We start from the raw sequence: 72,089 nt of genomic DNA on the forward strand, positions 1-72,089 counted from the left end.
ACAGTAGAGACATACAGTAGAGACACACAGTAGGGACATAAAGTAGAGACACACAGTAGAGACATACAGAGAGACATACAGTAGAGACATACAGTGAGACATACAGTAGAGACACACAGTAGAGACATACAGTAGAGAGACATACAGTAGAGACACACAGTAGAGAGACATACAGTAGAGAGACATACAGTAGAGACACACAGTAGAGACATACAGTAGAGAGACATACAGTAGAGACATACAGTAGAGACATACAGTAGAGGAGACATAAAGTAGAGACATACAGTGACACACAGTAGAGACATACAGTAGAGAGACATACAGTAGAGACATACAGTAGAGACATACAGTAGAGAGACACAGTACATACAGTAGAGACATACAGTAGAGACATACAGTAGAGACATACAGTAGAGACACACAGTAGAGACATACAGTGGAGACATACAGTAGAGACACACAGTAGAGACATACAGTAGAGAGACATACAGTAGAGACATACAGTGAGAGACATACAGTAGAGACACACAGTAGAGACATAAATGTACAGTAGAGACATACAGTAGAGACATACAGTAGAGAGACATACAGTGGAGACATACAGTAGAGACATACAGTAGAGACACACAGAGACATACAGTAGAGACATACAGTAGAGACATACAGTGAGAGACATACAGTAGAGACACACAGTAGAGACATACAGTAGAGACACACAGTAGAGAGACATACAGTAGAGACATACAGTAGAGACATACAGTAGAGACATACATACAGTAGTAGAGACACACAGTGAGACATACAGTAGAGACACACAGACATACAGTAGAGACATAAAGTAGAGACATAAAGTAGAGACATACACACAGTAGAGAGACACAGTAGAGAGACATACAGTGAGACACACAGAGACATACAGTAGAGAGACATACAGTAGAGACACACAGTGGAGACATACAGTGAGAGACACACAGTAGAGACATACAGTAGAGACACACAGTAGAGACATACAGTAGAGACATACAGTAGACATACAGTAGAGACATACAGTAGAGACATACAGTAGAGACATAAGTGACATACAGTGTAAATGTACAGTGAGACATACAGTGGAGACACACAGTGAGAGGACATACAGTGAGGGACATAAAGTGGAGACATACAGTAGAGGACATACAGTGGGAGACACACAGTAGGGACATACAGTGAGACACACAGTAGAGACATACAGTAGAGACATAAAGTAGAGACACACATACAGTAGAGACATACAGTAGAGACACACAGTGAGAGTCATAAAGTGGAGACACACAGTGACATACAGTAGGACATACAGTAGGAGACATAAAGTGAGACACACAGTGGAGAGACATACAAGTAGAGACACACAGTAGAGAGACATACAGTAGAGACATACAGTGAGAGACATACAGTAGAGACACACAGTAGAGACATACAGTAGAGACACACAGTGAGACACACAGTAGAGAGAGACATACAGTAGAGACATACAGTAGAGACATACAGTAGACATACAGTAGAGACATACAGTAGACACACAGACATACAGTGAGACATACAGTAGAGACATACAGTAGAGACATAAAGACACATACAGTGAGACATAAAGTAGAGACATACAGTAGAGACATAAAGTAGAGACATACAGTGAGACATACATTAGAGACACACAGTAGAGAGACATAAAGTGAGACATACAGTAGAGAGACATACAGTAGAGACACACAGAGAGACATACAGTAGAGACATACAGTAGAGACATACAGTGAGACACACAGTAGAGACATACAGTAGAGACATACAGTGAGACATGACATACAGTAGAGACACACAGTGGAGACATACAGTAGAGAGACACACAGTGGAGACATACAGTAGAGACATACAGTGGAGGACATACAGTGACACACAGAGAGACATAGTAGAGACACACAGTGAGAGACATACAGTAGAGACATACAGTAGGAGACATACAGTAGAGACACACAGTAGAGGACATACAGTAGAGACATACAGTAGAGACACACAGTAGACATAAAGTAGAGAGACATAAGTAGAGACACACAGTGAGACATAAAGTAGAGACATACAGTAGAGACATACAGTAGAGACACACAGTAGAGAGACATAAAGTAGAGACATACAGTAGAGACATAAAGTAGAGACATACAGTAGAGACACACAGTAGAGACACACAGTAGAGACATACCAGTAGAGACACACAGTAGAGACATAAAGTAAACATATCAGTAGACATACAGTAGACATAAAGTAGACACACAGTAGAGAGACATACAGTAGAGACATACAGTAGAGACATACAGTAGAGAGACATACAGTAGAGACACACAGTAGAGACATACAGTAGAGACACAGTACATACAGTAGAGACATAAAGTAGAGACATACAGTAGAGACACACAGTAGAGACATACAGTAGAGACATACAGTAGAGACACACAGTAGAGACATACAGTAGAGACATAAAGTAGAGACATACAGTAGAGACATACAGTAGAGACATACAGTAGAGAGACACACAGTAGAGACACACAGTAGAGAGACATACAGTAGAGACACACAGTAGAGACATACAGTAGAGACATACAGTAGACACACAGTAGAGACATACAGTAGAGACATACAGTAGAGAGACACAGTAGAGACACACAGTAGAGACATACAGTAGAGACATACAGTAGAGAGACATACAGTAGAGACATACAGTAGAGAGACATACAGTAGAGACATACAGTAGAGACATACAGTAGACATACAGTAGAGACATACAGTAGAGAGACATACAGTAGAGACATACAGTAGAGAGACATACAGTAGAGACATACAGTGAGACATACAGTAGAGAGACATACAGTGAGAGACATACAGTAGAGACATACAGTAGAGACATACAGTGAGAGACATACAGTAGAGACACACAGTAGAGACATACATAAAGTAGAGAGACATACAGTGAGAGAGACATACAGTAGAGACACACAGTGGAGACATACAGAGACATACAGTAGAGAGACATACAGTAGAGACATACAGTAGAGACATACAGTAGAGACATACAGTAGAGACATACAGTAGAGACATACAGTGAGACACACAGTAGACACACAGTAGAGAGACATACAGTAGAGACATACAGTAGAGACACACAGACACACAGTAGAGAGACATACAGTAGAGACACACAGTAGAGAGACATACAGTAGAGACATACAGTAGAGACACACAGTAGAGACATACAGTAGAGACATACAGTAGAGACATACAGTAGAGACATACAGTAGAGACACACAGTGAGAGACATACAGTAGAGACACACAGACATACAGTGGAGACATACAGTAGAGACATAAAGTAGAGACACACAGTGAGAGACATACAGTAGAGACATACAGTAGAGACATACAGTAGAGACATACAGTAGAGACATACAGTGACATACAGTAACATAATGTACAGTAGAGACATACAGTAGAGACATACAGTAGAGACATACAGTAGAGACATAAAGTAGAGACATACAGTAGAGACATACAGTAGAGACACACAGTAGAGACATACAGTAGAGACACACAGTAGAGACACACAGTAGAGAGACATACAGTGAGAGACACACAGTAGAGACATACAGTAGAGACACAGTAACATAAAGTAGAGACAGTACAGTAGAGAGACATACAGTGAGAGACAGTACAACAGTAGAGACACACAGTGAGAGACATACAGTAGAGACACACAGTAGAGACATACAGTAGAGACATACAGTAGAGACATACAGTAGAGACACACAGTAGAGACACACAGATACAGTAGAGACACACAGTAGAGACATACAGTAGAGACACACAGTAGACATACAGTAGAGACACACAGTAGAGACACACAGTAGAGAGACATACAGTAGAGACACACAGTAGAGAGACATACAGTAGAGACACACAGTAGAGACATACAGTAGAGAGACATACAGTAGAGACATACAGTAGAGACATACAGTAGAGAGACACAGTAGAGACATACAGTAGAGAGACATACAGTAGAGACATACAGTAGAGAGACATACAGTAGAGACATACAGTAGAGACATACAGTAGAGACATACAGTAGAGACACACAGTAGAGAGACATACAGTAGAGACATACAGTAGAGAGACATACAGTAGAGACATACAGTAGAGAGACATACAGTAGAGACATACAGTAGAGAGACATACAGTAGAGACACACAGTAGAGAGACATACAGTAGAGACATACAGTAGAGAGACATACAGTAGAGAGACATACAGTAGAGACACACAGTAGAGACATACAGTAGAGACATACAGTAGAGACATACAGTAGAGAGACATACAGTAGAGACACAGTGAGACATAAAGTAGAGACATACAGTAGAGACATACAGTAGAGACATACAGTAGAGAGACATACAGTAGAGACATAAAGTAGAGACATACAGTAGAGAGACATACAGTAGAGAGACATACAGTAGAGAGACATACAGTAGAGACACAGTAGAGACATACAGTAGACATACAGTAGAGACATACAGTAGAGACATACAGTAGACATAGTAGAGACATACAGTAGAGACATACAGTACACAGTACATACAGTAGAGACATACAGTAGAGACATACAGTAGACACACAGACATACAGTAGAGACACACAGTAGAGACACACAGTGAGACATACAGTGAGAGACATACAGTAGAGACATACAGTAGAGACATACAGTAGAGAGACATACAGTAGAGACACACAGTAGAGACATACAGTAGAGACACACAGTAGAGAGACATACAGTAGAGACATACAGTAGAGACATACAGTAGAGACACACAGTAGAGAGACATACAGTAGAGACATACAGTAGAGACACACAGTAGAGAGACATACAGTAGAGACATACAGTAGAGACATACAGTAGAGACATACAGTAGAGAGACATACAGTAGAGACATACAGTAGAGACATACAGTAGAGACATACAGTAGAGAGACATACAGTAGAGACATACAGTAGAGAGACATACAGTAGAGAGACATACAGTAGAGACATACAGTAGAGAGACATACAGTAGAGAGACACAGTAGAGAGACATACAGTAGAGAGACATACAGTAGAGAGACATACAGTAGAGAGACACAGTAGAGACATACAGTAGAGAGACATACAGTAGAGACACACAGTAGAGAGACACAGTAGAGACATACAGTAGAGACATACAGTAGAGACATACACAGTAGAGACATACAGTAGAGAGACATACAGTAGAGAGACACAGTAGAGACACACAGTAGAGAGACATACAGTAGAGACATACAGTAGAGACACAGTAGAGAGACATACAGTAGAGACATACAGTAGAGACACATACAGTAGAGACACACAGTAGAGACACACAGTAGAGACATACAGTAGAGACATACATACATACAGTAGAGACACACAGTAGAGAGACATAAAGTAGAGAGACATACAGTAGAGAGACATACATTAGAGACATACAGTAGAGACACACAGTAGAGAGACATAAAGTAGAGACACACAGTAGAGACATACAGTAGAGACATACAGTAGAGACACACAGTAGAGAGACATACAGTAGAGAGACATAAAGTAGAGACATACAGTAGAGAGACATAAAGTAGAGACATACAGTAGAGACACACAGTAGAGAGACATACAGTAGAGAGACATACATTAGAGACACACAGTAGAGAGACATACAGTAGAGACATACAGTAGAGACATACAGTAGAGACATACAGTAGAGACATACAGTAGAGACACACAGTAGAGACATACAGTAGAGAGACATACAGTAGAGACACAGAGAGACAGTAGAGACACACAGAGACATACAGTAGAGACATACAGTAGAGACATAAAGAGAGACACAGTAGAGACATACAGTAGAGACACACAGTAGAGACAGTAGAGACACACAGTAGAGAGACATACAGTAGAGACATACAGTAGAGACATACAGTAGAGACACACAGTAGAGACATACAGTAGAGACATACAGTAGAGAGACACACAGTAGAGACATACAGTGGAGAGACATACAGTAGAGACATACAGTAGAGACATACAGTAGAGACATACAGTAGAGACATACAGTAGAGACATACAGTAGAGACATACAGTAGAGACATACAGTAGAGACATACAGTAGAGACACACAGTAGAGAGTCATACAGTAGAGACATACAGTAGAGACATACAGTAGAGACATACAGTAGAGAGACATAAAGTAGAGACATACAGTAGAGACACACAGTAGAACACACAGTAGAGAGACATAAATAGAGACACACAGTAGAGACATACAGTAGAGACATACAGTAGAGAGACATAAAGTAGAGACACACAGTAGAGAGACATACAGTAGAGACACACAGTAGAGACATACAGTAGAGAGACATACAGTAGAGAGACATAAAGTAGAGACATACAGTAGAGACATACAGTAGAGACATACAGTAGAGAGACATACAGTAGAGAGACAGAGACATACAGTAAGACATACAGTAGAGAGACATACAGTAGAGACATACAGTAGAGACATACAGTAGAGAGACATACAGTAGAGAGAGACATACAGTAGAGAGACATAAAGTAGAGACATACAGTAGAGACATACAGTAGAGACACACAGTAGAGAGACATACAGTAGAGACATACAGTAGAGAGACATACAGTAGAGAGACACAGTAGAGACATACAGTAGAGAGACATACAGTAGAGACACACAGTAGAGACATACAGTAGAGAGACATACAGTAGAGACATACAGTAGAGACATACAGTAGAGACATACAGTAGAGACACACAGTAGAGAGACATACAGTAGAGACACACAGTAGAGAGACATACAGTAGAGACACACAGTAGAGACATACAGTAGAGACATACAGTAGAGACACACAGTAGAGAGACATACAGTAGAGACACACAGTAGAGACATACAGTAGAGACACACAGTAGAGAGACATACAGTAGAGACACACAGTAGAGAGTCATAAAGTAGAGACACACAGTAGAGAGACATACAGTAGAGAGACATACAGTATAGACATACAGTAGAGACATACAGTAGAGAGACATACAGTAGAGACATACAGTAGAGACACACAGTAGAGAGACATAAAGTAGAGACATACAGTAGAGAGACATAAAGTAGAGACATACAGTAGAGACACACAGTAGAGACACACAGTAGAGAGACATACATTAGAGACACACAGTAGAGAGACATAAAGTAGAGAGACATACAGTAGAGACACACAGTAGAGAGACATACAGTAGAGACATACAGTAGAGAGACATACAGTAGAGACACACAGTAGAGAGACATAAAGTAGAGACACACAGTAGAGACATACAGTAGAGAGACATACAGTAGAGAGACACAGTAGAGACATACAGTAGAGAGACACAGTAGAGACATACAGTAGAGACATACAGTAGAGACATACAGTAGAGAGACATACAGTAGAGAGACACAGTAGAGACATACAGTAGAGAGACACAGTAGAGACATACAGTAGAGGGACATACAGTAGAGACATACAGTAGAGAGACATACAGTAGAGAGACATACAGTAGAGACATACAGTAGAGAGACATACATTAGAGACATACAGTAGAGTAGAGAGTCATAAAGTAGAGACACACAGTAGAGAGACATACAGTAGAGACATACAGTAGAGAGACATACAGTAGAGACACACAGTAGAGAGACATACATTAGAGACACACAGTAGAGAGACATACAGTAGAGAGACATAAAGTAGAGAGACATAAAGTAGAGACACACAGTAGAGACATACAGTAGAGACACACAGTAGAGAGTCATAAAGTAGAGACACACAGTAGAGAGACATACAGTAGAGAGACATACAGTATAGACATACAGTAGAGACATACAGTAGAGAGACATACAGTAGAGACATACAGTAGAGACACACAGTAGAGAGACATAAAGTAGAGACATACAGTAGAGAGACATAAAGTAGAGACATACAGTAGAGACACACAGTAGAGACACACAGTAGAGAGACATACATTAGAGACACACAGTAGAGACATACAGTAGAGACATACAGTAGAGACACACAGTAGAGAGACATACAGTAGAGACATACAGTAGAGAGACATACAGTAGAGACATACAGTAGAGAGACATAAAGTAGAGACATACAGTAGAGAGACATACAGTAGAGACACACAGTGGAGACATACAGTAGAGACACACAGTAGAGAGACATACAGTAAAGACATACAGTAGAGAGACATAAAGTAGAGACATACAGTAGAGACATACAGTAGAGACACACAGTAGAGAGACATACAGTAGAGACAAATGACTTAAATGTAAATGTACAGTAGAGAGACATACAGTAGAGACACACAGTAGAGCGACATACAGTAGAGAGACATAAAGTAGAGACATACAGTAGAGAGACATACAGTAGAGACATACAGTAGAGACATACAGTAGAGAGACATACAGTAGAGAGACATACAGTAGAGAGACATAAAGTAGAGACACACAGTAGAGACATACAGTAGAGACACACAGTAGAGAGTCATAAAGTAGAGACACACAGTAGAGAGACATACAGTAGAGACATACAGTAGGGAGACATAAAGTAGAGACACACAGTAGAGAGACATACATTAGAGACACACAGTAGAGAGACATACAGTAGAGACACACAGTAGAGAGACATACAGTAGAGAGACATAAAGTAGAGACACACAGTAGAGAGACATAAAGTAGAGACACACAGTAGAGACATACAGTAGAGACACACAGTAGAGAGACATACAGTAGAGACATACAGTAGAGACATACAGTAGAGACATACAGTAGAGACACACAGTAGAGAGACATAAAGTAGAGACATACAGTAGAGACATACAGTAGAGACATACAGTAGAGAGACACAGTAAGACATACAGTAGAGAGACATACAGTAGAGACACACAGTAGAGACATACAGTAGAGACATACACACAGTAGAGAGAGACATACAGTAGAGACACACAGTAGAGAGACATACATAGAGAGACAGTAGAGACATACAGTAGAGACATACAGTAGAGAGACATAGTAGAGACATACAGTAGAGAGACACAGTAGAGACATACAGTAGAGACATACAGTAGAGACATACAGTAGAGACATACAGTAGAGACATACAGTAGAGAGACATACAGTAGAGACATACAGTAGAGAGACATACAGTAGAGACATACAGTAGAGACACACAGTAGAGAGACATACAGTAGAGAGACATACAGTAGAGACATACAGTAGAGACATACAGTAGAGAGACACACAGTAGAGACATACAGTAGAGAGACATACAGTAGAGACATACAGTAGAGAGACATACAGTAGAGACACACAGTAGAGAGACATACAGTAGAGACATACAGTAGAGACATACAGTAGAGACATACAGTAGAGAGACATACAGTAGAGACATACAGTAGAGAGACATACAGTAGAGACATACAGTAGAGAGACATACAGTAGAGACACACAGTAGAGACATACAGTAGAGAGACATACAGTAGAGACACACAGTAGAGACATACAGTAGAGACATACAGTAGAGACATACAGTAGAGACATACAGTAGAGACACACAGTAGAGACATACAGTAGAGAGACATACAGTAGAGAGACATACAGTAGAGACATACAGTAGAGAGACATACAGTAGAGAGACATACAGTAGAGACATACAGTAGAGAGACATACAGTAGAGACACACAGTAGAGAGACATACAGTAGAGACACACAGTAGAGAGACATACAGTAGAGACATACAGTAGAGAGACATACAGTAGAGACACACAGTAGAGACATACAGTAGAGACACACAGTAGAGAGACATACAGTAGAGACATACAGTAGAGAGACATACAGTAGAGACATACAGTAGAGACATACAGTAGAGACACACAGTAGAGAGACATACAGTAGAGAGACATACAGTAGAGAGACATACAGTAGAGAGACATACAGTAGAGACATACAGTAGAGAGACATACAGTAGAGACATACAGTAGAGACACACAGTAGAGACATACAGTAGAGACACACAGTAGAGAGACATACAGTAGAGACATACAGTAGAGACATACAGTAGAGACATACAGTAGAGACATACAGTAGAGACATACAGTAGAGACACACAGTAGAGAGACATACAGTAGAGACATACAGTAGAGACACACAGACATACAGTAGAGAGACACACAGTAGAGAGACATACAGTAGAGACACACAGTAGAGACATACAGTAGAGAGAGAGACACATACAGTAGAGACATACAGTAGAGAGACATACAGTAGAGACACACAGTAGAGAGACATACAGTAGAGACACACAGTAGAGACACAGTAGAGACACACAGTAGAGACATACAGTAGAGACATACAGTAGAGAGACATACAGTAGAGACATACAGACACATACAGTAGAGACATACAGTAGAGACATACAGTAGAGACATACAGTACAGTAGAGACAGTAGACACAGTAGAGAGACATACAGTAGAGACATAGAGACACACACAGTAGAGACATACAGTAGAGACATACAGTAGAGACACACAGTAGAGAGACATACAGTAGAGACATACAGTAGAGACACACAGTAGAGACATACAGTAGAGACACACAGTAGAGACATACAGTAGAGACACACAGTAGAGACATACAGTAGAGACATACAGTAGAGACATACAGTAGAGACATACAGTAGAGACATACAGTAGAGACATACAGTAGAGACACACAGTAGAGACATACAGTAGAGACACATACAGTAGAGACATACAGTAGAGACATACAGTAGAGACATATAGTAGACAGACATACAGTAGAGACATACAGTAGAGAGACATACAGTAGAGACATACAGTAGAGACACACAGTAGAGAGACATACAGTAGAGACATACAGTAGAGACATACAGTAGAGACATACAGTAGAGACATACAGTAGAGACATACAGTAGAGACATACAGTAGAGAGACATACAGTAGAGACACACAGTAGAGACATACAGTAGAGACACACAGTAGAGAGACATACAGTAGAGAGACATACAGTAGAGACATACAGTAGAGACATACAGTGAGACACATACAGTAGAGACATACAGTAGAGACATACAGTAGAGACATACAGTAGAGACACACAGTAGAGAGACATACACATACAGTAGAGACATACAGTAGAGACATACAGTAGAGAGACATACAGTAGAGACATACAGTAGAGACATACAGTAGAGAGACACAGTAGAGACATACAGTAGAGAGACATACAGTAGAGACATACAGTAGAGAGACATAAAGTAGAGACATACAGTAGAGAGACATACAGTAGAGACACACAGTGGAGACATACAGTAGAGAGACATACAGTAGAGAGACATACAGTAAAGACATACAGTAGAGAGACATAAAGTAGAGACATACAGTAGAGACATACAGTAGAGAGACATACAGTAGAGACATACAGTAGAGACACACAGTAGAGAGACATACAGTAGAGAGACATACAGTAGAGACAAATGACTTAAATGTAAATGTACAGTAGAGAGACATACAGTAGAGACACACAGTAGAGAGACATACAGTAGAGACATACAGTAGAGAGACATAAAGTAGAGACATACAGTAGAGAGACATACAGTAGAGACACACAGTAGAGAGACATACATTAGAGACATACAGTAGAGACACACAGTAGAGAGACATACAGTAGAGAGACATAAAGTAGAGACATAAAGTAGAGACACACAGTAGAGACATACAGTAGAGACACACAGTAGAGAGTCATAAAGTAGAGACACACAGTAGAGAGACATACAGTAGAGAGACATACAGTAGAGACATACAGTAGAGAGACATACAGTAGAGACATACAGTAGAGACACACAGTAGAGAGACATAAAGTAGAGACATACAGTAGAGAGACATAAAGTAGAGACATACAGTAGAGACATACAGTAGAGACACACAGTAGAGAGACATACATTAGAGACACACAGTAGAGAGACATAAAGTAGAGAGACATACAGTAGAGACACACAGTAGAGAGACATACAGTAGAGACACACAGTAGAGAGACATAAAGTAGAGAGACATAAAGTAGAGACACACAGTAGAGACATACAGTAGAGAGACATACAGTAGAGAGACACAGTAGAGACATACAGTAGAGACATACAGTAGAGAGACACAGTAGAGACATACAGTAGAGGGACATACAGTAGAGACATACAGTAGAGAGACATACAGTAGAGAGACATACAGTAGAGAGACATACAGTAGAGACATACAGTAGAGACATACAGTAGAGAGACATACAGTAGAGACACACAGTAGAGACATACACAGTAGAGACATACAGTAGAGAGACATACAGTAGAGAGACATACAGTAGAGACACACAGTAGAGACATACAGTAGAGACATACAGTAGAGAGACATACAGTAGAGAGACATACAGTAGAGACACACAGTAGAGACACACAGTAGAGAGACATAAAGTAGAGAGACATACAGTAGAGACACACAGTAGAGACATACAGTAGAGACACACAGTAGAGAGACATAAAGTAGAGAGACATACATTAGAGACACACAGTAGAGAGACATAAAGTAGAGAGACATACAGTAGAGACACACAGTAGAGACATACAGTAGAGACATACAGTAGAGACACACAGTAGAGACACACAGTAGAGAGACATAAAGTAGAGACACACAGTAGAGACATACAGTAGAGAGACATACAGTAGAGAGACACAGTAGAGACATACAGTAGAGACATACAGTAGAGAGACACAGTAGAGACATACAGTAGAGACATACAGTAGAGGGACATACAGTAGAGACATACAGTAGAGAGACATACAGTAGAGAGACATACAGTAGAGAGACATACAGTAGAGACATACAGTAGAGAGACATACAGTAGAGAGACATACAGTAGAGAGACACACAGTAGAGACACACAGTAGAGAGACATACAGTAGAGAGACATACAGTAGAGACATACAGTAGAGACATACAGTAGAGAGACATACAGTAGAGAGACACACAGTAGAGACACACAGTAGAGAGACATACAGTAGAGACATACAGTAGAGAGACATACAGTAGAGACACACAGTAGAGAGACATACAGTAGAGACATACAGTAGAGACACACAGTAGAGACATACAGTAGAGAGACATACAGTAGAGACACACAGTAGAGAGACATACAGTAGAGACACACAGTAGAGACATACAGTAGAGACACACAGTAGAGAGACATACAGTAGAGACACACAGTAGAGAGACATACAGTAGAGACACACAGTAGAGACACACAGTAGAGAGACATACAGTAGAGAGACATACAGTAGAGACATACAGTAGAGAGACATACAGTAGAGAGACATACAGTAGAGAGACACACAGTAGAGACACACACAGTAGAGAGACATACAGTAGAGAGACATACAGTAGAGAGACATACAGTAGAGACACACAGTAGAGAGACATACCGTAGAGACATACAGTAGAGACACACAGTAGAGACATACAGTAGAGAGACATACAGTAGAGACACACAGTAGAGAGACATACAGTAGAGACATACAGAAGAGACACACAGTAGAGAGACATACAGTAGAGAGACATACAGTAGAGACACACAGTAGAGAGACATACCGTAGAGACATACAGTAGAGACACACAGTAGAGACATACAGTAGAGAGACATACAGTAGAGACACACAGTAGAGAGACATACAGTAGAGACACACAGTAGAGACATACAGTAGAGAGACATACAGTAGAGACACACAGTAGAGAGACATACAGTAGAGAGACATACAGTAGAGACACACAGTAGAGACACACAGTAGAGAGACATACAGTAGAGACACACAGTAGAGAGACATACAGTAGAGACACACAGTAGAGACATACAGTAGAGACATACAGTAGAGAGACATACAGTAGAGAGACATACAGTAGAGACATACAGTAGAGACATACAGTAGAGACATACAGTAGAGAGACATAAAGTAGAGACATACAGTAGAGAGACATACAGTAGAGACACACAGTGGAGAGACATACAGTAGAGACACACAGTAGAGAGACATACAGTAGAGAGACATAAAGTAGAGACATACAGTAGAGACATACAGTAGAGACATACAGTAGAGACACACAGTAGAGAGACATACAGTAGAGAGACATACAGTAGAGACAAATGACTTAAATGTAAATGTACAGTAGAGAGACATACAGTAGAGACACACAGTAGAGAGACATACAGTAGAGACATACAGTAGAGAGACATAAAGTAGAGACATACAGTAGAGAGACATACAGTAGAGACACACAGTAGAGAGACATACAGTAGAGACATACAGTAGAGAGACATACAGTAGAGACACACAGTAGAGACATACAGTAGAGACATACAGTAGAGAGACATACAGTAGAGACACACAGTAGAGAGACATACAGTAGAGACATACAGTAGAGAGACATAAAGTAGAGACATACAGTAGAGACATACAGTAGAGAGACATACAGTAGAGACATACAGTAGAGAGACATAAAGTAGAGACATACAGTAGAGAGACATACAGTAGAGACACACAGTAGAGAGACATACAGTAGAGAGACATACAGTAGAGACACACAGTAGAGAGACATACAGTAGAGACACACAGTAGAGACACACAGTAGAGACATACAGTAGAGACATACAGTAGAGAGACATACAGTAGAGACACACAGTAGAGAGACATACAGTAGAGAGACATACAGTAGAGAGACATACAGTAGAGACATACAGTAGAGACATACAGTAGAGAGACATACAGTAGAGACACACAGTAGAGAGACATAAAGTAGAGAGACATAAAGTAGAGACACACAGTAGAGACATACAGTAGAGAGACACAGTAGAGACATACAGTAGAGACATACAGTAGAGGGACATACAGTAGAGAGACATACAGTAGAGACATACAGTAGGGAGACATACAGTAGAGAGACATACAGTAGAGACACACAGTAGAGAGACATACAGTAGAGAGACATACAGTAGAGACATACAGTAGAGAGACATACAGTAGAGAGACATACAGTAGAGACATACAGTAGAGAGACATACAGTAGAGATACATACAGTAGAGACATACAGTAGAGACACACAGTAGAGAGACATACAGTAGAGACATACAGTAGAGAGTCACACAGTAGAGACATACAGTAGAGAGACATACAGTAGAGACATACAGTAGAGAGACATACAGTAGAGAGACACACAGTAGAGAGACATACAGTAGAGAGACATACAGTAGAGACATACAGTAGAGAGACATACAGTAGAGAGACATACAGTAGAGACATACAGTAGAGAGACATACAGTAGAGAGACACACAGTAGAGACACACAGTAGAGAGACATACAGTAGAGAGACATACAGTAGAGACACACAGTAGAGAGACATACAGTAGAGACACACAGTAGAGACATACAGTAGAGACATACAGTAGAGAGACACAGTAGAGACATACAGTAGAGACATACAGTAGAGGGACATACAGTAGAGACATACAGTAGAGAGACATACAGTAGAGATATACAGTAGGGAGACATACAGTAGAGAGACATACAGTAGAGAGACATACAGTAGAGACACACAGTAGAGAGACATACAGTAGAGACATACAGTAGAGAGACATACAGTAGAGAGACATACAGTAGAGAGACATACAGTAGAGACATACAGTAGAGACATACAGTAGAGAGACATACAGTAGAGACATACAGTAGAGAGACACACAGTAGAGACATACAGTAGAGAGACATACAGTAGAGAGACATACAGTAGAGAGACATACAGTAGAGACACACAGTAGAGAGACATACAGTAGAGACATACAGTAGAGACATACAGTAGAGACATACAGTAGAGAGACATACAGTAGAGACATACAGTAGAGAGACATACAGTAGAGAGACACACAGTAGAGACACACAGTAGAGAGACATACAGTAGAGACACACAGTAGAGACATACAGTAGAGACACACAGTAGAGAGACATACAGTAGAGACACACAGTAGAGACATACAGTAGAGACATACAGTAGAGAGACATACAGTAGAGAGACATACAGTAGAGAGACATACAGTAGAGACACACAGTAGAGACATACAGTAGAGACATACAGTAGAGACACACAGTAGAGAGACATACAGTAGAGACATACAGTAGAGAGACACAGTAGAGAGACATACAGTAGAGACACACAGTAGAGAGACATACAGTAGAGACACACAGTAGAGACACACAGTAGAGAGACATACAGTAGAGACACACAGTAGAGAGACATACAGTAGAGACACACAGTAGAGACATACAGTAGAGACATACAGCAGAGAGACATACAGTAGAGAGACATACAGTAGAGACATACAGTAGAGACATACAGTAGAGAGACATACAGTAGAGAGACATACAGTAGAGACATACAGTAGAGAGACATACAGTAGAGACATACAGTAGAGACATACAGTAGAGAGACATACAGTAGAGAGACACAGTAGAGACATACAGTAGAGACATACAGTAGAGAGACATACAGTAGAGAGACACACAGTAGAGACATACAGCAGAGAGACACACAGTAGAGACATACAGTAGAGACATACAGTAGAGAGACATACAGTAGAGACACACAGTAGAGAGACATACAGTAGAGACATACAGTAGAGAGACATACAGTAGAGAGACATACAGTAGAGACATACAGTAGAGAGACATACAGTAGAGAGACATACAGTAGAGAGACACACAGTAGAGAGACACACAGTAGAGGGACATACAGTAGAGAGACATACAGTAGAGACATACAGTAGAGAGACATACAGTAGAGACATACAGTAGAGAGACATACAGTAGAGACACACAGTAGAGACACACAGTAGAGACACACAGTAGAGAGACATACAGTAGAGACACACAGTAGAGACATACAGTAGAGACATACAGTAGAGAGACATACAGTAGAGAGACATACAGTAGAGAGACACAGTAGAGAGACATACAGTAGAGACACACAGTAGAGACATACAGTAGAGACATACAGTAGAGACACACAGTAGAGAGACATACAGTAGAGACATACAGTAGAGACACACAGTAGAGAGACACAGTAGAGAGACATACAGTAGAGACACACAGTAGAGAGACATACAGTAGAGACACACAGTAGAGAGACATACAGTAGAGACATACAGTAGAGACACACAGTAGAGAGACATACAGTAGAGACACACAGTAGAGACATACAGTAGAGACATACAGCAGAGAGACATACAGTAGAGAGACATACAGTAGAGACATACAGTAGAGACATACAGTAGAGACACACAGTAGAGACATACAGTAGAGACATACAGTAGAGAGACATACAGTAGAGACACACAGTGGAGACATACAGTAGAGACATACAGTAGAGACATACAGTAGAGACAGTAGAGACATACAGTAGAGACATACAGTAGAGACACACAGTAGAGACATACAATAGAGAGACACACAGTAGAGACATACAGTAGAGAGACATACAGTAGAGACACACAGTAGAGAGACATACAGTAGAGACATACAGTAGAGAGACATACAGTAGAGAGACATACAGTAGAGACATACAGTAGAGAGACATACAGTAGAGAGACATACAGTAGAGAGACATACAGTAGAGACACACAGTAGAGAGACACACAGTAGAGAGACACACAGTAGAGGGACATACAGTAGAGAGACATACAGTAGAGACATACAGTAGAGAGACATACAGTAGAGACATACAGTAGAGATACATACAGTAGAGACACACAGTAGAGAGACACACAGTAGAGAGACACACAGTAGAGACATACAGTAGAGAGACATACAGTAGAGAGACACACAGTAGAGAGACACACAGTAGAGGGACATACAGTAGAGAGACATACAGTAGAGACATACAGTAGAGAGACATACAGTAGAGACATACAGTAGAGAGACATACAGTAGAGACACACAGTAGAGACACACAGTAGAGACACACAGTAGAGAGACATACAGTAGAGACACACAGTAGAGACATACAGTAGAGACATACAGTAGAGAGACATACAGTAGAGAGACATACAGTAGAGAGACACAGTAGAGAGACATACAGTAGAGACACACAGTAGAGACATACAGTAGAGACATACAGTAGAGACACACAGTAGAGAGACATACAGTAGAGACATACAGTAGAGACACACAGTAGAGAGACACAGTAGAGAGACATACAGTAGAGACACACAGTAGAGACACACAGTAGAGAGACATACAGTAGAGAGACATACAGTAGAGACACACAGTAGAGAGACATACAGTAGAGACACACAGTAGAGACATACAGTAGAGACATACAGCAGAGAGACATACAGTAGAGACATACAGTAGAGACATACAGTAGAGAGACATACAGTAGAGACATACAGTAGAGAGACATACAGTAGAGACATACAGTAGAGACATACAGTAGAGAGACATACAGTAGAGACATACAGTAGAGAGACACAGTAGAGACATACAGTAGAGAGACATACAGTAGAGAGACACACAGTAGAGACATACAATAGAGAGACACACAGTAGAGACATACATGAGAGAGACATACAGTAGAGACACACAGTAGAGAGACATACAGTAGAGACATACAGTAGAGAGACATACAGTAGAGAGACATACAGTAGAGACATACAGTAGAGAGACATACAGTAGAGAGACATACAGTAGAGACACACAGTAGAGAGACACACAGTAGAGAGACACACAGTAGAGGGACATACAGTAGAGAGACATACAGTAGAGACATACAGTAGAGAGACATACAGTAGAGACATACAGTAGAGATACATACAGTAGAGAGACATACAGTAGAGACACACAGTAGAGAGACACACAGTAGAGAGACACACAGTAGAGAGACACACAGTAGAGAGACATACAGTAGAGACTTTTGTGGGGGGCCTGCATTCAATTCGTTTTTAGTCACCTTTAAAGTAACTATTTGTTGCGCCGGAAAAAAACAACAAGTTGATTTTCCACATATTTATTTACATTATAGCCCATTATATTATCTGCTGTTGGCTTGTGTGGATGTATGTGTGTGTTATGCAACATAGCTGACTTGAAACATTGTTAAAAGTATCAGGGCCTTTCTCATGATGGAAAAATACAGAGTAGCATGAAGACAGGAACTGTTCAAATGAGTTGGGAGGGGGGCACATTCAGAGCGGGGTGTTGCGAGAACAAGCGGTATTTTGTTAGATAGCCAGGTGCGAGATAACCGTATGGAGCATGAGAGCCTGGATGTTCTTCACAAGCAAGTTACATCTAATAACAGAAACGCCAAGAGGCGGGGACCCGCCTGAGCGCCTGCAATAGGATGAGCAAGTTTAAACCACGCCCAGTCTCTACTGTGATAGGCCAACAGACGGGTTGGAACTGTCTATCGCAGTATAAAGAATACTGTTTACCTACATCCTGTCAGTTCTCTGTTCTGCCCTGCGTGGTATTACAGTGAGCCCGTATATATACGAAAAGTTGCATTTGCCATTTATTACTTATTACTAATAAAAAATACATAGTATAAAATCGGTGACTCATTGTTATATTTATCCTGATACCAGATTTGAATTTACGCAACCCTAACAAGTGTCTATGTTAGGGCGCGTTCTCTGAACCACAGAGGACATCTGGTTGATGTGCTGTTGGTGAGGTGTAAAAGACAAAATGACGAATGGAAGAGGACGAAAACGAAGCAAAAAGAATCTCATCATTATCAGAGGTTTGCCCGGAGTTGGGAAGGAGCCCTATGCAAGGTAGGCTACTCCATCCTTTCACCCCCCCCAAATAAATACTTAAGGCAAACGTTTTACGTGACCCCCAACCGATTGTGTGGAGGTTTTTTTCTTCGTTTATTTGCGTTGTTTGTACATAATGTTGACGCTTCCGTCTTTTATGACCGAAAATAACGTCTAGACATCAGAGACCGGATTCACAAAACGTTACTTAAGAAACTTCTTACGCTTTTTCGTAAGGGGGGGGCAAATACGACGTTTATAAGAGTTGGTAAATGCAATTCCTCAAAATGTTCTTAGGAATTCGTAGTTTTGTGTGGAACTTCGTAAATATATATTATGTGGCATTAGTGACCAATAAATACGCCTGTGTGACAGGGACGATTGGATTTGGTTATTTCGTTATTTCTCACACATTATAGCCACCAGACTACCTATATCATAATCAGAAATGGATAACCAAGAAAGGAGATTGAAGTGAGGATATTGGAAATAGCAGCCAGGAAAAGATTGCTGTTTGGGGAGACTTGCTAACCAGTGATGCCAATTTAGAAATGTTGTTGCTAGATTTAGCAACTTTTCAGACTACCCTTGCTAACAGCACCTAGCAACAAATTTAGCTACTTTTAAAAATGTATTTGGAACTTTTAGCAACTTTTGAAAAGTGACTCAAATACTAAAATGGACGTATTTTCCCTCTAAATGACACAACAACGATTTTCTCTGTCACACACTCAGTCACAACACGCAGTGGCCTGGTTGCAAAAGTGCCGTGTGAGTGACGTCAGCAGTAGTTCGTGTACGACGAGACAAACCCAATGAATATAGTAGTTGGTCACGAATGTTTTGATCTTGAACAGAACTTACAAGATCAATCAACATGTCTCAATCAAAATTGTACAGAAAAGAGTGGGAGTCTGTACCTGAACAAATGTCAAATCATATTTATTTTTTTCCCGAGATGGCCAGTTCAATTTGAGTAACGTTATTGTGTATTCTACGTAATGACGCAGCTTTACGTTATCACGCAATGACATCACAACGTCATTTAGCAACAAATCAACCTGCCTCTAGCAATTTACCCTGAAAATGAGTTGGCAACACTGTTGCTAACTGCGGGGTCACGACAGAGACCAAAAAGAAAGAATGGGCTGGAGTGGCCGAGTCTGTCTCTGTCGTCAGGGGCTATGGCAAGGGACAATGACGCCGTAAAAATGAAGTGGTCCAAGTTCTTTGCAACTTGATGAGATAGCGATAGCTATTTAACATTTCTAGGATATTTATTTTATTTATCTGTTATTTTACCAGGTAAGTTGACTGAGAACACATTCTCATTTACAGCAACGACCTGAAGAATAGTTACAGGGGAGAGGAGGGATGATTAGACAACGACCTGGGGAATAGTTACAGGGGAGAGAAGGGATGATTAGACAACGACCTGGGGAATAGTTACAGGGGAGAGAAGGGATGATTAGACAACGACCTGGGGAATAGTCACAGGGGAGAGGAGGGATGATTAGACAACGACCTGGGGAATAGTTACAGGGGAGAGGAGGGATGATTAGACAACGACCTGGGGAATAGTTACAGGGGAGAGGAGGGATGATTAGACAACGACCTGGGGAATAGTTACAGGGGAGAGGAGGGATGATTAGACAACGACCTGGGGAATAGTTACAGGGGAGAGGAGGAGGGATGATTAGACAACGACCTGGGGAATAGTCACAGGGGAGAGGAGGGATGATTAGACAACGACCTGAGGAATAGTCACAGGGGAGAGGAGGAGGGATGATTAGACAACGACCTGGGGAATAGTCACAGGGGAGAGGAGGGATGATTAGACAACGACCTGGGGAATAGTTACAGGGGAGAGGAGGGGGATGAATGAGCCAATTGTAAACTGGGGATTATTAGGTGACCGTGATGGTTTGAGGGCAAGATTGTGAATTTAGCCAGGACACCAGGGTTAACACCCCTACTCTTACGATAAGTGCCATGGGAACTTTGATGACCTCAGAGAGTCAGGACCCCCGTTTAACGTCCCATCCGAAAGACGGCACCCTACCCAGGGCAGTGTCCCCATTCACTGCCCTGGGGCATTGGGATATTTTTTTTTAGACCAGAGGAAAGAGTGCCTCCTACTGGCCCTCCAACACCACTTCCAGCAGCATCTGGTCTCCCATCCAGGGACTGACCAGGACCAACCCTGCTTAGCTTCAGAAGCAAGCCAGCAGTGGTATAAAGGGTGGTATGCTGCTGGCTATATATTGTAATATATAGTTAATTACAAGCTAGCTAGTGTAACCAATATGCAACGGCTAGCTAGTTAGCGGTGGTGCGCGCTAATAGCATTTCAATCGGTGACGTCACTCGCTCTGAGACCTTGAAGTAGTGGTTCCCCTTGCTCTGAGACCTTGAAGTAGTGGTTCCCCTCGCTCTGAGACCTTGAAGTAGTGGTTCCCCTCGCTCTGAGACCTTGAAGTAGTGGTTCCCCTTGCTCTGAGACCTTGAAGTAGTGGTTCCCCTCGCTCTGAGACCTTGAAGTAGTGGTTCCCCTTGCTCTGAGACCTTGAAGTAGTGGTTCCCCTTGCTCTGCGAGGGCCGCGGCTTTTGTGGAGCGATGCTTCGAGGGTGTCAGTTGTCGATGTGTGCAGAGGGTCCCTGGTTCGAGGCGAGGAGAGGGACGGAAGCTATACTGTTTCACTAGATAATGCGTGTTTCTTCTTAATTGTTTTCTTAGAAAGAAACTGAGGAAAAACCTAAAGAAAATTTCCAATAACTTTATTGAGGAATAGCAACTTTGCTTAACTTTCTTCATAAGTCTAGTTAAGGAGAAAAATGGCAGTTAAAAAGGACATTTCTTAAAGAAAGTTTTGTGAATCCAGCCCCAGGACTTCTCCTTTCACGACTCTGACTGCTCCCTTGGAAACAGGCCCAGATCCCCGCGATTTGCGTGAAGAGGGGCCGGAGGGCGGGCTGCCTTCTGAGAATTCGTAGGCGATCGAATAAACCCCCACTTCCTTCCATTCTGCCAACAAACGTGCAAATCTTTGGAGAATAAAATCAACGAGTTACGGGGAAGATTAAACTACCAACGGGACATTAAAAACTGTAATATCTTATGCTTCACGGAGTCGTGGCTGAACGACGACACTATCAACATACTGGTTGTTTATACACTGTAGGATAGAACAGTGGTGTCTGTTAAGACAAGGAACTATGTATTTTTCTAAAAAAACAGCTGGTGCACGATATCTTCCACTGGATGTCATAAGGTGAAAGCACCAATTTGTAAGTCGCTCTGGATAAGAGCGTCTGCTAAATGACTTAAATGTAATATCTAAGGAAGTCTCGAGCTATTGCTCGCCTGAGGTAGAGTATATCATGATAAGCTGTAGACCACACTACCTACCTCATCTGTATTCTGTGTAGCTGTTTATATACCAGCACAGTCAGAGGCACTAAGACAGCATTGAATGAGCTGTATTCTGCCATAAGCAAACAAGAAAACCCTCACCCAGAGGTGGCGCTCCTAGTAGCTGGGGAATTTAATGCAGGGTAACTTAAATCCGTTTTACCAAATTTCTATCAGCATGTGAAATCTGCAACCAGAGGGAAAAGATCTCTGGACCACCACCCAGAGAAGCATACAAAGCTCCCACTCCCTCAAATGGGCAAATCTGACCATAATTCTACCCTGCTGATTCCTGCTTACAAGCAAAAATTAAGGCAGGAAGCACCAGTGACTAGATCAATAAAAAAGTGGTCAGATGAAGCAGATGCTAAGCTACAGGACTGTTTTGCAGCACAGACTGGAATATGTTCTGGGATTCCTCCGATGGCATTGAGGAGTACACCACCTCAGTCATTGGCTTCATCAATAAGTGCATCGATGACATCGTCCCCACAGTGACCGTACGTACATATCCCAACCAGAAGCCATGGATTACAGGCAACATCCGCACTGAGCTAAAGGCTAGAGCTGCCACTTTCAAGGTGCGGGACTCTAACCCGGAAGCTTATTAGAAATCATGCTATGCCCTCTGACGAACCATCAAACAGGCAAAGTGTCAATACAGGACTAAGATTTAATTGTACTACACCGGCTCCGACGCTCGTCTTATGTGGCTCGCAAACTATTACAGACTACAAAGGGAAGCACAGCCGCAAGCTGCCCAGTGACATGAGCCTACCAGACGAGCTAAATTACTTCTATGCTCCAATAACACTGAAACATGCATGAGAGCACCAGCTGTAAAGGACAATTGTGTGATCACGCTCTCCGCAGCCGATGTGAATAATACCTTTAGACAGGTCAACATTCACAAGGCCGCAGGGCCAGATGGATTACCAGGACGTGTACTACAAGCATGCGCTGACAAACTGGCAAGTGTCTTCACTGACATTTTCAACATGTCCCTGACTGAGTCTGTAATACCAACATGTTTTAAGCAGACTACCATAGTGCCTGTGCCCAAGAACACTAAGATTACCTGCCTAAATGACTACCGACCCGTAGCACTCACGTCTGTAGCCATGAAGTGCTTTGAAAGGCTGGTCATGTCAGCCCAGTACATCACTGGGGCCAAGCTCCCTGCCATCCAGGACCTCTATACCAGGCGGTGTCAGAGGAAGACCCTAAAAATGGTCAAACACTCCAGCCACCCTTGTCATAGACTGTTCTCTCTGCTACCGCACGGCAAGCGGTACCGGAGCGCTAGGTCCAAGAGGCTTCTAAACAGCTTCTACCCCCAAGCCATAAGACTCCTGAACACCTAATCAAATGGCTACCCATTGACACTGTGGGAGTTAATGTTACTAAAAGAGACATATATATATATATATATATATATATATATATATATATATATATAATACTATAGAGCAAAAACATGTGTACATCAGACCACAAGAGGAGAAGGCGACACTTAAATGCATCTGCTATTCTGGAAAGGGCAACATACCAAAGAGTAGATGGAGTGGAACAGCCATAAGTATAAGGACCAAGGCCATAAGGAGGAGAAGCTGGACACACCAATGTTGGAGGGACATACAGTCTACCAGTCCTAATAAGGGCAACATACCAAAGAGCACACCAAGCTAAAACATAAATACGAAGGCCAAAGAGATAGGCCCATAGGATAGCTGGGCATATATTATTTTTAGGACGTGAAGGGGTCTTGCCACCGTCTACTACACCTGTTTTATTCAGCATTTCACTGTAAGGTCTACTACACCTGTTGTATTCAGCATTTCACTGTAAGGTCTACTACACCTGTTGTATTCAGCATTTCACTGTAAGGTCTACTACACCTGTTGTATTCAGCATTTCACTGTAAGGTCTACTACACCTGTTGTATTCAGCATTTCACTGTGAGGTCTACTACACCTGTTGTATTCGGCATTTCACTGTGAGGTCTTCTACACCTGTTGTATTCAGCATTTCACTGTGAGGTCTACTACACCTGTTGTATTCAGCATTTCACTGTGAGGTCTACTACACCTGTTGTATTCAGCATTTCACTGTGAGGTCTACTACACCTGTTGTATTCAGCATTTCACTGTAATTTATATATATATATATTTATATGACATAATATATAATAATATACAGTAACGATAGAATGATGTAATGATTTTATTCTGTTTTCCCAGAATGCTCCTTGATAAATTTGGATGTGGACAGATATTCTCCGCCTCCTACTACCATGCTATGTACAACTGGAACAGACAATACTTCTCACGTAACCATATGTGGAATAGACTAGATGGTAGGTATCATTATACACACACACACACACACACACACACACACACACACACACACACACACACACACACACACACACACACACACACACACACACACACACACACACACACAGAGACACACACACACACACACACACACACACACACACACACACACACAGAGACGCACGCATGCACACACACACACACATACACACACACAGAGACACAGAGACACACACACACACACACACAGATGCACACACACACATACACACACACACACAGCGACACACACACACACACAGAGATGCACACACACACACAAAGACGCACACACACACAGAGACGCACGCACACACACAGAGACACACACACACACACCGAGACGCACACACACACAGAGACGCACACACACACACACACACAGACGCACATACACACACACACACAGAGACGCACGCACGCACACAGAGACGCACGCACGCACACACACACACACACACACACACACACACACACACAGAGACGCACGCATGCACACACACACACAGAGACACACACACACAGAGACACAGAGACACACACAGAGACACAGAGACACAGAGACACACACACACACAGAGAGACACAGAGACACACACACAGAGAGACACACACACACACAGAGACACAGAGACACACACACAGTTTTATTCTTCAAAGTATTCTGCCATGCTTTATTTTTTCAGTCTTTAGAGCCATGGAGGAAGGTGTGGATCCCATCATCGTTTACAACATCCACTCTTTTCTTTCTGACATGTGGCCTTATATCACCATGGTGAGAACCACTGTGTGTGTGTGTGTGTGTGTGTGTGTGTGTGTGTTATTTTTTGTAATTTTCTATCAAATCTACTTCTTGCAGATAAAATGATAAAATATTGACCTAAAAATGTCATAAAAAGGTTTAATGACACATCCTTTTTTATTCGGCGTCTAAAAACTAAAAACCACAAGACTGATTTGAAGCTGGTTTCACTTCCTAGGTACTTTCCTCTTCTTCAAATCAAACTTTATTTGTCACATGCGCAGAATACAACAAGTGTAGAATTTACCGTGAAATGCTGAATACAACAAGTGTAGAAATGCTTTACTGACTTTTACTTAACCAACAGTGCAGTTCAAGAAGAAGAAAATATTTACCAAGTAGAATAAAATAAAAAAGTAATAATAAAAGTTAACACAGTAAGAATAACAGTAACGAGACTATATACAGGGTATTACGGTACAGAGTCAATGTGGAGGCTATATACAGGGTATTACGGTACAGAGTCAATGTGGAGGCTATATACAGGGGGTACCGGTACAGAGTCAATGTGGAGACTATATACAGGGGGTACCGGTACAGAGTCAGTGTGCAGGGGGTACCGGTACAGAGTCAGTGTGGAGGCTATATACAGGGTATTACGGTACAGAGTCAATGTGGAGGCTATATACAGGGGGTACCGGTACAGAGTCAATGTGGAGGCTATATACAGGGGGTACCAGTACAGAGTCAATGTGGAGGCTATATACAGGGTATTACGGTACAGAGTCAATGTGGAGGCTATATACAGGGTATTACGGTACAGAGTCAATGTGGAGGCTATATACAGGGAGTTACGGTACAAGGTCAATGTGGAGGCTATATACAGGGGGTACCGGTACAGAGTCAATGTGGAGGCTATATACAGGGGGTACCGGTACAGAGTCAATGTGGAGGCTATATACAGGGGGGTACCGGTACAAGGTCAATGTGGAGGCTATATACAGGGGGTACCGGTACAGAGTCAATGTGGAGGCTATATACAGGGTGTTACGGTACAGAGTCAATGTGGAGACTATATACAGGGTATTACGGTACAGAGTCAATGTGGAGGCTATATACAGGGTATTACGGTACAGAGTCAATGTGGAGGCTATATACAGGGGGTACCGGTACAGAGTCAATGTGGAGGCTATATACAGGGGGGTACCGGTACAAGGTCAATGTGGAGGCTATATACAGGGGGTACCGGTACAGAGTCAATGTGGAGGCTATATACAGGGTGTTACGGTACAGAGTCAATGTGGAGACTATATACAGGGTATTACGGTACAGAGTCAATGTGGAGGCTATATACAGGGGGTACCGGTACAGAGTCAATGTGGAGGCTATATACAGGGGGTACCGGTACAGAGTCAATGTGGAGGCTATATACAGGGGGTACCGGTACAGAGTCAATGTGGAGACTATATACAGGGGGTACCGGTACAGAGTCAGTGTGCAGGGGGTACCGGTACAGAGTCAGTGTGGAGGCTATATACAGGGTATTACGGTACAGAGTCAATGTGGAGGCTATATACAGGGGGTACCGGTACAGAGTCAATGTGGAGGCTATATACAGGGGGTACCAGTACAGAGTCAATGTGGAGGCTATATACAGGGGGTACCGGTACAGAGTCAATGTGGAGGCTATATACAGGGGGTACCGGTACAGAGTCAATGTGGAGGCTATATACAGGGGGTACCGGTACAGAGTCAATGTGGAGGCTATATACAGGGTGTTACGGTACAGAGTCAATGTGGAGACTATATACAGGGTATTACGGTACAGAGTCAATGTGGAGGCTATATACAGGGGGTACCGGTACAGAGTCAATGTGGAGGCTATATACAGGGGGTTACGGTACAGAGTCAATGTGGAGGCTATATACAGGGGGTACCGGTACAGAGTCAATGTGGAGACTATATACAGGGTATTACGGTACAGAGTCAATGTGGAGGCTATATACAGGGTGTTACGGTACAGAGTCAGTGTGGAGGCTATATACAGGGGGTACCGGTACAGAGTCAATGTGGAGGCTATATACAGGGTGTTACGGTACAGAGTCAATGTGGAGACTATATACAGGGTATTACGGTACAGAGTCAATGTGGAGGCTATATACAGGGGGTACCGGTACAGAGTCAATGTGGAGGCTATATACAGGGGGTACCGGTACAGAGTCAATGTGGAGGCTATATACAGGGGGTACCGGTACAGAGTCAATGTGGAGGCTATATACAGGGGGTACCGGTACAGAGTCAATGTGGAGGCTATATACAGGGGGTACAGGTACAGAGTCAATGTGGGGGCTATACACAGGGTATTACGGTACAGAGTCAGTGTGCAGGGGATACCGGTACAGAGTCAATGTGGAGGCTATATACAGGGGGTACCGGTACAGAGTCAATGTGGAGGCTATATACAGGGGGTTACGGTACAGAGTCAATGTGGAGACTATATACAGGGTATTACGGTACAGAGTCAATGTGGAGGCTATATACAGGGGGTACCGGTACAGAGTCAATGTGGAGGCTATATACAGGGGGTACCGGTACAGAGTCAATGTGGAGGCTATATACAGGGGGTTACGGTACAGAGTCAATGTGGAGGCTATATACAGGGGGTACCGGTACAGAGTCAATGTGGAGGCTATATACAGGGGGTACCGGTACAGAGTCAATGTGGAGGCTATATACAGGGGGTACCGGTACAGAGTCAATGTGGAGGCTATATACAGGGGGTACCGGTACAGAGTCAATGTGGAGGCTATATACAGGGGGTACCGGTACAGAGTCAATGTGGAGGCTATATACAGGGGGTACCGGTACAGAGTCAATGTGGAGGCTATATACAGGGGGTACCGGTACAGAGTCAATGTGGAGGCTATATACAGGGGGTACCGGTACAGAGTCAATGTGGAGGCTATATACAGGGGGTACCGGTTCAGAGGCAGTGTGGAGGCTATATACAGGGGGTACCGGTACAGAGGCAATGTGGAGGCTACAATTTTATGGTCTTTCCTCTGACACCGCCTATTATAGAGGTCCTGGATGGCAGGAAGCTTGGCCCCAGTGATGTACTGGACCGTACGCACAGGGAGGCAGGCGGAGGCAGGCAGGTAGGCAGGCGGAGGCAGGTAGGTAGGCAGGCAGGCGGAGGCAGGCAGGCAGGCGGAGGCAGGCAGGCAGGCGGAGGCAGGCAGGCGGAGGCAGGTAGGTAGGCAGGCGGAGGCAGGCAGGCAGACGGAGGCAGGCAGGCGGAGGCAAGCAGGCAGGCAGAGGCAGGCTGAGGCAGGTGGAGGCAGGCAGGTGGAGGCAGGCAGGCAGGCGGAGGCAGGCAGGTGGAGGCAGGCGGAGGCAGGTGGAGGCAGGCAGGCGGAGGCAGGTGGAGGCAGGCAGGCAGGCGGAGGCAGGCAGGCGGAGGCAGGTGGAGGCAGGCAGGCAGGTGGAGGCAGGCAGGCGGAGGCAGGCAGGCGGAGGCAGGTGGAGGCAGGCAGGCAGGTGGAGGCAGGCAGGCAGGCGGAGGCAGGTGGAGGCAGGCAGGCAGGTGGAGGCAGGCAGGCGGAGGCAGGCAGGCGGAGGCAGGTGGAGGCAGGCAGGCAGGTGGAGGCAGGCGGAGGCAGGTGGAGGCAGGCAGGCGGAGGCAGGTGGAGGCAGGCAGGCAGGTGGAGGCAGGCAGGCAGGTGGAGGCAGGCAGGCAGGTGGAGGCAGGTGGAGGCAGGCGGAGGCAGGTGGAGGCAGGCAGGCGGAGGCAGGTGGAGGCAGGCAGGCAGGTGGAGGCAGGCAGGCGGAGGCAGGCAGGCGGAGGCAGGTGGAGGCAGGCAGGCAGGTGGAGGCAGGCAGGCGGAGGCAGGCAGGCGGAGGCAGGTGGAGGCAGGCAGGCAGGTGGAGGCAGGCAGGCAGGTGGAGGCAGGCGGAGGCAGGGAGGCAGGCAGGCAGGTGGAGGCAGGCGGAGGCAGGTGGAGGCAGGCAGGTGGAGGCAGGCAGGCGGAGGCAGGTGGAGGCAGGCGGAGGCAGGCGGAGGCAGGTGGAGGCAGGCGGAGGCAGGTGGAGGCAGGCAGGCAGGTGGAGGCAGGCGGAGGCAGGCAGGTGGAGGCAGGCGGAGGCAGGCGGAGGCAGGCAGGTGGAGGCAGGTGGAGGCAGGCAGGCAGGCGGAGGCAGGCAGGTGGAGGCAGGCGGAGGCAGGCGGAGGCAGGTGGAGGCAGGCGGAGGCAGGTGGAGGCAGGTGGAGGCAGGCGGAGGCAGGCAGTCAGATTTAAACACCAATTTATGTCTCCTATTAAAATATTTATCCTCCCAGGGGATGCGTCAGGGTGACTATCACATCGCTATGATGGAGCTGCCTCAAGGTTATCCTAAAAACTCTTTCCCCATCAACCAGCTGTACAGGTAGGATCCAGCCTCTTCAGAGACAGCCTACATTCTACATTCAGGCCTTTCAAATCAAATGTTATTGGTCAAATACACGTGTTTAGTAGATGTTATTGCGGGTGTAGTGAAATGCTTGTGCTTCTAACTCCAACAGTGAAGCAATATCTAACAATTCCACAACATATACCCAATACACACAAATCTAAGTAAAGGAATGGAATAACGAACACATAGACTAAGATACAGTAGATGTGTATAGGAACTTAAAACTTTCCACCTTCTCCACTGCTGTCCTGTTGTAGTGGATAGGGGGCTGCTCCCTCTGCTGTTTCCTGAAGTCCACCATCATCTCCTTCTGATTTTTTAAATGTTGAGTGAGAGGTTGTTTTCCTGGCACCACACTCCCAGCATCCTCACTTCCTCCCTTCAGGCTGTCTCGTCGTTGTTGGTAGTCAAGCCCACAACTCTAGCACTGAGATGTGCCACTCGGGAGACGTTCTCTACATTCTATGTTATACATTCTACAGCCTACATTCTATATTCTACAGCCTACGTTCTATATTCTACAGACTACATTCTATATTCTACAATCTATATTCTACGTTCTACAGACTACATTCTATATTCTACAGTCTACATTCTACAGCCTACATTCTATATTCTACAGACTACATTCTATAGACTACATTCTATATTCTACAGCCTACATTCTATATTGTACAGCCTACATTCTATACTCTACAGCCTACATTCTATATTCTACAGCCTACATTCTACAGCCTACATTCTATATTCTACAGCCTACGTTCTACATCCTACGTTCTACATTCTACAGACTACATTCTACAGCCTACATTCTACAGCCTACATTCTATATTCTATGGCCTACATTTTACATTCTATATTCTATAGCCTACATTCTACAGCCTACATTCTATATTCTACAGCCTACGTTCTACAGCCTACATTCTATAGCCTACGTTCTACAGCCTACATTCTATATTCTACATCCTACATTCTAGAGCCTACATTCTATATTCTACAGCCTATGTTCTATAGCCTACATTCTATAGCCTGCGTTCTACAGCCTATGTTCTACAGCCTACGTTCTATATTCTACAGCCGACATTCTACAGCCGACATTCTTCAGCCTACATTCTATATTCTACAGCCTACGTTCTACAGCCTACATTCTATAGCCTACGTTTTACAGCCTACATTCTATATTCTACATCCTACATTCTACAGCCTACATTCTATATTCTATAGCCTACATTCTATAGCCTGCGTTCTACAGCCTATGTTCTACAGCCTACGTTCTATATTCTACAGCCTACATTCTACAGCCGACATTCTTAGCCTACATTCTATATTCTACAGCCTATGTTCTACAGCCTGTTCTACAGCCTACATTCTATATTCCACAGCCTACGTTCTACAGCCTACATTCTATATTCTACAGCTTAGGTTCTACAGCCTATGTTCTACAGCCTACATTCTATATTCTACAGCCTATGTTGTATATTTTCTACAGCCTACGTTCTACAGCCTACATTCTATAGCCAACATTCTATATTCTACAGCCTACGTTCTACAGCCTATATTCTACAGCCTACATTTTACAGCCTACGTTCTACAGCCTACATTCTACAGCCTACGTTCTACAGCCTACATTCTATATTCTACAGCCTACATTCTATATTGTACAGCCTACATTCTATATTCTACAGCCTACATTCTATATTCTACAGCCTACGTTCTACAGCCTACATTCTACAGCCTACATTCTATATTCTACAGCCTACGTTCTATAGCCTACGTTCTACAGCCTACATTCTATATTCTACATCCTACATTCTACAGCCTACATTCTATATTCTAGAGCCTACATTCTATATTCTATATTCTACAGCCTACGTTCTACAGCCTACATTCTATAGCCTACGTTCTACAGCCTACATTCTATATTCTACATCCTACATTCTAGAGCCTACATTCTATATTCTACAGCCTATGTTCTATAGCCTACATTCTATAGCCTGCGTTCTACAGCCTATGTTCTACAGCCTACGTTCTATATTCTACAGCCGACATTCTACAGCCGACATTCTTCAGCCTACATTCTATATTCTACAGCCTACGTTCTACAGCCTACATTCTATAGCCTACGTTTTACAGCCTACATTCTATATTCTACATCCTACATTCTACAGCCTACATTCTATATTCTAGAGCCTACATTCTATATTCTACAGCCTATGTTCTATAGCCTACATTCTATAGCCTGCGTTCTACAGCCTATGTTCTACAGCCTACGTTCTATATTCTACAGCCTACATTCTACAGCCGACATTCTTAGCCTACATTCTATATTCTACAGCCTATGTTCTACAGCCTGTTCTACAGCCTACATTCTATATTCCACAGCCTACGTTCTACAGCCTACATTCTATATTCTACAGCTTAGGTTCTACAGCCTATGTTCTACAGCCTACATTCTATATTCTACAGCCTATGTTCTATATTTTCTACAGCCTACGTTCTACAGCCTACATTCTATAGCCAACATTCTATATTCTACAGCCTACGTTCTACAGCCTATATTCTACAGCCTACATTTTACAGCCTACGTTCTACAGCCTACATTCTACAGCCTACGTTCTACAGCCTACATTCTATATTCTACAGTCTACATTCTACAGCCTACATTCTATAGCCTACGTTCTACAGCCTACATTCTATATTCTACAGCCTACGTTCTATAGCCTACATTCTATATTCTTTATTCTACAGCCTACATTCTATAGCCTACGTTCTACAGTCTACATTCTATATTCTACAACCTACGTTCTACAGCCTACATTCTATATTCTACAGCCTACGTTCTACAGCCTACATTCGAGATTCTACAGCCTACATTCTACAGCCTACATTCTATATTCTACAGCCTACATTTTACATTCTTTATTCTACAGCCTACATTCTACGTTCACATTCTACAGCCTACATTCTACAGCCTACATTCTACAGCCTACATTCTACAGCCTACATTCTACAGCCTCGTTCTACATCCTACATTCTACAGCCTACATTCTACAGCCTACATTCTACAGCCTACAGCCTACATTCTACAGCCTACATTCTACAGCCTACATTCTTTATTCTACAGCCTACATTCTACAGCCTACGTTCTACAGCCTACATTCTACAGCATACATTCTACAGCCTACGTTCTACATCCTACATTCTACAGCCTACGTTCTACATCCTACATTCTACAGCCTACATTCTACAGCCTACATTCTACAGCCTACGTTCTACAGCCTACATTCTACAGCCTACGTTCTACAGCCTACATTCTACAGCCTACATTCTACAGCCTACGTTCTACATTCTACAGCCTACATTCTACAGCCTACATTCTACAGCCTACATTCTACAGCCTACATTCTATATTCTACAGCCTACATTTTACATTCTTCATTCTACGTTCTACAGCCTACATTCTACAGCCTACGTTCTACAGCCTACATTCTACAGCCTACATTCTACAGCCTACATTCTACAGCCTACATTCTACAGCCTACGTTCTACAGCCTACATTCTACATTCTACAGCCTACATTCTATAGCCAACATTCTATATTCTACAGCCTACGTTCTACAGCCTACATTCTATATTCTACAGCCTACATTTTACAGCCTACGTTCTACAGCCTACATTCTACAGCCTACGTTCTACAGCCTACTTTCTACAGCCTACATTCTATATTCTACAGTCTACATTCTACAGCCTACATTCTATAGCCTACGTTCTACAGCCTACATTCTATATTCTACAGCCTACGTTCTATAACCTACATTCTATATTCTTTATTCTACAGCCTACATTCTATAGCCTACGTTCTACAGTCTACATTCTATATTCTACAACCTACGTTCTACAGCCTACATTCTATAGCCTACGTTCTACAGTCTACATTCTATATTCTACAGCCTACGTTCTACAGCCTACATTCGAGATTCTACAGCCTACATTCTACAGCCTACATTCTATATTCTACAGCCTACATTTTACATTCTTTATTCTACAGCCTACATTCTACGTTCTACATTCTACATTCTACAGCCTACATTCTACAGCCTACGTTCTACATCCTACATTCTACATCCTACGTTCTACATCCTACATTCTACAGCCTACATTCTACAGCCTACATTCTACAGCCTACATTCTACAGCCTACATTCTTTATTCGACAGCCTACATTCTACAGCCTACATTCTACAGCCTACGTTCTACAGCCTACATTCTACAGCCTACATTCTACAGCCTACATTCTACAGCCTACGTTCTACATCCTACATTCCACAGCCTACATTCTACAGCCTACGTTCTACATCCTACATTCTACAGCCTACGTTCTACATCCTACATTCTACATCCTACATTCTACAGCCTACGTTCTACAGCCTACGTTCTACATCCTACATTCTACATTCTACATCCTACATTCTACAGCCTACATTCTACAGCCTACATTCTACAGCCTACATTCTACAGCCTACAGCCTACATTCTACAGCCTACATTCTATATTCTACAGCCTACATTTTACATTCTTTATTCTACAGCCTACATTCTACGTTCTACATCCTACATTCTACAGCCTACATTCTACAGCCTACGTTCTACATCCTACATTCTACAGCCTACATTCTACAGCCTACGTTCTACCTCCTACATTCTACAGCCTACATTCTACAGCCTACATTCTACATTCTACAGCCTACATTTTACAGCCTACATTTTACAGCCTACATTCTACATCCTACATTCTATATTCTACAGCCTACATTTTACATTCTTTATTCTATAGCCATTCATTCTATTCTTCCTACATTCTACATTCTACAGCCTACATTCTACAGCCTACATTCTACAGCCTACATTCTACAGCCTACGTTCTACATCCTACATTCTACAGCCTACATTCTACAGCCTACACTTTATTCTACAGCCTACATTCTACATCCTAATGCCCTACATTCTACATCCTACATTCTACAGCCTGTTCTACAGCCTACATTCTATATTCCACAGCCTACGTTCTACAGCCTACATTCTATATTCTACAGCTTAGGTTCTACAGCCTATGTTCTACAGCCTACATTCTATATTCTACAGCCTATGTTCTATATTTTCTACAGCCTACGTTCTACAGCCTACATTCTATAGCTTCTATATTCTACAGCCTACGTTCTACAGCCTATATTCTAGCCTACATTTTACAGCCTACAGCCTACATTCTACAGCCTACGTTCTACAGCCTACATTCTATATTCTACAGTCTACATTCTACAGCCTACATTCTATAGCCTACGTTCTACAGCCTACATTCTATATTCTACAGCCTACGTTCTATAGCCTACATTCTATATTCTTTATTCTACAGCCTACATTCTATAGCCTACGTTCTACAGTCTACATTCTATATTCTACAACCTACGTTCTACAGCCTACATTCTATATTCTACAGCCTACGTTCTACAGCCTACATTCGATTCTACAGCCTACATTCTATATTCTACAGCCTACATTTTACATTCTTTATTCTACAGCCTACATTCTACGTTCTACATTCTACAGCCTACATTCTACAGCCTCATTCTACAGCCTACATTCTACAGCCTATTCTACAGCCTACGTTCTACATCCTACATTCTACAGCCTACATTCTACAGCCTACATTCTACAGCCTACATTCTACAGCCTACATTCTACAGCCTACATTCTTTATTCTACAGCCTACATTCTACAGCCTACGTTCTACAGCCTACATTCTACAGCATACATTCTACAGCCTACGTTCTACATCCTACATTCTACAGCCTACGTTCTACATCCTACATTCTACAGCCTACATTCTACAGCCTACATTCTACAGCCTTACATTCTACAGCCTACGTTCTATTCTACAGCCTACATTCTACAGCCTACGTTCTACATTCTACAGCCTACATTCTACAGCCTACATTCTACAGCCTACATTCTATATTCTACAGCCTACATTTTACATTCTTCATTCTACGTTCTACAGCCTATATTCTACAGCCTTTCTACAGCCTACATTCTACAGCCTACATTCTACAGCCTACATTCTACAGCCTACATTCTACAGCCTACGTTCTACAGCCTACATTCTACATTCTACAGCCTACATTCTACAGCCTACATTCTACAGCCTACATTCTATATCTACAGCCTACATTTTACATTCTTCATTCTACGTTCTACAGCCTTATTCTACAGCCTACGTTCTACAGCCTACATTCTACAGCCTACATTCCACAGCCTACATTCTAGCCTAGTTCCATCCCACATTCTACAGCCTACGTTCTACAGCCTACATTCTACAGCCTACATTCTACAGCCTCCTACAGCCTTGTTCTACATCCTACATTCTACATCCTACATTCTACAGCCTACATTCTACAGCCTACATTCTACAGCCTACATTCTACAGCCTACAGCCTACATTCTACAGCCTACATTCTATATTCTACAGCCTACATTTTACATTCTTTATTCTACAGCCTACATTCTACGTTCTACATCCTACATTCTACAGCCTACATTCTACAGCCTCGTTCTACATCCTACATTCTACAGCCTACATTCTACAGCCTACGTTCTACCTCCTACATTCTACAGCCTACATTCTACATTCTACAGCCTACATTCTACATTCTACAGCCTACATTTTACAGCCTACATTTTACAGCCTACATTCTACATCCTACATTCTATATTCTACAGCCTACATTTTACATTCTTTATTCTATAGCCTACATTCTACGTTCTACATCCTACATTCTACATTCTACAGCCTACATTCTACAGCCTACATTCTACAGCCTACATTCTACAGCCTACGTTCTACATCCTACATTCTACAGCCTACATTCTACAGCCTACATTCTTTATTCTACAGCCTACATTCTACATCCTACGTTCTACATCCTACATTCTACATCCTACATTCTACAGCCTGTTCTACAGCCTACATTCTATATTCCACAGCCTACGTTCTACAGCCTACATTCTATATTCTACAGCTTAGGTTCTACAGCCTATGTTCTACAGCCTACATTCTATATTCTACAGCCTATGTTCTATATTTTCTACAGCCTACGTTCTACAGCCTACATTCTATAGCCAACATTCTATATTCTACAGCCTACGTTCTACAGCCTATATTCTACAGCCTACATTTTACAGCCTACGTTCTACAGCCTACATTCTACAGCCTACGTTCTACAGCCTACATTCTATATTCTACAGTCTACATTCTACAGCCTACATTCTATAGCCTACGTTCTACAGCCTACATTCTATATTCTACAGCCTACGTTCTATAGCCTACATTCTATATTCTTTATTCTACAGCCTACATTCTATAGCCTACGTTCTACAGTCTACATTCTATATTCTACAACCTACGTTCTACAGCCTACATTCTATATTCTACAGCCTACGTTCTACAGCCTACATTCGAGATTCTACAGCCTACATTCTACAGCCTACATTCTATATTCTACAGCCTACATTTTACATTCTTTATTCTACAGCCTACATTCTACGTTCTACATTCTACAGCCTACATTCTACAGCCTACATTCTACAGCCTACATTCTACAGCCTACATTCTACAGCCTACGTTCTACATCCTACATTCTACAGCCTACATTCTACAGCCTACATTCTACAGCCTACAGCCTACATTCTACAGCCTACATTCTACAGCCTACATTCTTTATTCTACAGCCTACATTCTACAGCCTACGTTCTACAGCCTACATTCTACAGCATACATTCTACAGCCTACGTTCTACATCCTACATTCTACAGCCTACGTTCTACATCCTACATTCTACAGCCTACATTCTACAGCCTACATTCTACAGCCTACGTTCTACAGCCTACATTCTACAGCCTACGTTCTACAGCCTACATTCTACAGCCTACATTCTACAGCCTACGTTCTACATTCTACAGCCTACATTCTACAGCCTACATTCTACAGCCTACATTCTATATTCTACAGCCTACATTTTACATTCTTCATTCTACGTTCTACAGCCTATATTCTACAGCCTACGTTCTACAGCCTACATTCTACAGCCTACATTCTACAGCCTACATTCTACAGCCTACATTCTACAGCCTACGTTCTACAGCCTACATTCTACATTCTACAGCCTACATTCTACAGCCTACATTCTACAGCCTACATTCTATATTCTACAGCCTACATTTTACATTCTTCATTCTACGTTCTACAGCCTATATTCTACAGCCTACGTTCTACAGCCTACATTCTACAGCCTACATTCCACAGCCTACATTCTACAGCCTACGTTCTACATCCTACATTCTACAGCCTACGTTCTACAGCCTACATTCTACAGCCTACATTCTACAGCCTACGTTCTACAGCCTATGTTCTACATCCTACATTCTACATCCTACATTCTACAGCCTACATTCTACAGCCTACATTCTACAGCCTACATTCTACAGCCTACAGCCTACATTCTACAGCCTACATTCTATATTCTACAGCCTACATTTTACATTCTTTATTCTACAGCCTACATTCTACGTTCTACATCCTACATTCTACAGCCTACATTCTACAGCCTACGTTCTACATCCTACATTCTACAGCCTACATTCTACAGCCTACGTTCTACCTCCTACATTCTACAGCCTACATTCTACATTCTACAGCCTACATTCTACATTCTACAGCCTACATTTTACAGCCTACATTTTACAGCCTACATTCTACATCCTACATTCTATATTCTACAGCCTACATTTTACATTCTTTATTCTATAGCCTACATTCTACGTTCTACATCCTACATTCTACATTCTACAGCCTACATTCTACAGCCTACATTCTACAGCCTACATTCTACAGCCTACGTTCTACATCCTACATTCTACAGCCTACATTCTACAGCCTACATTCTTTATTCTACAGCCTACATTCTACATCCTACGTTCTACATCCTACATTCTACATCCTACATTCTACAGCCTACGTTCTACATCCTACATTCTACAGCCTACATTCTACAGCCAACATTCTACAGCCTACGTTCTACATTCTACAGCCTACATTCTACGTTCTACAGCCTACATTCTACAGCCTACATTCTACAGCCTACGTTCTACATCCTACGTTCTACATTCTACAGATTACATTCTACAGCCTACATTCTACAGCCTACATTCTATATTCTACGGCCTACATTTTACATTCTTTATTCTACGTTCTACATCCTACATTCTACATTCTACAGCCTACATTCTACAGCCTACATTCTACATCCTACATTCTACAGCCTACATTCTACAGCCTACGTTCTACATCCTACATTCTTTATTCTACAGCCTACATTCTACAGCCTACGTTCTACATCCTACGTTCTACATTCTACAGACTACATTCTACAGCCTACATTCTACAGCCTACATTCTACAGCCTACGTTCTACATCCTACATTCTACATTCTACAGCCCATGTTCTACAGCCTACATTCTACAGCCTACATTCTACAGACTACATTCTACAGACTACATTCTACAGCCTACATTCTACTGCCTACATTCTACTGCCTACATTCTACAGCCTACATTCTACTGCCTACATTCTACTGCCTACATTCTACAGCCCATGTTCTACATTCTACAGTCTACATTCTACAGCCTACAATCTACAGCCTACATTCTACAGCCTACATTCTACAGCCTACATTCTACAGCCTACGTTCTACATCCTACATTCTACAGCCTACATTCTACATTCTACATTCTACAGCCCATGTTCTACATTCTACAGCCTACATTCTACAGCCTACATTCTACAGCCTACATTCTACAGCCTACGTTCTACATCCTACATTCTACATTCTACAGCCCATGTTCTACAGCCTACATTCTACAGCCTACATTCTACAGACTACATTCTACAGACTACATTCTACAGCCTACATTCTACTGCCTACATTCTACTGCCTACATTCTACAGCCTACATTCTACTGCCTACATTCTACTGCCTACATTCTACAGCCCATGTTCTACATTCTACAGTCTACATTCTACAGCCTACAATCTACAGCCTACATTCTACAGCCTACATTCTACAGCCTACATTCTACAGCCTACGTTCTACATCCTACATTCTACAGCCTACATTCTACATTCTACATTCTACAGCCCATGTTCTACATTCTACAGCCTACATTCTACAGCCTACATTCTACAGCCTACGTTCTACAGCCTACGTTCTACATCCTACGTTCTACAGCCTACGTTCTACATCCTACATTCTACAGCCTACGTTCTACAGCCTAAATTCTACAGACTACATTCTACAGCCTACATTCTACAGCCTACATTCTTTATTCTACAGCCTACATTCTACAGCCTACGTTCTACATTCTACAGCCTACATTCTACAGCCTACATTCTACAGCCTACATTCTACAGCCTACGTTCTACATCCTACATTCTACATTCTACAGCCCATGTTCTACAGCCTACATTCTACAGCCTACATTCTACAGACTACATTCTACAGCCTACATTCTACAGCCTACATTCTACAGCCTACATTCTACAGCCTACATTATACAGCCTACATTATACAGCCTACATTCTACAGCCTACATTCTACAGCCTACGTTCTACATCCTACATTCTACATTCTACAGCCCATGTTCTACATTCTACAGCCTACATTCTACTGCCTACATTCTACATTCTACAGCCTACATTCTACTGCCTACATTCTACAGCCTACATTCTACAGCCTACATTCTACTGCCTACATTCTACAGCCTACATTCTACAGCCTACGGTCTACATCCTACATTCTACAGCCCATGTTCTACATTCTACAGCCTACATTCTACAGCCTACATTCTACATTCTACAGCCTACGTTCTACATCCTACATTCTACAGCCTACATTCTACATCCTACATTCTACAGCCTACATTCTACAGCCTACATTCTACAGCCTACATTCTACAGCCTACATTCTACAGCCTACGTTCTACAGCCTACGTTCTACAGCCTAGATTCTACAGCCCACGTTCTACAGCCTACATTCTACAGCCTACATTCTACATCCTACATTCTACAGCCTACATTCTACATCCTACATTCTACAGCCTACATTCTACTGCCTACATTCTACAGCCTACATTCTACATCCTACATTCTACAGCCTACATTCTACATCCTACATTCTACAGCCTACATTCTACTGCCTACATTCTACAGCCTACATTCTACTGCCTACATTCTACAGCCTACATTCTACAGCCTACATTCTACAGCCTACATTCTACAGCCTACATTCTACAGCCTACGTTCTACATCCTACATTCTACAGCCTACATTCTACAGCCTACGTTCTACAGCCTACGTTCTACATCCTACATTCTACATTCTACATCCTACATTCTACAGCCTACATTCTACAGCCTACATTCTACAGCCTACATTCTATATTCTACAGTCTACATTCTACAGCCTACATTCTACAGCCTACATTCTATATTCTACAGCCTACATTTTACATTCTTTATTCTACAGCCTACATTCTACGTTCTACATCCTACATTCTACAGCCTACATTCTACAGCCTACGTTCTACATCCTACATTCTACAGCCTACATTCTACAGCCTACGTTCTACCTCCTACATTCTACAGCCTACATTCTACATTCTACAGCCTACATTCTACATTCTACAGCCTACATTTTACAGCCTACATTTTACAGCCTACATTCTACATCCTACATTCTATATTCTACAGCCTACATTTTACATTCTTTATTCTATAGCCTACATTCTACGTTCTACATCCTACATTCTACATTCTACAGCCTACATTCTACAGCCTACATTCTACAGCCTACATTCTACAGCCTACGTTCTACATCCTACATTCTACAGCCTACATTCTACAGCCTACATTCTTTATTCTACAGCCTACATTCTACATCCTACGTTCTACATCCTACATTCTACATCCTACATTCTACAGCCTACGTTCTACATCCTACATTCTACAGCCAACATTCTACAGCCTACGTTCTACATTCTACAGCCTACATTCTACGTTCTACAGCCTACATTCTACAGCCTACATTCTACAGCCTACGTTCTACATCCTACGTTCTACATTCTACAGACTACATTCTACAGCCTACATTCTACAGCCTACATTCTATATTCTACGGCCTACATTTTACATTCTTTATTCTACGTTCTACATCCTACATTCTACATTCTACAGCCTACATTCTACAGCCTACATTCTACATCCTACAGCCTACATTCTACAGCCTACGTTCTACATCCTACATTCTTTATTCTACAGCCTACATTCTACAGCCTACATTCTACAGCCTACGTTCTACATCCTACGTTCTACATTCTACAGACTACATTCTACAGCCTACATTCTACAGCCTACGTTCTACATCCTACATTCTACATTCTACAGCCCATGTTCTACAGCCTACATTCTACAGCCTACATTCTACAGACTACATTCTACAGACTACATTCTACAGCCTACATTCTACTGCCTACATTCTACTGCCTACATTCTACAGCCTACATTCTACTGCCTACATTCTACTGCCTACATTCTACAGCCCATGTTCTACATTCTACAGTCTACATTCTACAGCCTACAATCTACAGCCTACATTCTACAGCCTACATTCTACAGCCTACATTCTACAGCCTACGTTCTACATCCTACATTCTACAGCCTACATTCTACATTCTACATTCTACAGCCCATGTTCTACATTCTACAGCCTACATTCTACAGCCTACATTCTACAGCCTACGTTCTACAGCCTCGTTCTACATCCCACGTTCTACAGCCTACGTTCTACATCCTACATTCTACAGCCTACGTTCTACAGCCTAAATTCTACAGACTACATTCTACAGCCTACATTCTACAGCCTACATTCTTTATTCTACAGCCTACATTCTACAGCCTACGTTCTACATTCTACAGCCTACATTCTACAGCCTACATTCTACAGCCTACATTCTACAGCCTACGTTCTACATCCTACATTCTACATTCTACAGCCCATGTTCTACAGCCTACATTCTACAGCCTACATTCTACAGACTACATTCTACAGCCTACATTCTACAGCCTACATTCTACAGACTACATTCTACAGCCTACATTCTACAGCCTACATTCTACAGCCTACATTATACAGCCTACATTATACAGCCTACATTCTACAGCCTACATTCTACAGCCTACGTTCTACATCCTACATTCTACATTCTACAGCCCATGTTCTACATTCTACAGCCTACATTCTACTGCCTACATTCTACATTCTACAGCCTACATTCTACTGCCTACATTCTACAGCCTACATTCTACAGCCTACATTCTACTGCCTACATTCTACAGCCTACATTCTACAGCCTACGGTCTACATCCTACATTCTACATTCTACAGCCCATGTTCTACATTCTACAGCCTACATTCTACAGCCTACATTCTACAGCCTACATTCTACATCCTACATTCTACAGCCTACATTCTACAGCCTACATTCTACAGCCTACATTCTACTGCCTACATTCTACAGCCTACATTCTACAGCCTACGTTCTACAGCCTACGTTCTACAGCCTAGATTCTACAGCCCACGTTCTACAGCCTACATTCTACAGCCTACATTCTACATCCTACATTCTACAGCCTACATTCTACATCCTACATTCTACAGCCTACATTTTACAGCCTACATTCTACAGCCTACATTCTACAGCCTACATTCTACAGCCTACATTTTACAGCCTACGTTCTACAGCCTACATTCTACAGCCTACATTCTACAGCCTACATTCTACAGCCTACATTCTACAGCCTACATTCTACAGCCTACATTCTACAGCCTACATTCTACAGCCTACATTCTACATTCTACAGCCCATGTTCTACATTCTACAGCCTACATTCTACAGCCTACATTCTACAGCCTACATTCTACAGCCTAGATTCTACAGCCCACGTTCTACATTTGAGTGAACATATATGGTACATGTGCATCAAAGGAGGACTGTATACTTGTTTATCACTTTTAAATCAGTAGATTACTAATGATCTATCAGTTATCAATCTCTTGTGTATTATGTCATGTGCTGTGTGGACCCCAGGAAGAGTAGCTACTGCTTTTGAAACAACTAATGGGGATCCTTATACTAATCAATTCAATAACAATAGCTGTGTTATTCTTTATACAGAATCTGTAATTGTACGATCCCCAAGCAGAAGTTCAGGTTCTGGGAGGAGAACTGGCAAGAAGCTGACGACATCTGGGATGTCCTTAACGACAGCTCTTCCATATGCCGCTGGCAGTATAGCAGAGAGGAATGGAACCTCTATTGAAGACACACACACAGTACCTCCATTTTTTAAATTTTTTTTTTAATCAAAACTACACTGTTTTTAAAAGAGTATTGGTTACCTAGCAACCCCTAGAACCCAACAACACCGACTCGAACCTCGAACTGTTGTATTTGTCTTCTCTTGCACTGATGCCTGTTTTTTTGGTTGTGTCTGAGGCGTTTTGGGGTTTTTTATACCGTTGAGCCAGCTGCTCTTGATCGCTGTCTTGACGACCACTCGCGTTTGAAGTTCAGAACGAGAAAATGTAGGCTTATATAGAAATAATTGTCCTCGGATTGAAAATAATCAGGATTAGGGTTTTGAATATTTAATCCATCCTTATCGAGGTGTAGATTACATCTCACATTTTCCAGTGTTCAAACATGTCAACAAGGCTGCATGGGATTTTCTCTCAATGTGACTCAATGTGCAGCCAATGGCAATGTCCACGTCAGGTATAATCTCGGGAGCCACTTGCGGATTTGACAGCTCTAACGCAGTTTCACTTTTTTTTTTTTAAATCTGATTAGAATAGTCCTAAATCGCTCTGGATAAGAGCATCTGCTAATTGTCAAATGTATATGTTTACATAGCCTGGTCCCAGATCTGTTGCGGTCTCGCCAACTGCTATTGGTCATTGGTGTGACCACAGGACCATAGGAGTTGGCAAGAGCATAGACTGCTCTAGGATCAGGCTACAGTAGAAATAAATTGCAAGGAGTCACACTTCTGAAAGGTTTTCGTGTTGTATGGTGCTTGAAACAACAGATGTGGGTTTGATTCCAACATGGGCCACGTATAGTTTTACTGTATGTGTATTGCTTGAGATTATTTTGTTAATGACGCCGACAGTATTACATAAACGGGACTGTGCTGTAGGCTACTAGATTCAAGCAGAAGTGATGGAAGTACCGAACTACGAGGACGATGTTTTCCGTACTTCGTTACCTACAGATCTGCAGAATGAGTCCTAGTAGTCTAAAGTTAGTTCCTTCGTTTCTGACCGCTTTTTATAACAATAATGTTTAAAGCTTTTGCTCCCCCCCCCCGCCCCCCCCCTTTTGCTCCCCCCACCCCCCTGCTTTTCTACAAATTGGCATCCATCATGTTGTGTTTTTTGCCTTCAATATGCTTTGTTGCCAGCAATAAATCATTTGAAATAATTTGCTTTAAGATTGTCTCATCATCATCATATCAAGAGTCGCTGGTGCAACACAACAGGAGAGTTTCCATGTGGGTTAAATTGTTAGTAGCAACGGGAGAGTTTCCATGTGGGTTAAATTGTTAGTAGCAACGGGAGAGTTTCCATGTGGGTTAAATTGTTAGTAGCAACGGGAGAGTTTCCATGTGGGTTAAATTGTTAGTAGCAACGGGAGAGTTTCCATGTGGGTTAAATTGTTAGTAGCAACGGGAGAGTTTCCATGTGGGTTAAATTGTTAGTAGCAACGGGAGAGTTTCCATGTGGGTTAAATTGTTAGTAGCAACGGAAGAGTTTCCATGTGGGTTAAATTGTTAGTAGCAACGGGAGAGTTTCCAGGTGGGTTAAATTGTTAGTAGCAACGGGAGAGTTTCCATGTGGGTTAAATTGTTAGTAGCAACGGGAGAGTTTCCAGGTGGGTTAAATTGTTAGTAGCAACGGGAGAGTTTCCATGTGGGTTAAATTGTTAGTAGCAACGGGAGAGTTTCCAGGTGGGTTAAATTGTTAGTAGCAACGGGAGAGTTTCCAGGTGGGTTAAATTGTTAGTAGCAACGGGAGAGTTTCCAGGTGGGTTAAATTGTTAGTAGCAACGGGAGAGTTTCCAGGTGGGTTAAATTGTTAGTAGCAACGGGAGAGTTTCCAGGTGGGTTAAATTGTTAGTAGCAACGGGAGAGTTTCCAGGTGGGTTAAATTGTTAGTAGCAACGGGAGAGTTTCCATGTGGGTTAAATTGTTAGTAGCAACGGGAGAGTTTCCATGTGGGTTCAATTGTTAGTAGCAACAGAAGAGTTTCCATGTGGGTTAAATTGTTAGTAGCAACGGGAGAGTTTCCAGGTGGGTTAAATTGTTAGTAGCAACGGGAGAGTTTCCATGTGGGTTAAATTGTTAGTAGCAACGGGAGAGTTTCCATGTGTGTTCAATTGTTAGTAGCAACAGAAGAGTTTCCATGTGGGTTAAATTGTTAGTAGCAACGGGAGAGTTTCCATGTGGGTTGAATTGTTAGTAGCAACGGGAGAGTTTCCATGTGGGTTCAATTGTTAGTAGCAACAGAAGAGTTTCCATGTGGGTTCAATTGTTAGTAGCAACAGAAGAGTTTCCAGGTGGGTTAAATTGTTAGTAGCAACGGGAGAGTTTCCAGGTGGGTTAAATTGTTAGTAGCAACGGGAGAGTTTCCATGTGGGTTAAATTGTTAGTAGCAACGGGAGAGTTTCCATGTGGGTTCAATTGTTAGTAGCAACAGAAGAGTTTCCATGTGGGTTAAATTGTTAGTAGCAACGGGAGAGTTTCCATGTGGGTTAAATTGTTAGTAGCAACGGGAGAGTTTCCATGTGGGTTAAATTGTTAGTAGCAACGGAAGAGTTTCCATGTGGGTTAAATTGTTAGTAGCAACGGGAGAGTTTCCAGGTGGGTTAAATTGTTAGTAGCAACGGGAGAGTTTCCATGTGGGTTAAATTGTTAGTAGCAACGGGAGAGTTTCCATGTGTGTTCAATTGTTAGTAGCAACAGAAGAGTTTCCATGTGGGTTAAATTGTTAGTAGCAACGGGAGAGTTTCCATGTGGGTTAAATTGTTAGTAGCAACGGGAGAGTTTCCATGTGGGTTCAATTGTTAGTAGCAACAGAAGAGTTTCCATGTGGGTTCAATTGTTAGTAGCAACAGAAGAGTTTCCATGTGGGTTAAATTGTTAGTAGCAACGGGAGAGTTTCCATGTGGGTTAAATTGTTAGTAGCAACAGAAGAGTTTCCATGTGGGTTAAATTGTTAGTAGCAACGGGAGAGTTTCCATGTGGGTTAAATTGTTAGTAGCAACAGAAGAGTTTCCATGTGGGTTAAATTGTTAGTAGCAACGGGAGAGTTTCCATGTGGGTTAAATTGTTAGTAGCAACAGAAGAGTTTCCATGTGGGTTAAATTGTTAGTAGCAACGGGAGAGTTTCCATGTGGGTTAAATTGTTAGTAGCTAGTTGTTATTATTAAACTAGGAGTGGTGGGAACGGAGTCGGGGCGCAGAGGTTTCAGGAAAACCGTATTCCGGTAATAACGAATCATGCCAAAACAACAGGCTAAATAACTGACCGGCCCAAAACAGTCAGGAAAAATACAAAACGTCCACAACACAGAACAGAGAAACAAGGCCGCACAAAACCCCAAACGAGGAACAGGTGAAACCAATAAGACATAACCAACAGAAAAAGGGAATCGGTGGCAGCTAGTAGACCGGTGACGACGACCGCAGAGCGCCGCCCGAACAGGAAGAGGAGCCACCTTTCGGTGAAAGTTGTGACTTGGGTGAACTCTACTTGACCCTAGGCTACTTGACTGTACGGTCATTGGAGCTCTCGATCAAAGGTGTAATGACTTATAACTGTTATTACAAAGTTGTTGTAACGGTGAGCGACCTGTAAATGGTGAGGAGACAGCGGATCATTTTCAGAGGGCTGCCTGGATCAGGGAAGTCAGATCGGGCACCTGATCATTTTCAGAGGGCTGCCTGGATCAGGGAAGTCAGATCGGGCACCTGATCATTTTCAGAGGGCTGCCTGGATCAGGGAAGTCAGATCGGGCACCTGATCATTTTCAGAGGGCTGCCTGGATCAGGGAAGTCAGATCGGGCACCTGATCATTTTCAGAGGGCTGCCTGGATCAGGGAAGTCAGATCGGGCAAGGTCAACTTTTTCAGATTGCAGGACGAAGATAAAGTTGTTATTCTTGATTTAAAAATATATATATACAGTGGGGCAAAAAAGTATTTAGTCAGCCACCAATTGTGCAAGTTCTCCCACTTAAAAAGATGAGAGAGTCCTGTAATTTTCATCATAGGTCCACTTCAACTATGACAGTCAAAATGAGAAAAAAAATCCAGAAAATCACATTATAGGATTTTTTATGAATTTATTTGCAAATTATGGTGGAAAATAAAATAAGCCACCTAAAGTGAACATGGCCTTTGGCTGATCGGGCCTTAGGGTTCACCGGCTATGTCATATCACAAAATAATAATAATTACAAAACAATTGTATTAGTCACATATTAGTTACAGTGAAATGCTGAATACAACAGGTGTAGTAGACCTTACAGTGAAATGCTGAATACAACAGGTGTAGACCTCACAGTGAAATGCTGAATACAACAGGTGTAGTAGACCTTACAGTGAAATGCTGAATACAACAGGTGTAGTAGACCTTACAGTGAAATGCTGAATACAACAGGTGTAGTAGACCTTACAGTGAAATGCTGAATACAACAGGTGTAGTAGACCGTACAGTGAAATGCTGAATACAACAGGTAAATGACTTAAATGTAAATGTAGTAGACCTTACAGTGAAATGCTGAATACAACAGGTGTAGTAGACCTTACAGTGAAATGCTGAATACAACAGGTGTAGTAGACCTTACAGTGAAATGATGAATACAACAGGTGTAGTAGACCTTACAGTGAAATGCTGAATACAACAGGTGTAGTAGACCTCACAGTGAAATGCTGAATACAACAGGTGTAGTAGACCTCACAGTGAAATGCTGAATACAACAGGTGTAGTAGACCTCACAGTGAAATGCCGAATACAACAGGTGTAGTAGACCTCACAGTGAAATGCTGAATACAACAGGTGTAGTAGACCTCACAGTGAAATGCTGAATACAACAGGTGTAGTAGACCTTACAGTGAAATGCCGAATACAACAGGTGTAGTAGACCTTACAGTGAAATGCTGAATACAACAGGTGTAGTAGACCTCACAGTGAAATGCTGAATACAACAGGTGTAGTAGACCTCACAGTGAAATGCTGAATACAACAGGTGTAGTAGACCTCACAGTGAAATGCTGAATACAACAGGTGTAGTAGACCTTGCAGTGAAATGATGAATACAACAGGTGTAGTAGACCTTACAGTGAAATGATGAATACAACAGGTGTAGTACACCTCACAGTGAAATGCTGAATACAACAGGTGTAGTAGACCTCACAGTGAAATGCTGAATACAACAGGTGTAGTACACCTCACAGTGAAATGTTGAATACAACAGGTGTAGTAGACCTTACAGTGAAATGCTGAATACAACAGGTGTAGTAGACCTCACAGTGAAATGCTGAATACAACAGGTGTAGTACACCTTACAGTGAAATGATGAATACAACAGGTGTAGTACACCTTACAGTGAAATGATGAATACAACAGGTGTAGTAGACATCACAGTGAAATGCTGAATACAACAGGTGTAGTAGACCTCACAGTGAAATGCTGAATACAACAGGTGTAGAAGACCTTACAGTGAAATGCTGAATACAACAGGTGTAGTAGACCTTACAGTGAAATGCTGAATACAACAGGTGTAGTAGACCTCACAGTGAAATGCTGAATACAACAGGTGTAGTAGACCTCACAGTGAAATGCTGAATACAACAGGTGTAGTAGACCTCACATGTGAAATGCTGAATACAACAGGTGTAGTAGACCTCACAGTGAAATGCTGAATACAACAGGTGTAGTAGACCTTACAGTGAAATGCTGAATACAACAGGTGTAGTAGACCTCACAGTGAAATGCTGAATACAACAGGTGTAGTAGACCTCACAGTGAAATGCTGAATACAACAGGTGTAGTAGACCTCACAGTGAAATGCTGAATACAACAGGTGTAGTAGACCTCACAGTGAAATGCTGAATACAACAGGTGTAGTAGACCTCACAGTGAAATGCTGAATACAACAGGTGTAGTAGACCTTACAGTGAAATGCTGAATACAACAGGTGTAGTAGACCTCACAGTGAAATGCTGAATACAACAGGTGTAGTAGACCTCACAGTGAAATGCTGAATACAACAGGTGTAGTAGACCTTACAGTGAAATGCTGAATACAACAGGTGTAGTAGACCTCACAGTGAAATGCTGAATACAACAGGTGTAGTAGACCTCACAGTGAAATGATGAATACAACAGGTGTAGTAGACCTCACAGTGAAATGCTGAATACAACAGGTGTAGTAGACCTTACAGTGAAATGCTGAATACAACAGGTGTAGTAGACCTCACAGTGAAATGCTGAATACAACAGGTGTAGTAGACCTCACAGTGAAATGCTGAATACAACAGGTGTAGTAGACCTCACAGTGAAATGCTGAATACAACAGGTGTAGTAGACCTCACAGTGAAATGCTGAATACAACAGGTGTAGTAGACCTCACAGTGAAATGCTGAATACAACAGGTGTAGTAGACCTTACAGTGAAATGCTGAATACAACAGGTGTAGTAGACCTCACAGTGAAATGCTGAATACAACAGGTGTAGTAGACCTCACAGTGAAATGATGAATACAACAGGTGTAGTAGACCTCACAGTGAAATGCTGAATACAACAGGTGTAGTAGACCTCACAGTGAAATGCTGAATACAACAGGTGTAGTAGACCTTACAGTGAAATGCTGAATACAACAGGTGTAGTAGACCTTACAGTGAAATGCTGAATACAACAGGTGTAGTAGACCTTACAGTGAAATGCTGAATACAACAGGTGTAGTAGACCTTACAGTGAAATGCTGAATACAACAGGTGTAGTAGACCTCACAGTGAAATGCTGAATACAACAGGTGTAGTAGACCTTACAGTGAAATGCTGAATACAACAGGTGTAGTAGACCTCACAGTGAAATGATGAATACAACAGGTGTAGTAGACCTCACAGTGAAATGCTGAATACAACAGGTGTAGTAGACCTTGCAGTGAAATGATGAATACAACAGGTGTAGTAGACCTTACAGTGAAATGATGAATACAACAGGTGTAGTACACCTCACAGTGAAATGCTGAATACAACAGGTGTAGTAGACCTCACAGTGAAATGCTGAATACAACAGGTGTAGTAGACCTTACAGTGAAATGCTGAATACAACAGGTGTAGTAGACCTCACAGTGAAATGCTGAATACAACAGGTGTAGTAGACCTCACAGTGAAATGCTGAATACAACAGGTGTAGTAGACCTCACAGTGAAATGCTGAATACAACAGGTGTAGTAGACCTCACAGTGAAATGCTGAATACAACAGGTGTAGTAGACCTCACAGTGAAATGCTGAATACAACAGGTGTAGTAGACCTTACAGTGAAATGCTGAATACAACAGGTGTAGTAGACCTTACAGTGAAATGCTGAATACAACAGGTGTAGTAGACCTTACAGTGAAATGCTGAATACAACAGGTGTAGTAGACCTTACAGTGAAATGCTGAATACAACAGGTGTAGTAGACCTCACAGTGAAATGCTGAATACAACAGGTGTAGTAGACCTTACAGTGAAATGCTGAATACAACAGGTGTAGTAGACCTCACAGTGAAATGATGAATACAACAGGTGTAGTAGACCTCACAGTGAAATGCTGAATACAACAGGTGTAGTAGACCTTGCAGTGAAATGATGAATACAACAGGTGTAGTAGACCTTACAGTGAAATGATGAATACAACAGGTGTAGTACACCTCACAGTGAAATGCTGAATACAACAGGTGTAGTAGACCTCACAGTGAAATGCTGAATACAACAGGTGTAGTAGACCTTACAGTGAAATGCTGAATACAACAGGTGTAGTAGACCTCACAGTGAAATGCTGAATACAACAGGTGTAGTAGACCTCACAGTGAAATGCTGAATACAACAGGTGTAGTAGACCTCACAGTGAAATGCTGAATACAACAGGTGTAGTAGACCTCACAGTGAAATGCTGAATACAACAGGTGTAGTAGACCTTACAGTGAAATGCTGAATACAACAGGTGTAGTAGACCTCACAGTGAAATGCTGAATACAACAGGTGTAGTAGACCTCACAGTGAAATGATGAATACAACAGGTGTAGTAGACCTCACAGTGAAATGCTGAATACAACAGGTGTAGTAGACCTTACAGTGAAATGCTGAATACAACAGGTGTAGTAGACCTCACAGTGAAATGCTGAATACAACAGGTGTAGTAGACCTCACAGTGAAATGCTGAATACAACAGGTGTAGTAGACCTCACAGTGAAATGCTGAATACAACAGGTGTAGTAGACCTCACAGTGAAATGCTGAATACAACAGGTGTAGTAGACCTTACAGTGAAATGCTGAATACAACAGGTGTAGTAGACCTCACAGTGAAATGATGAATACAACAGGTGTAGTAGACCTCACAGTGAAATGCTGAATATAACAGGTGTAGTAGACCTTGCAGTGAAATGATGAATACAACAGGTGTAGTAGACCTTACAGTGAAATGATGAATACAACAGGTGTAGTACACCTCACAGTGAAATGCTGAATACAACAGGTGTAGTAGACCTCACAGTGAAATGCTGAATACAACAGGTGTAGTAGACCTTACAGTGAAATGCTGAATACAACAGGTGTAGTAGACCTCACAGTGAAATGCTGAATACAACAGGTGTAGTAGACCTCACAGTGAAATGCTGAATACAACAGGTGTAGTAGACCTCACAGTGAAATGCTGAATACAACAGGTGTAGTAGACCTCACAGTGAAATGCTGAATACAACAGGTGTAGTAGACCTCACAGTGAAATGCTGAATACAACAGGTGTAGTAGACCTTACAGTGAAATGCTGAATACAACAGGTGTAGTAGACCTTACAGTGAAATGCTGAATACAACAGGTGTAGTAGACCTTACAGTGAAATGCTGAATACAACAGGTGTAGTAGACCTTACAGTGAAATGCTGAATACAACAGGTGTAGTAGACCTCACAGTGAAATGCTGAATACAACAGGTGTAGTAGACCTCACAGTGAAATGCTGAATACAACAGGTGTAGTAGACCTCACAGTGAAATGCTGAATACAACAGGTGTAGTAGACCTTACAGTGAAATGCTGAATACAACAGGTGTAGTAGACCTCACAGTGAAATGCTGAATACAACAGGTGTAGTAGACCTCACAGTGAAATGATGAATACAACAGGTGTAGTAGACCTCACAGTGAAATGCTGAATACAACAGGTGTAGTAGACCTCACAGTGAAATGCTGAATACAACAGGTGTAGTAGACCTTACAGTGAAATGCTGAATACAACAGGTGTAGTAGACCTTACAGTGAAATGCTGAATACAACAGGTGTAGTAGACCTTACAGTGAAATGCTGAATACAACAGGTGTAGTAGACCTTACAGTGAAATGCTGAATACAACAGGTGTAGTAGACCTTACAGTGAAATGCTGAATACAACAGGTGTAGTAGACCTCACAGTGAAATGCTGAATACAACAGGTGTAGTAGACCTTACAGTGAAATGCTGAATACAACAGGTGTAGTAGACCTCACAGTGAAATGCTGAATACAACAGGTGTAGTAGACCTCACAGTGAAATGATGAATACAACAGGTGTAGTAGACCTCACAGTGAAATGCTGAATACAACAGGTGTAGTAGACCTCACAGTGAAATGCTGAATACAACAGGTGTAGTAGACCTTGCAGTGAAATGATGAATACAACAGGTGTAGTAGACCTTACAGTGAAATGATGAATACAACAGGTGTAGTACACCTCACAGTGAAATGCTGAATACAACAGGTGTAGTACACCTCACAGTGAAATGCTGAATACAACAGGTGTAGTAGACCTCACAGTGAAATGCTGAATACAACAGGTGTAGTAGACCTTACAGTGAAATGCTGAATACAACAGGTGTAGTAGACCTCACAGTGAAATGATGAATACAACAGGTGTAGTAGACCTCACAGTGAAATGCTGAATACAACAGGTGTAGTAGACCTCACAGTGAAATGCTGAATACAACAGGTGTAGTAGACCTCACAGTGAAATGCTGAATACAACAGGTGTAGTAGACCTTACAGTGAAATGCTGAATACAACAGGTGTAGTAGACCTCACAGTGAAATGATGAATACAACAGGTGTAGTAGACCTTACAGTGAAATGATGAATACAACAGGTGTAGTAGACCTCACAGTGAAATGCTGAATACATCAGGTGTAGTAGACCTCACAGTGAAATGCTGAATACAACAGGTGTAGTAGACCTCACAGTGAAATGATGAATACAACAGGTGTAGTAGACCTCACAGTGAAATGATGAATACAACAGGTGTAGTGGACCTCACAGTGAAATGATTAATACAACAGGTGTAGTAGACCTTACAGTGAAATGCTGAATACAACAGGTGTAGTAGACCTTACAGTGAAATGCTGAATACAACAGGTGTAGTAGACCTTACAGTGAAATGATGAATACAACAGGTGTAGTAGACCTTACAGTGAAATGCTGAATACAACAGGTGTAGTAGACCTTACAGTGAAATGCTGAATACAACAGGTGTAGTAGACCTTACAGTGAAATGATGAATACAACAGGTGTAGTAGACCTCACAGTGAAATGCTGAATACAACAGGTGTAGACATAACAGTGAAATGATGAATACAACAGGTGTAGACATAACAGTGAAATGCTGAATACAACAGGTGTAGACATAACAGTGAAATGATGAATACAACAGGTGTAGACATAACAGTGAAATGCTGAATACAACAGGTGTAGACCTCACAGTGAAATGATGAATACAACAGGTGTAGTAGACCTCACAGTGAAATGATGAATACAACAGGTGTAGTAGACCTCACAGTGAAATGATGAATACAACAGGTGTAGTAGACCTCACAGTGAAATGATGAATACAACAGGTGTAGTAGACCTCACAGTGAAATGCTGAATACAACAGGTGTAGTAGACCTTACAGTGAAATGCTGAATACAACAGGTGTACTAGACCTTACAGTGAAATGATGAATACAACAGGTGTAGTAGACCTTACAGTGAAATGCTGAATACAACAGGTGTAGTAGACCTCACAGTGAAATGCTGAATACAACAGGTGTAGTAGACCTTACAGTGAAATGCTGAATACAACAGGTGTAGACATAACAGTGAAATGCTGAATACAACAGGTGTAGACCTCACAGTGAAATGCTGAATACAACAGGTGTAGTAGACCTCACAGTGAAATGCTGAATACAACAGGTGTAGTAGACCATACAGTGAAATGCTGAATACAACAGGTGTAGACCTCACAGTGAAATGCTGAATACAACAGGTGTAGACCTCACAGTGAAATGATGAATACAACAGGTGTAGTAGACCTCACAGTGAAATGATGAATACAACAGGTGTAGACATAACAGTGAAATGATGAATACAACAGGTGTAGACATAACAGTGAAATGCTGAATACAACAGGTGTAGACATAACAGTGAAATGATGAATACAACAGGTGTAGACATAACAGTGAAATGCTGAATACAACAGGTGTAGTAGACCTTACAGTGAAATGCTGAATACAACAGGTGTAGACATAACAGTGAAATGCTGAATACAACAGGTGTAGTAGACCTCACAGTGAAATGCTGAATACAACAGGTGTAGTAGACCTTACAGTGAAATGATGAATACAACAGGTGTAGTAGACCTCACAGTGAAATGATGAATACAACAGGTGTAGTAGACCTTACAGTGAAATGCTGAATACAACAGGTGTAGTAGACCTCACAGTGAAATGCTGAATACAACAGGTGTAGTAGACCTCACAGTGAAATGCTGAATACAACAGGTGTAGTAGACCTCACAGTGAAATGCTGAATACAACAGGTGTAGTAGACCTCACAGTGAAATGCTGAATACAACAGGTGTAGTAGACCTCACAGTGAAATGCTGAATACAACAGGTGTAGTAGACCTTACAGTGAAATGCTGAATACAACAGGTGTAGTAGACCTCACAGTGAAATGCTGAATACAACAGGTGTAGTAGACCTCACAGTGAAATGATGAATACAACAGGTGTAGTAGACCTCACAGTGAAATGATGAATACAACAGGTGTAGTAGACCTCACAGTGAAATGATGAATACAACAGGTGTAGTAGACCTTACAGTGAAATGCTGAATACAACAGGTGTAGTAGACCTCACAGTGAAATGATGAATACAACAGGTGTAGTAGACCTTACAGTGAAATGCTGAATACATCAGGTGTAGTAGACCTCACAGTGAAATGCTGAATACAACAGGTGTAGTAGACCTCACAGTGAAATGATGAATACAACAGGTGTAGTAGACCTCACAGTGAAATGATGAATACAACAGGTGTAGTGGACCTCACAGTGAAATGATTAATACAACAGGTGTAGTAGACCTTACAGTGAAATGCTGAATACAACAGGTGTAGTAGACCTTACAGTGAAATGCTGAATACAACAGGTGTAGTAGACCTTACAGTGAAATGCTGAATACAACAGGTGTAGTAGACCTTACAGTGAAATGCTGAATACAACAGGTGTAGTAGACCTCACAGTGAAATGATGAATACAACAGGTGTAGTAGACCTCACAGTGAAATGCTGAATACAACAGGTGTTGTAGACCTTACAGTGAAATGCTGAATACAACAGGTGTAGTAGACCTTACAGTGAAATGCTGAATACAACAGGTGTAGACATAACAGTGAAATGCTGAATACAACAGGTGTAGTAGACCTCACAGTGAAATGCTGAATACAACAGGTGTAGTAGACCTCACAGTGAAATGCTGAATACAACAGGTGTAGTAGACCTCACAGTGAAATGATGAATACAACAGGTGTAGACATAACAGTGAAATGCTGAATACAACAGGTGTAGTAGACCTTACAGTGAAATGATGAATACAACAGGTGTAGTAGACCTCACAGTGAAATGATGAATACAACAGGTGTAGTAGACCTCACAGTGAAATGATGAATACAACAGGTGTAGTAGACCTCACAGTGAAATGATGAATACAACAGGTGTAGTAGACCTTACAGTGAAATGATGAATACAACAGGTGTAGACATAACAGTGAAATGCTGAATACAACAGGTGTAGACATAACAGTGAAATGATGAATACAACAGGTGTAGACATAACAGTGAAATGCTGAATACAACAGGTGTAGACATAACAGTGAAATGATGAATACAACAGGTGTAGACATAACAGTGAAATGATGAATACAACAGGTGTAGACATAACAGTGAAATGCTGAATACAACAGGTGTAGAGACCTCATAACATAATGACTTATTAACCAACAATGCAGTTTAAAAAATACAGATAAGAATACGAGATAAAAGTAACAAGTAATTAAAAAGGAAAATAAAATAACAATACAGAGGGGGGGGGGGGCGACGGTACAGAGTCAATGTGGGGGGGGGGCACCGGTTAGTTGAGTGTCTCAGCTCTGGCGGTGTTGAGAGGAAATTCTATCTCAGCTCTGGCGGTGTTGAGAGGAAATTCTATCTCAGCTCTGGCGGTGTTGAGAGGAAATTCTGGTCCACTTTGACCCAGATAGTTTATAGTGTTCAGTTATGTCGCACTGAGAGAATGGTCAGATGAGAAGCTAAACCTCTGTAACTCCTGGTCTGATCCCAAACTGTGGATTTTATAAAAAAATGTTTTTAAACCTTTTATTTAACGAGGCAAGTCAGTTAAGAACAAAGTCTTATTTACAGTGACGGCCCCCCCAGCGTCTGTAGTGACGGCCCCCCCAGGGTCTGTAGTGACGGCCCCCCCAGGGTCTGTAGTGACGGCCCCCTCAGGGTCTGTAGTGACCGCCCCCAGGGTCTGTAGTGACCGCCCCCAGGGTCTGTAGTGACCGCCCCCAGGGTCTGTAGTGACCGCCCCCCCAGGGTCTGTAGTGACCGCACCCCCAGGGTCTGTAGTGACGGCCCCCAGGGTCTGTAGTGACCGCCCCCAGGGTCTGTAGTGACGGCCCCCTCAGGGTCTGTAGTGACCGCCCCCAGGGTCTGTAGTGACCGCCCCCAGGGTCTGTAGTGACCGCCCCCAGGGTCTGTAGTGACGGCCTCCCCAGGGTCTGTAGTGACCGCCCCCAGGGTCTGTAGTGACCGCCCCCAGGGTCTGTAGTGACGGCCCCCAGGGTCTGTAGTGACGGCCCCCAGGGTCTGTAGTGACGGCCCCCAGGGTCTGTAGTGACTGCCCCCAGGGTCTGTAGTGACGGCCCCCCAGGGTCTGTAGTGACCGCCCCCAGGGTCTGTAGTGACCGCCCCCAGGGTCTGTAGTGACCCCCCCAGGGTCTGTAGTGACCGCCTCCCCAGGGTCTGTAGTGACGGCCCCCCCAGGGTCTGTAGTGACTGCCTCCCCAGGGTCTGTAGTGACGGCCCCCCCAGGGTCTGTAGCGACCGCTGCGCCGCTCGGGAGGATTGATAATGAGAGGAGAAAGACTGAATCTTCTTTATGACCCGTTTGCACACTGTCTTCAATAACCCCCAATCAATACACAGTCGTGTTTCACCTTATCCTTTGACTTACATTTCCACAAATTAACAACCTATACTCCCAAATAGTATATAATTATATATATATATTTAACAAAAAAATTTTTTACTAGGCAAGTCAGTTAAGAACAAATTATTATTTTCAATGACGGCCTAGGAACAGTGGGTTAACTGCCTGTTCAGGGGCAGAACGACAGATTTGTACCTTGTCAGCTCGGGGGTTTGAACTTGCAACCTTTCGGTTACTAGTCCAACGCTCTAACCACTAGGCTACCCTGCCGCCCCTACACTCTAACCACTAGGCTACCCTGCCGCCCCTACACTCTAACCACTAGGCTACCCTGCCGCCCCTACACTCTAACCACTAGGCTACCCTGCCGCCCCATATATATTTCATAGTCTACACAAACATTCAGACATGTTTTTGTTTTATTCGATGTTGTGTAACGTGGACTGGAGAATATACAGTAACAGTCACGTGGACTGGAGAATTTACAGTAACAGTCATGTGGACTGGAGAATATACAGTAACAGTCACGTGGACTGGAGAATATACAGTAACAGTCACGTGGACTGGAGAATATACAGTAACAGTCACGTGGACTGGAGAATATACAGTAACAGTCACGTGGACTGGAGAATTTACAGTAACAGACATGTGGACTGTAGAATATACAGTAACAGTCACGTGGACTGGAGAATATACAGTAACAGTCACGTGGACTGGAGAATATACAGTAACAGTCACGTGGACTGGAGAATATACAGTAACAGTCACGTGGACTGGAGAATATACAGTAACAGTCACGTGGACTGGAGAATATACAGTAACAGTCACGTGGACTGGAGAATTTACAGTAACAGTCACGTGGACTGTAGAATATACAGTAACAGTCACGTGGACTGGAGAATATACAGTAACAGTCACGTGGACTGTAGAATACACACTGACACACAGTCATGTGGACTGGAGAATATACAGTAACAGTCACGTGGACTGGAGAATATACAGTAACAGTCACGTGGACTGTAGAATACACATTGACAGACAGACATGTGGACTGGAGAATATACAGTAACAGTCACGTGGACTGTAGAATATACAGTAACAGTCACGTGGACTGGAGAATATACAGTAACAGTCACGTGGACTGGAGAATATACAGTAACAGTCACGTGGACTGGAGAATATACAGTAACAGTCACGTGGACTGTATAATATACAGTAACAGACATGTGGACTGTAGAATACACACTGACAGACATGTGGACTGTAGAATATACAGTAACAGTCACGTGGACTGTAGAATATACAGTAACAGTCACGTGGACTGGAGAATATACAGTAACAGTCACGTGGACTGGAGAATATACAGTAACAGTCACGTGGACTGTAGAATATACAGTAACAGTCATGTGGACTGTAGAATATACACTGACAGACAGACATGTTAGATTAAGTTGGAATACTTGTTATCCTCAAAAAGTACAGTGTCTGAGGAGTGATTTGTTTTGTTTTTTACATCAGAAGTTAAATGGTTTTCTGTAGGAGACACACGGTGGTGGAATGTGTTGGGTGGACAGGAGGAAGTCACGGGATTGCTAGAGGGGATACGGGTGGAGGTCTTTGGATTAGACATCAAGGAGGTTGAGGTTAGATCAGATCCCCTTAAGGGAGAAACAATGGCTTATTACCCCATCACTTCCTCTTCCTGTCTAACCATAAAAGATGTAAGGGTTGGAGAGAAGGAGGAGGGCCTAAATTGGAGAATACTGTTGAAGTTGGAAGTTGACATACACTTTAGCCAAATAACATTTAAACTCAGTTTTTCACAATTCCTGACATTTAATCCTCGTAAAAATGCCCTGTCTTAGGTTAGTTCGGATCTCCACTTTATTTTAAGAATGTGAAATGTTAGAATAATAGTAGAGAGAATTATTTATTTCAGCTTTTATTTATTTCATCAAACTCCCAGTGGGTCAGAAGTTTACATACAGTCAATTAGTATTTACTTTAAATTGTTTAACTTGGGTCAAACATTTCGGGTAGCCTTCCCACAATAAGTTGGGTGAATTTTGGCCCATTCCTCCTGACAGAGCTGGTGTAACTGAGTCAGGTTTGTAGGCCTCCTTGCTCCCACACGCTTTCTCATTTCTGCCCACAAATGTTTGGATTGAGGTCAAGGCTTTGTGATGGCCACTCCAATACCTTGACTTTGTTGTCCTTAGTAAAGCACTCCCACAACATGATTCTGCCACCCCCGTGCTTCACGATTAGGATGGTGTTCTTCGGCTTGCAAACCTTCCCCTTTTTCCTCCAAACATAACGATGGTCATTATGTCCAAACAGTTCTATTTTTGTTTTCCATCAGACCAGAGGACATTTCTCCAAAAAGTCAGAGCTTTGCCCCCATGTGCAGTTGCAAACCGTAGTCTGGCTTTTCTATGGTGGTTTTTGAGCAGTGGCTTCTTCCTTGCTGAGCGGCCTTTCAAGTTATGTCGATATAGGACTCGTTTTACTGTGGATATAGATTATTTTGTACCTGTTTCCTCAGCATCTTCACAAGTTATGTCATGACGTTGGCCTCTGAGTATAGCAACCCCACCCCCCTCTGGTTGGCCCTGTCCAGGGGTGTCGTCGGACGGGGCCACAGTGTCTCCCGACCCCTCCTGTCTCAGCCTCCATTATTTATGCTGCAGTAGTTTATGTGTCGGGGGGCTAAGGTCAGTCTGTTATCTCTGGAGTAATTCTCCTGTCTTACCCGGTGTCCTCTGTGAATTTAAGTATGCTCTCTCTAATTCACTCTCTTCTCTCAGAGGACCTGAGCCCTAGGACCATGCCTCAGGACTACCTGGCCTGATGACTCCTTGCTGTCCCTAGTGTCGTGACATTGGCCTCTTTGGGTATAGCAACCCCATCCCCCTCTCCCTGCCTCCCCCTTGCCTCCTTCAACTAGGCTGCTGTGGTCAGAGGTCGTAAATTCCTGAGAAGACCCTGCCACATGGCCACATAGTATAAGAGGCAGAGTACATTTTCATAGAGAACAAAGCAATTCCTTCCACCTCACAGAACTTGAGGTACGAACAAATTTCATGTTTCAGAGAAAGTATAAAAGATTGGTGAAGAATCCAGCTACGAACTGGTCCGTTTGTCACAACTTGGGGAAGCTCATGGGAGACGGTGTGGCCACATTACCATAACGCTGTTTATATAATAGCCTCAGATATGAGGTTTACATCTAATTGTTGTATAAGATGAATGAGTGAGTATGATACTGTTTGGAAAATTGTGTAGTATAATTTTGGACTGTTTAATGAAAGAAAACTCCAATCCCCTTTTTGAGTTAACTAAATCAGAGGACCGCCCCCTGAGCGCAGTTAGGGTCAGGCGTCCTGGGACAGCCATTTTCTGCCATTCCGAATAAAACCCAACTTTGAGAAATTATCACAATGCTTTTCTCCATTAGGAGGAGACAAAGGTTGTCGACCATGCTTTTCTCCATTAGGAGGGGGACAAGACCATTGCTGAATCTTTTAACCATACCACGTGGTTAAACTCTTAGACTATCGATACCGACAGAATAAGTCTTTGATATTAATTACTAGTCTGCAGGAATTCGGTATCATTGAACACGAAGAACGACAACCGCCGAAACATCCATTCTATAACGAAACGAATGAATGTCACTCTGAACTCTCCACTATAACCATGACAGACAGAGAGAGACGGACAATTCTACAAAAGAAATGAACTTTTCACCAGCGATCAAGACGACACACTGAGCGTAAATATATATATATATTAATTGCAATTGTTCCCGAATGAGTGAATGTTCATGTGCAAAGGATTAGCATTTCAATTGTTATAATTATCACTCTGTAGTGACTTCTTAGTCGACCCCCACTTCCCCTTTTGTCAAACAAGCCGCCATGCCGGTTCAGCCCACTAGGGGGCACATTCTCCTATCATTTCATGTAACCACATTTACTGTTTGGTTATGCATTTCTGTGAATTACTTAGTTAGTAATAAATAAATGATTTAAGACAATTGATGTATGGATGACTCATAGTGAAGACTGGGTTCGTGCAGATAACCAACAATTTTCGACGTTTGGAATGAGACTAACGTGAGGTAAAGTAAATAATAAATTAATTTGAAGACGAATTGATCAGATAAAATATCTGAAAAGTTATTTTAGGAAATGATAACTTTGTATTCTAAATATTTTTCCTTGTTGCCCCGACTTCCTAGTAATTATGGTTACATGATCAATCAGTCTAATCACGTAATAACTAATTACAGAGAATCTTTGATAAAAACTATGTCTTCAGTTTAATGATAGTAAAGACACGACAGGTCCTTTGCTGTTGTCCTGGGATTGATTTGAACTTTTCGCACCAAAGTACGTTCATCTCTAGGAGAGACAACGCGTCTCCTTCCTGAGCGGTATGACGGCTGTGTGGCCTCATGGTGTTTATACTTGTGTACTATTGTTTGTACAGATGAACGTGGTACCTTCAGGCGTTTAGAAATTGCTCCCAGGGATGAACCAGACTTGGCTGATTTCTTTTGATTTTCCCATGATGTCAAGCAAAGTGGCACTTGGGCCTTGAAATACATCCACAGGTACATCTTCAATTGACTCAGTTTGTCATTCATTTAGCCTATCAGAAGCTTCTAAAGCCATGACATCATCTTCTGGAATTTTCCAAGCTGTATAAAGGCACAGTCAACTTAGTGTATGTAAACTTCTGACCCACTGGAATTGTGATAAAGTGAATTATAAGTGAAATAATCTCTCTGTAAACAATTGTTGGAAAAATCACTTGTGTCATGCACAAAGTAGATGTCCTAACCGACTTACCCAAACTATAGTTTATGAACAAGAATTTTGTGGAGTGGTTGAAAAATGAGTTTTAATGACTAGGTGAATGTAAACTTCCGACTCGTGGCAGTGGAAACATGTTGTCTGAATGCAGCTGTATTGTGGAACCGTGTTGATGGAAACAGATGGAAACAGCTGTATTGTGGAACCGTGTTGATGGAAACAGATGGAAACAGCTGTATTGTGGAACCGTGTTGATGGAAACAGATGGAAACAGCTGTATTGTGGAACCGTGTTGATGGAAACAGCTGTATTGTAGAACCGTGTTGATGGAAACAGATGGAAACAGCTGTATTGTGGAACCTTGTTGATGGAAACAGATGGAAACAGCTGTATTGTGGAACCGTGTTGATGGAAACAGCTGTATTGTGGAACCGTGTTGATGGGAACAGCTGTATTGTGGAACCGTGTTGATGGAAACAGATGGGAACAGCTGTATTGTGGAACCGTGTTGATGGAAACAGCTGTATTGTGGAACCGTGTTGATGGAAACAGCTGTATTGTGGAACCGTGTTGATGGAAACAGATGGGAACAGCTGTATTGTGGAACCGTGTTGATGGGAACAGCTGTATTGTAGAACCGTGTTGATGGAAACAGATGGAAACAGCTGTATTGTAGAACCGTGTTGATGGAAACAGATGGAAACAGATGGAAACAGCTGTATTGTAGAACCGTGTTGATGGAAACAGATGGAAACAGCTGTATTGTGGAACCGTGTTGATGGGAACAGCTGTATTGTGGAACCGTGTTGATGGGAACAGCTGTATTGTAGGACCGTGTTGATGGAAACAGATGGAAACAGCTGTATTGTGGAAACGTGTTGATGGGAACAGATGGAAACAGCTGTATTGTAGAACCGTGTTGATGGGAACAGATGGAAACAGCTGTATTGTAGAACCGTGTTTACATTTACATTTACATTTAAGTCATTTAGCAGACGCTCTTATCCAGAGCGACTTACAAATTGGTGCATTCACCTTATGACATCCAGTGGAGCAGCCACTTTACAATAGTGCATCTAAATCTTTTAAGGGGGGGGGTGAGAAGGATTACTTTATCCTATCCTAGGTATTCCTTAAAGAGGTGGGGTTTCAGGTGTCTCCGGAAGGTGGTGATTGACTCCGCTGTCCTGGCGTCGTGAGGGAGTTTGTTCCACCATTGGGGGGCCAGAGCAGCGAACAGTTTTGACTGGGCTGAGCGGGAACTGTCCTTCCTCAGTGGTAGGGAGGCGAGCAGGCCAGAGGTGGATGAACGCAGTGCCCTTGTTTGGGTGTAGGGCCTGATCAGAGCCTGGAGGTACTGAGGTGCCGTTCCCCTCACAGCTCCGTAGGCAAGCACCATGGTCTTGTAGCGGATGCGAGCTTCAACTGGAAGCCAGTGGAGAGAGCGGAGGAGCGGGGTGACGTGAGAGAACTTGGGAAGGTTGAACACCAGACGGGCTGCGGCGTTCTGGATGAGTTGTAGGGGTTTAATGGCACAGGCAGGGAGCCCAGCCAACAGCGAGTTGCAGTAATCCAGACGGGAGATGACAAGTGCCTGGATTAGGACCTGCGCCGCTTCCTGTGTGAGGCAGGGTCGTACTCTGCGGATGTTGTAGAGCATGAACCTACAGGAACGGGCCACCGCCTTGATGTTAGTTGAGAACGACAGGGTGTTGTCCAGGATCACGCCAAGGTTCTTAGCGCTCTGGGAGGAGGACACAGTGGAGTTGTCAACCGTGATGGCGAGATCATGGAAACAGATGGAAACAGATGGAAACAGCTGTATTGTGGAACCGTGTTGATGGAAACAGCTGTATTGTAGAACCGTGTTGATGGAAACAGCTGTATTGTAGAACCGTGTTCATGGAAACAGATGGAAACAGCTGTATTGTGGAACCGTGTTGATGGGAACAGATGGAAACAGCTGTATTGTGGAACCGTGTTGATGGGAACAGATGGAAACAGCTGTATTGTGGAACCGTGTTCATGGAAACAGATGGAAACAGCTGTATTGTGGAACCGTGTTGATGGAAACAGATGGAAACAGCTGTATTGTGGAACCGTGTTGATGGAAACAGATGGAAACAGCTGTATTGTGGAACCGTGTTGATGGAAACAGATGGAAACAGCTGTATTGTAGAACCGTGTTGATGGAAACAGCTGTATTGTAGAACCGTGTTGATGGAAACAGATGTATTGTGGAACCGTGTTGATGGGAACAGATGGAAACAGCTGTATTGTAGAACCGTGTTGATGGGAACAGATGGAAACAGCTGTATTGTGGAACCGTGTTGATGGAAACAGATGGGAACAGCTGTATTGTGGAACCGTGTTGATGGAAACAGATGTATTGTGGAACCGTGTTGATGGAAACAGATGTATTGTGGAACCGTGTTAATGGAAACAGATGTATTGTGGAACCGTGTTCATGGAAACAGATGTATTGTGGAACCGTGTTGATGGAAACAGCTGTATTGTGGAACCGTGTTGATGGAAACAGCTGTATTGTGGAACCGTGTTGATGGAAACAGATGTATTGTGGAACCGTGTTGATGGAAACAGCTGTATTGTGGAACCGTGTTGATGGAAACAGATCGGCACAGCTGTATTGTAGAACCGTGTTGATGGAAACAGATGGAAACAGCTGTATTGTCGAACTGTGTTGATGGAAACAGATGGAAACAGCTGTATTGTAGAACCGTGTTGATGGAAACAGATGGAAACAGCTGTATTGTGGAACCGTGTTGATGGAAACAGCTGTATTGTGGAACCGTGTTGATGGAAACAGCTGTATTGTGGAACCGTGTTGATGGAAACAGATGGAAACAGCTGTATTGTGGAACCATGTTGATGGAAACAGATGGAAACAGCTGTATTGTGGAACCGTGTTGATGGAAACAGCTGTATTGTGGAACCGTGTTGATGGAAACAGATGGAAACAGCTGTATTGTGGAACCGTGTTGATGGAAACAGCTGTATTGTAGAACCGTGTTGATGGAAACAGATGGAAACAGCTGTATTGTGGAACCGTGTTGATGGAAACAGATGGAAACAGATGGAAACGGCTGTATTGTGGAACCGTGTTGATGGAAACAGATGAAAAAAGCTGTATTGTGGAACCGTGTTGATGGAAACAGATGGAAACAGCTGTATTGTGGAACCGTGTTGATGGAAACAGCTGTATTGTGGAACCGTGTTGATGGAAACAGATGGAAACAGCTGTATTGTGGAACCGTGTTGATGGAAACAGCTGTATTGTGGAACCGTGTTGATGGAAACAGATGGAAACAGCTGTATTGTGGAACCGTGTTGATGGAAACAGATGGAAACAGCTGTATTGTGGAACCGTGTTGATGGAAACAGATGGAAACAGCTGTATTGTGGAACCGTGTTGATGGAAACAGCTGTATTGTGGAACCTTGTTGATGGAAACAGCTGTATTGTAGAACCGTGTTCATGGAAACAGCTGTATTGTAGAACCGTGTTGATGGAAACAGCTGTATTGTGGAACCTTGTTGATGGAAACAGCTGTATTGTGGAACCGTGTTCATGGAAACAGCTGTATCGATCCTCTGGGGAGAATGAAACCTGGTTAAGCTCTCCTAGTGTCCGTTGAGTAATTTAGAACCCAACAGACTGTAGAACACTGACAGTCATGTGGGCTGTAGAACACTGACAGTCATGTGGGCTGTAGAACACTGACAGTCATGTTGGGCTCTAGAACACTGACAGTCATGTGGGCTGTAGAACACTGACAGTCATGTGGGCTGTAGAACACTGACAGTCATGTGGGCTGTAGAACACTGACAGTCATGTGGGCTGTAGAACACTGACAGTCATGTGGGCTGTAGAACACTGACAGTCATGTGGGCTGTAGAACACTGACAGTCATGTGGGCTGTAGAACACTGACAGTCATGTGGGCTGTAGTACACTGACAGTCATGTGGGCTGTAGAACACTGACAGTCATGTGGGCTGTAGAACACTGACAGTCATGTGGGCTGTAGAACACTGACAGTCATGTGGGCTGTAGAACACTGACAGTCATGTGGGCTGTAGAACACTGACAGTCATGTGGGCTGTAGAACACTGACAGTCATGTGGGCTGTAGAACACTGACAGTCATGTGGGCTGTAGAACACTGACAGTCATGTGGGCTGTAGAACACTGACAGTCATGTGGGCTGTAGAACACTGACAGTCATGTGGGCTGTAGAACACTGACAGTCATGTGGGCTGTAGAACACTGACAGTCATGTGGGCTGTAGAACACTGACAGTCATGTGGGCTGTAGAACACTGACAGTCATGTGGGCTGTAGAACACTGACAGTCATGTGGGCTGTAGAACACTGACAGTCATGTGGGCTGTAGAACACTGACAGTCATGTGGGCTGTAGAACACTGACAGTCATGTGGGCTGTAGTACACTGACAGTCATGTGGGCTGTAGAACACTGACAGTCATGTGGGCTGTAGAACACTGACAGTCATGTGGGCTGTAGAACACTGACAGTCATGTGGGCTGTCAGAACACTGACAGTCATGTGGGCTGTAGAACACTGACAGTCATGTGGGCTGTAGAACACTGACAGTCATGTCAGTGGGCTGTAGAACACTGACAGTCATGTGGGCTGTAGAACACTGACAGTCATGTGGGCTGTAGAACACTGACAGTCATGTGGGCTGTAGAACACTGACAGTCATGTGGGCTGTAGAACACTGACAGTCATGTGGGCTGTAGAACACTGACAGTCATGTGGGCTGTAGAACACTGACAGTCATGTGGGCTGTAGAACACTGACAGTCATGTGGGCTGTGGGCTGAACACTGACAGTCATGTGGGCTGTAGAACACTGACAGTCATGTGGGCTGTAGAACACTGACAGTCATGTGGGCTGTAGAACACTGACAGTCATGTGGGCTGTAGAACACTGACAGTCATGTGGGCTGTAGAACACTGACAGTCATGTGGGCTGTAGAACACTGACAGTCATGTGGGCTGTAGAACACTGACAGTCATGTGGGCTGTAGAACACTGACAGTCATGTGGGCTGTAGAACACTGACAGTCATGTGGGCTGTAGAACACTGACAGTCATGTGGGCTGTAGAACACTGACAGTCATGTGGGCTGTGGGCTGTAGAACACTGACAGTCATGTGGGCTGTAGAACACTGACAGTCATGTGGGCTGTAGAACACTGACAGTCATGTGGGCTGTAGAACACTGACAGTCATGTGGGCTGTAGAACACTGACAGTCATGTGGGCTGTAGAACACTGACAGTCATGTGGGCTGTAGAACACTGACAGTCATGTGGGCTGTAGAACACTGACAGTCATGTGGGCTGTAGAACACTGACAGTCATGTGGGCTGTAGAACACTGACAGTCATGTGGGCTGTAGAACACTGACAGTCATGTGGGCTGTAGAACACTGACAGTCATGTGGGCTGTAGAACACTGACAGTCATGTGGGCTGTAGAACACTGACAGTCATGTGGGCTGTAGAACACTGACAGTCATGTGGGCTGTAGAACACTGACAGTCATGTGGGCTGTAGAACACTGACAGTCATGTGGGCTGTAGAACACTGACAGTCATGTGGGCTGTAGAACACTGACAGTCATGTGGGCTGTAGAACACTGACAGTCATGTGGGCTGTAGAACACTGACAGTCATGTGGGCTGTAGAACACTGACAGTCATGTGGGCTGTAGAACACTGACAGTCATGTGGGCTGTAGAACACTGACAGTCATGTGGGCTGTAGAACACTGACAGTCATGTGGGCTGTAGAACACTGACAGTCATGTGGGCTGTAGTACACTGACAGTCATGTGGGCTGTAGAACACTGACAGTCATGTGGGCTGTAGAACACTGACAGTCATGTGGGCTATAGAACACTGACAGTCATGTGGGCTGTAGAACACTGACAGTCATGTGGGCTGTAGAACACTGACAGTCATGTGGGCTGTAGAACACTGACAGTCATGTGGGCTGTAGAACACTGACAGTCATGTGGGCTGTAGAACACTGACAGTCATGTGGGCTGTAGTACACTGACAGTCATGTGGGCTGTAGAACACTGACAGTCATGTGGGCTGTAGAACACTGACAGTCATGTGGGCTGTAGAACACTGACAGTCATGTGGGCTGTAGAACACTGACAGTCATGTGGGCTGTAGAACACTGACAGTCATGTGGGCTGTAGAACACTGACAGTCATGTGGGCTGTAGAACACTGACAGTCATGTGGGCTGTAGAACACTGACAGTCATGTGGGCTGTAGAACACTGACAGTCATGTGGGCTGTAGAACACTGACAGTCATGTGGGCTGTAGAACACTGACAGTCATGTGGGCTGTAGAACACTGACAGTCATGTGGGCTGTAGAACACTGACAGTCATGTGGGCTGTAGAACACTGACAGTCATGTGGGCTGTAGAACACTGACAGTCATGTGGGCTGTAGTACACTGACAGTCATGTGGGCTGTAGAACACTGACAGTCATGTGGGCTGTAGAACACTGACAGTCATGTGGGCTGTAGAACACTGACAGTCATGTGGGCTGTAGAACACTGACAGTCATGTGGGCTGTAGAACACTGACAGTCATGTGGGCTGTAGAACACTGACAGTCATGTGGGCTGTAGAACACTGACAGTCATGTGGGCTGTAGAACACTGACAGTCATGTGGGCTGTAGAACACTGACAGTCATGTGGGCTGTAGAACACTGACAGTCATGTGGGCTGTAGAATATAGTGCATTCAGAAAGTATTCAGACCCCTTGACTTTTTCCATATTTTGTTAAGTTACAGCTTTATTATAAAATTGATTAAATTAAATTTTTCCTCATCAATGTTCACACAATAGCCCATAATGATCAAGCAGAACAGGTTTTTAGAAATTTGGGTAATGTATTTAAAAAAAACTTATTTACACAAGTATTCAGACCCTTTGCTGTGAGACTGAAAATTGAGCTCAGGTGCATCCTGTTTCCATTGATCATCCTTGAGATGTTTCTACAACTTGGAGTCCACCCGTGGTAAATGTAATGTGATTGGACATTATTTGGAAAGGTACACACCTGACAGTGCATGTCAGAGCAAAACCCAAACCATGAGGTCAAAGGAAATGTCCGTAGAGCCATGAGACAGGATTGTGTCGAGGCACAAATTTGACCTTCCATCAGGACAACGTTCCAAGACACCGCAGGAGTGGCTTCGGGACTGTCCTCGAGTGTCCCAGCCG

The 72,089-nt window shown here is 42.8% G+C and overlaps 1 protein-coding gene across 1 annotated transcript; it reads left to right on the plus strand.

Annotated features, from left to right (window-relative positions):
- The first annotated feature begins 19,690 nt into the window (after positions 1–19,690).
- On the plus strand, positions 19,691–46,656 carry LOC115127025 (NEDD4-binding protein 2-like 1). Its single transcript, XM_029656668.2, has 5 exons — positions 19,691–20,029; positions 25,664–25,779; positions 26,491–26,579; positions 30,886–30,974; positions 45,339–46,656. Exons 1-5 carry the CDS (start codon positions 19,941–19,943, stop codon positions 45,481–45,483), a joined length of 528 nt encoding a protein of 175 aa, XP_029512528.1. The 5' UTR covers positions 19,691–19,940; the 3' UTR covers positions 45,484–46,656.
- Positions 46,657–72,089: the final 25,433 nt, after the last annotated feature.

The sequence above is a fragment of the Oncorhynchus nerka genome, linkage group LG10 (genome assembly GCF_034236695.1).
Source record: "Oncorhynchus nerka isolate Pitt River linkage group LG10, Oner_Uvic_2.0, whole genome shotgun sequence".
In the NCBI taxonomy this organism is placed as follows: Eukaryota; Metazoa; Chordata; class Actinopteri; order Salmoniformes; family Salmonidae; genus Oncorhynchus; species Oncorhynchus nerka.

What these genes read in the sequence shown, in the direction of transcription:
- LOC115127025 (XM_029656668.2), top strand. Translation starts at nt 19,941, where the DNA reads ATGACGAATGGAAGAGGACGAAAACGAAGCAAAAAGAATCTCATCATT. An exon ending in TGTGGCCTTATATCACCATG is followed by an intron (nt 26,580 to 30,885) that starts GTGAGAACCACT and finishes TTATCCTCCCAG; the next exon opens with GGGATGCGTCAGGGTGACTA. An exon ending in CCCATCAACCAGCTGTACAG is followed by an intron (nt 30,975 to 45,338) that starts GTAGGATCCAGC and finishes TTCTTTATACAG; the next exon opens with AATCTGTAATTGTACGATCC.